This window comes from Nicotiana tomentosiformis, chromosome 10 (genome assembly GCF_000390325.3).
Source record: "Nicotiana tomentosiformis chromosome 10, ASM39032v3, whole genome shotgun sequence".
NCBI lineage: Eukaryota > Viridiplantae > Streptophyta > Magnoliopsida > Solanales > Solanaceae > Nicotiana > Nicotiana tomentosiformis.
This window is the reverse complement of record NC_090821.1, coordinates 57,645,830-57,717,918: the sequence shown is the minus strand read 5'-3', so window position 1 is coordinate 57,717,918 and position 72,089 is coordinate 57,645,830. Positions and strand designations below refer to the sequence as shown.

The following is a 72,089-nucleotide window of genomic DNA, read 5'->3' as shown; positions in this document are numbered from 1 at the left end:
GGACAATGCCAAGATTATTTAACTATACAATTATACGGAATCAATTACATCATAGTTTCTACAGTGTACGCCCACACGCCCGTCACCTAGCATGTGTGTCACCCCCAAAAAAATCAAATAAGACGTATTTTTGGGGTTTATACCCTCAGCTCCAAGTTTAGAAATGTTACTTACCTCAAACCGTGCAATTCTTTATTCCAATAAGCCTTTTCCTCGCGATTCAGCATCCGAACGCTTCAAATCTAGTCACAAATAATTTGATACAATCAACACGAGGTGTAAGAATCAATTCTATATGAAAATATTAAATTTCACAATAAATCCGAAAATGTCAACTAAAAGTTAACAGTAAGGACCACATCTCGGAACCTGACAAAAGTTACAAAATATAAATGATCATTCAACCACGAGTCCAACCATACCAAATTTACCAAATTTCAATATGAATTCGACCTCCAAATCCTCAAACCAATTTTGGGACAATCTTGATTCTAATTCCCCAAATCACGAAATAGGTGCGGGAAACAGTGTCATATTCATGAATAACGGACCAAATCAAGTTAAGATTACTTACCCCAGTCCAATTTGTAAATTTTGCCTCTGAAAATCGCCCAAACCGAGCTCCCCAAATCTGTTTTTGTCAAAAAATTGTGAAACTCCCCATTTATAGGGATTAATGTTTGAGCGCCACAGGTAGCGTGGGACGCTACCTGTGGCTCAGTTTCCAGAACCTCAAAAATTCCAGCGCCAGGGCTAGCGCCCCACGCTACCCTGGGCGCTGGTGACGGGATCTTTTTCCTATTTCGCCTGGATCAAGGTTATTTCGGTAATCACTACTTTCACACAAGATTTATTCATGAATTTCCTTGAGGTACCAAACCTAAAAATCACGAATCATGCCCCGATTCAATCCTAAGAAACTTATGAACTTCCGAAATCCAAATTCTACATTCGATTCTGAAACCTATCGAATCATGCCCGATTGACCTCAAATTTTGCACACAAGTCATAAATGACATAACGGACCTATCAAAATTTCCATAACTGGATTCCAACCCCGATATCAATAAAGTCAACTCCCGATCAAACTTCCAAACCTTCCATTTCCAACTTTTGCCATTTCAAGTCCAAATCAACTACGGACTTCCAAATAAATATCTGAACACACTCCTAAATCCAAAATCACCATACTGAGCTATTGGAACCATCAAAACTCCATTTCAGAGTCATTTGCACAAAGTCAAATTTCGGTCAACTCTTTTCATTTAAGCTTCTAAACAAGGATTGTTCTTTCAATTTAATCCCGAATCATCCGAAAACCAAAGCCGACAATTCACACAAGTCATAATACACATTGTGAAACTGCTCAAGACTTTAAATTGTTGAACGGGGTGTAAATGCTCAAAACGACAAGTCGGCTCATTACACGAAGCATCCACCCCAGCATCCGGTGCTGAGAATATCAAGTTGAGGCGGACGCAGAGCATCCAACCCAGCATCAATTCATGAAGCTACTTCGAAAAAGGAAAAGGAAAACTTTGTTCCATGACTTTTGGACGTAATATATAAGCCAAAAATACCTCTTTTAGGTCATCGACAAACGTTTTGAAGGGGATTCGACCTAGGGAGAGCAAGGAGCCGCCGTGGAGGCCGGAATTCATCTTCTTCCGCCAAACTTAGTAATTTTTATGTTTCTTTGTATGGTTTGTTGTTTGGCTACCATGTCTATGTGGAGATAAACTTCACGTTCTATGGTTGTGGTTCTTTCATGACTATTATTATTTGAATAAATTTTGGTTTCTTGATTTATTATATTAGTTTATTTATTCAATCATATGCTTAATTATTTGATTGCTTGATCACCAATTAAATATTATCTACGAATCTAGAATTGAACTCGAAAGTGGAAATTCTAGATTGCATATAGGATTAAATAGAGCAAGTTCTTGAACCTAGGTATCAGTGAATAGATTCGCGGTTAGATAGACATATACATGATTACCTTGCTTGGTTGATTTACAGGAATTACAAATGCGTTCTTGTTAGTTCTAATTCCATAAACATATAGGTGTTAGGTTAGCTTGAATAGGCGAGTAAGAAGTCGATTAATTCTTATGAGCAATATTAATACTGTCAACCAATAAATCTAGAGTTAGTCAATTCAATTAAAGAAAACAATAAGAATGTTAGATAGACCCTAACCCTAGATCATTTTTATCGTATTGATAACATTAAAATCTGCTATTCTTTTGTTCAGAGTTCAATATTTGTTTTTCCTTTATTTTATATAGTTCAGATTCAAATACTTCTAGGTTTAATTCTTGTTTAGATAATTAGTGATAAGTTATGTGCCTTTTTATATTTTGATGATCTAACAAGTTCCAACAGCTAGAGTCAAAGAAACGACAGAGGGAATAGATGAGCATCAGTTCCCTTGGTGATTGTACCAGTCAACTCCTCACAACTGTAAAGTCATTGCAATTGTTCCTCACCACACACGCAACAGTGCAAATAGTACTACAGTCACTTTATTGGGAATGCCTTGTACCGGATAACTGCTTGCATCATCTAAGTGATATCACTTGGATATTATTAACATGAAGCAAAGAAAAAAACATACACTTGCACATCCGAAAAATCGGTTAAGTTTCCTCTCAAGTATGTTGCCATCTTGCAAGTGACATCCGGTCTTCAAGAACAAAGAACAACGGAACGAAGGACCAGTTTCTAGCGTTGTGTTATTAATATGTCCTTAGTTGTGTTGTACTTGTGTTAGAATGAACTACTTGTAATTCCTACTCAGCTTAGCTAGAAGCATTATGTAGAAAACCAATTGTAAAACCATAAACCTTGTGTTTGTGTCTTGGCTAGAGTTAGTCGAGATGTGAGCTTTGTAATAGAGTTATTACAAAGAGACTTGTAATAGAGTTATTACAAGTGAGTGAGGGATTAAGAGTTTAATTTTTAGGTTACAATAGATTATAATCTAAAGTTGCTCGGTTAGTGAAGCTGAAATTCTACGAGTGTAGGTTATGGTTTTTAATCCTGTGAGCTGGGAGTTTTCCACGTAAAACTCTATTGTGTCATTTACTTATCTCTTATTGTGTGTGTTCTGTGGGAACTGATAGAGAACATAGTTCTCTATATAGTTTGGTGGACCCTAAGTTTTTATCAATTAGGATAGTCTAATTTAGCTAATAGCTAATCACAAGTCCTCGTGGCTTCGATATCTGACTTCTAGTCATTTTATTACTTGACGACCGCGTATACTTGCATGTGCGTTTGGCCGCAACAATCAACATCCGATATGCATAAGAAACACAGAGATTAAACTATTTAAACACCAAAAATCTTCTTTTATAATAGGTATAATTCATGTATAACAACCTCTTCATTACTAATTACTGCATAACAATCATTTCATTACTAATTAATCATTATTTAGTATAATTAGAAGAAACAGAAAAACGAAACTCTTACCCAAAAAAAGGAGAAGGAGATTGAACCAGAAAAGTTTAAAAGAAAGTAAAACAATAAGAGAAGATTGGGCCACAATCTTATGAGTTGTTCTCACATCAAAACTATTCAGAGGGTTTTTCAAGTAAAAATTGCATGGGGCGCCCTATTTGGTCGCCCCTTTTTTACTTATACTCGTTTTGTTTTTTCGTTTACATCCGTACCTATTTTTTTTGTTAAAAGTATTTTAAAAAGATAATTTTGTCCTTCTTTAATAAAAGACTATTGACAAACTGCAGGACAAAAACTTAAGTATGTTTAGGCTGAAGTTTTAGCAAATAAACTAAAAACTTCAGCTTGTTTAGACTGAAGTTTCGAAAAAACTCAGGACAAAAGTGTAGACTGCGTTACAAAATTTCAGCATGTTTTGGTATGAAATTTTAGCAAATGAACTAAATAACTTCAGCATGCATTAGCAAAAACTCTTTAGAAAATTGCATACTGCAAGACAAAAACTTAAGCATGTTTAGTCTGAAATTTTAACAAATGAACTAAAAAGTTTCAGTATGTTTAATCTGAAGTTTTAGCAAATGAACTAAATAACTTCAGCATGTTTTGTCTGAAATTTTAGCAAATGAACTAAATAACTTCAACATGCATTAGCAAAAACTCATTAGAAAATTACATACTATAAGACAAAAACTTAAGCATGTTTAGTCTGAAGTTTTAGCAAATGAACTAAAAAACTTAAGCATGTTTAGTCTGAAGTTTTAGCAAATGAACTAAATAACTTAAGCATATTTAGTCTGAAATTTTAGCAAATGAACTAAATAACTTAAGCATGTTTAGTCTAAAGTTTTAACAAATGAACTAAATAACTTAAGCATGTTTAGTCTGAAATTTTAGCAAATGGACTAAATAACTTCAGCATGTTTAGTCTGAAATTTTAGCAAATGAACTACATAACTTCAGTATGTTTAGACTGAAGTTTCGGATAAAATTCATGGCAAAACTGTAGACTGCAGGATAAATAACTTCAGCATGCATTAGCATGAATTTTTAGCTTCAATGTGAAACAACTCCATGCTATATTAGCATGAAGTTTTAGCTTCAACATGAAACAACTTCATGCTACATTAGCATAAAGTTTTAACTTCAAGGTGAAACAACTTCATGCAATTGTGATTCTGAAGATGAATCTGGACAAGTTTCTGATTTTTTTATAAAGTTGCTGAGAGGAGAGGAAGAGATCGTTTTATATTTTTTGTCAGGGGTGTAATTGTCATATTATTACGGATTTTTTGTGAGATGGCTACCAAATCAATAATTTTAAAAAATAGGGTACAGATTAAAAGGTGGCACAAATATAGGGTACCGCTGTAAATCCCCCGTTTTTCAATCCCTCCAATGGGCTATTCTTTATTTTCCATCATGGGCTGCAGAGCAAATGGTAATTACAGGAAAAAAACGTAAAACATTTGAAATAATTCTTTTGGAAAATATCAAGTTGTTCTTTGGTAATTGAAGAGTGGAGAATAAAATGATAAATGAGCAGTTAATTAAATTTTCTTGTTATGGTCATCTAGGTCGATGGTCCTTACGATGTGACAAATTCATACTAATACTATGACATTTTTCAAGCTAATTTATAGCCTGCTATGCCAAGATTTTTTTGGGGCAAAAATACTTTTTTTCGTCGAAATTTTTTTTTTAAAAAAAATTAAGGTGTTTGGCAAAACTTTTAGAAGGAAAAAAGAAATTTTTTTGAGTAAAAATAAACAGTTTTTGAGAAGTAGAAAAATGTAGCTTATTCCCAAAAGGCTTTTTTGAAAAGCATTTTTGAGAAAAATACACTTAGACTCACTTTTTAAAAGTTTGGTCAAACAGTAATTGTTGCTCCAAAAGTACTTTTCAAATAAGTATCCAAACACAATTTAAAAACACTTTTAAGAAAAAATATTTATCAAAATAAACTAATTTTAGAAGTTTGGTCAAACAGGCTATTAGACTGAAAGATGTCTAGCGAAAATCTTTGGTACTTGTCTCATCAATGATAAATTTTCTTGTTATCGTCATTTAGGTCAAAGCTCCTTATGTGGTTACAAATTCATACTAATACCATGACTTCTCTCAAGCTAATTGAATGAAAAATATCTAATGAAAATCCTTGGTAATTGTCTCATCAATAACACTAATAGCTTGTGTAGTTTGATATAAGTAATTGCTACTTTGGTGCTCGCGCACAAGGGTTTCTCACCACGACACTAATACCTTACTTTTGCACTTCCCCTTTGCCTACCTATTGTATAGGCTCAACTTCATCTCAGAAGCAGGGCAGATCTATTACGTATATATCCTACTATTCATGTGAATTTAGTAACTTTTTTTTTCGATTTTATATATGTATTAAAAAATTTACTAGTAAATAATTATAAATATTTAACTGTAAACTCAATTATTTTTATATATTAACTTCGAGATGTTAACTGCCTAGAAGCTACATGCTTCACCGCCCTATGTATAAGAGTCATATGCAATGTCGTTTCTACCAGATATATTAATGTCGTTATCGGTATAAGTTGTGCATATCACAACAATTCACAAGTATGCTAACGGTTGTTTATTTGTGACAGAGATGGGTCACGGGGACGGTTCTCGAATGCATGAATTTTGATGTACATTTTGCACCACCTCAAATCTCAATGACATTAATATTGCAAATATATTAATTTATGTTAAAGCATTAAACACCCCCTATCAAATTCTTTATAAATTATTTTAAAGGCATGCAGCACAACATTTTATGTGATGACGAGAAATTCTGCTATATAACTTTTATGCAGAAAAAAATAATAATTTAAAGGTCGCAAAATCGAATAATGGTATTATGAGTTCGAATAAATAGATTATTGATGGTTTAATTGAGTTTTCCTTCTCACAAGCTAACATCCAAGGAATTTATTTTAGTGAAAATGGTATCAGGGCTAAGAGCACCCAAAGGCATGGTTACATGGCCTACCCAATTCCATCGAGTGTCTATCAAAGCTTGGACGAGGACTGAAGATATTATATTTTCCTTCCATTTTATTGACCACTAAGTCATACTCTTGGACGATACTATCACGTGATAAATAGCAAAACAATTAAAGGAAAAAAAAAACCATCTTATTAAGTACTGTTCGGTTGACATCAAAAGAAAAGTAAGCGTCTAAAAGTTACTAAACTTTTTCTCACTTTTTGTGTGTCTTTCAGGCTTCAGCGAGAAAGTTATGGAAAACTGGTTAGATATTTTTCTACCTTTTTCCACATTAAGTCCAGCAAAAGATGGAAAGTTGAAAGGAAAAATATTTCTTTCCTATTTGATTTTTTACCTTTTCACTTAGACAAAACGCATGAGCAAAAAGGAAATTCTTTTAACAAAAAAAAAAGGAATTATTTTAACCAAAGAAAAAAGGGATTTATTTCATTTACCTTAATTTGTTGCTATTTGGTCTTGAGAGATATTATTTTTTGATAACCTTCCTCGTATTGATATGGAGTGTAAGGAAAGAAAAACCCCCTTAAAATATAATTAAGTATTCATCTAAAATTAATGCAAGTGAGATTTTTACTTAGTGAGGTATTTTTACCTTCAGTCGCTAGGATAAGAGTTTCCAGTCATATTGAGGTGCGGAGAATCACTAGTATTCATCTAAAATCAATAGTTTATATTTTAATTTCATATAATATAGGACCAAAAATGACCAATCATATTTAGAATTATCGTTTGCTTTTGTCGAAATCAGGGGTGGGCGAAATCCGATTTTTTTGGATTTTTGGTTTGGATTTTCGGATTACGGATTGAATTTTGAATTTAATTTTCAAAAATTTTGAATTTTGGATTTGATACTTCTGATTTTTGGATGTCTGAAAATTCAAAAATTTTATACTTCATACTTAGTTCATTATCCGTATGTCAATAGTAATAAGTTCAATATCTTACCCATTAGATATTATCTCATATATTCAATATTAATTGCTAAATTATTGTCAGGGTACTTTCTATTTGGACATGATTTTATTATTGATACTTTTTAGTTCTTACCGGCCGTATTAATATTTCTGTTGTATTTTTTTGATAATAATTTTATTACTTAAATACTTTATTTGGATAATTGCAGCATGAATGAGGACCTTTTCAAGCAATTAATTAACATGAGTATTTCACTTGCATATTCATTTTGTGTAAAAAGTAGAAACATCTCAACTATACGCTCAAAACCAAAAATCCTGATATCCAATCCGAACTTATTTGGATTGGATTTGAATTGTCATTTTTTCAATCCGAAAATCGAAAATTCAAACCAAAATTTTTATATCCAATCCGAATTGTCTGAACGCCCATCCCTAGTCGAAACCGTATGGTAGAATTCTCCGATCGAATTATTTGTCTCCAGTCTCCACTCGTTATCAATAGATCAAAATTAGTTCCTGCCAAATTATAACGAAAAGTTAGTGCTGGACTAGCAAAAATCTAAATACAACTTAGAGTGTTTGTTAGTGTTTTCAATCTCAGTGCGATCACCATACTAAACTAGTCTTCGTCCATACTCGAGTTTGACTTCATTCATCGTTTCATGGCGCACAAAATGGTTTGATTTTGGTGAGTCACCATCATAGGCGGATCTATGCTTGTAGAATAGGAGTCACCGAACTCCGTTAACTTTGGCAAAAATTTTGAATATATAAGTTAAAAACGGTCATACATTATTCTTAAGATCAAAAGTCTGATAAGATAACTGGTTGAACAGTTCACTCATATGCCCGCCGCCTTCAAATCTTGGGTACGCCTCTAATAACCATTTGAAAGACGTTGTTCCTACGCAAAAGACTTTGATTATCACCGAGACATAGACTTGATTATGTATATATATATATATATATATATATACTTTACTGTTCTATTAAAACAGGAGGAAGAAAAAACACAAGTAATACCAAGAAAGCCTCATTTTATTCTTCCTCTAGTAAACAAAATGTCAATTTTGTTTACGCCACACAACGACCCCAATGGCCAAAGTCATATGAATAGCCAAGCAAATTGGTTTAGTTGCACCAAATGCTCATATTGGTTAAGTGGATGTCATTATTTCAATTTTGTGGAATTCGAATCCAATTCTACCTTATGTGGAGAAATTCAATCCATTAAATCCACCGATTTTATGACTTTTCTATTTTATGATATTCTACCAAATCTGATTGCCTTTTTGCCAATTATATAGGTCGATTTAGAAAAGGTATCAATTTGTAGCATCTTAATTCGTAGTGCAATAGACCATGGTTTTTTTTCTTACTTATGATTTTTCTTCTTACTTTCTTTTAAATTTATAAAAAGATGGCTTACCTCATATCAGATTAAAATAATACATTAACCAGTGTTAAAAAAAGGAAAAAGGAAAAAAGAAAAAAGAAAAAGCTAAAGATAAAAATATTTAAAAAGAAAAGGAGGGATGGAACTTTGGATTCTTGCAATCTCAGCATCTCATGTACATATATTCAGTAAATCGTATTCACGGGAATTTCGTTACTAGAGATTTAATGCGACAATATTACATTTATTGTACCTAGTCCTTGCTTTTTTTTCCCTTTTTGGTGCTAAGAACTAGTCTCACGTCTTTGACTAGGCTCAATGCACAAAAAAGCAAAGACTTACCACCAAAAAGAAGAGTATAGCAACGTTCCAAAAAGCAAACATCCATACACGACTTTCTCACCGTATGAGGTGTTCTTTCCGTTTTCAATGAGAGGTCATTAATTTTAAATTTTAAAATTCAAAAATTTTTAATAAAAATCATTTTATTTCCTTAATAGGTTTATCCGCTACGATTTGAATTAATTGAGTTATTTCCTTAGAAGGCCTATTCGACGCAATATGAAGTAATTGAGCTATTTCATTAGTAGGTTTATCCAACGCGATTTCAATTAATTATATTATTTCTTTAATAAGTTTATCCGATGCAATCTGGACTAATCGAGCCAATAATTCCAAATACAAAATACTTAAGATTACGTAATAAAAAAAAATAAAAAATAAAAATAATGACTTCTCCATTGTTAACGAAATTTGACCCTTACCACTCACCTAAGAAACGTGTCAAATGTTAAGTGAAAATAAACAAAAAAAAGCCCCACCAAAACCATCCAAAATCTTTAACCGACAAAAAACATTATGAAATATCTATGTCCCATTTGTCATTTCTACGTACAAAACAAATTTATTTCATCTCTTTATTTGCACTTTGATCATATCTTTCACTCTCATGACTTCTCTAAAACTCTCTCATTTCTCTCTTTCTCCTCAATCTTCGCCAACATGTTAGGTCTCCAAAAAAATAGTAAAAACAAGGCATGTTTTAGCAAATGCTTAGGATTTTTCTCCTCAAATTTCGTTCTTCTTTAGTGGTCTCTCCACTTTCTCCTATGAATTCAAGATTACTATACTACTAGTCTACTACTATTAGCTTGTGTTCCTTTTTTCCTTTACTTGTACATGGAAAAGTCATGAGTACCAATAAACATTTTATGCTCAAAAGCCACTTTAATAAAATGTTTTTGAGTGAATTTATATACACAACGATGGCTTGGTGTCTCGGTTCTCTATGGGATTTCTTTTGTAGCTTTATGTTCAAGATTTTCTTTTTCTTGGAGAAATACATTGACAGGTATGAATAAAAAATATATCTTCTTTTTTTTTTTTGTTGTTGTTATATTTGCTTAAAGTTTTTGTCACTTTTGGTTTTGTAGCAGGATGGTGGAGGGTGATTATAAGAAGAATGATTCAAATTTTAGTGTCATTCAATTGGAATGCAAAAGTGAAAAAAAATTAGAATTTGATGAGAAGGGTGTTGAAACAGAGAGCTCTGTTTTTGTTCAGAGTAAGTTTCAATACATATATGGACAAGATGCTTTTGGATTTATAGAAAAGCCAGAAGTTAAAAGCTTTACTATTCAAGAAATGTTTGTGAATTCAAATGAAGGAGAAGAAGTTTTAATGGCTGAAGAAGAAAGTAAAGAGATTGATGAGAGTTCTGATCATTCACCAATTCCTAAGGAAAAATTGTTCTATTTCTCTTTTTTCAAGAATGGAATTGATGAAAAAGCAAAAGCTGAGGTTTTTGATGAAGAAGAAGCTAATGATCAAGAAATAGCAGAAGACCATGTTTGTGAAGAGAATTTGAAGCAAAATGATGAAGTGTTTAGTGATAAGGAATCAGAGAATTTGGAAGATATATGTTATGAAATTCAATTGCTTCCTGAGAATAAATCTTTCGGTCGAAATTCGGTTCAAGGGTCTGATACTATTGTAGCTGAGGATTTCACTATAAATGATAAATCATCTTCTGATGTACATCTCAATGGATTCTTGAATTCTGATCATTTTATGGAAAATGATGAAATGGGGTTTATAGAATTGGAAACCTCTTTACATAATTTTAGTGCTATTGATACAAATGAGTTTGTTTCTGAAAAAATTGACAGAGTTGAAGAAACTGATGTGAATTGTGAGGAAGTAAAGTTAATGGATGATTTGCAAGAATTTCAAGATCAAAATTCGAGTCGAAAATCATGGGATACAGATTCAGACGAAGGTGAAGATGAATGTGATATCTTATTGGAACACCAGAATTTAGTCAGGCAAATGAAAATGGAAATGAAAAATTCAAGAATCACGGGGCTTCCTACTATATCAGAAGATTGTGAATCTCCTAAAGTAGTAGAAGATTTGAAGCCACTGAAAATTGATGAAAAGATTGAGTATAAAGATTGTATTGAAGAAATTCAGAAGTTTTACAAAAGCTATGCTGAAAAAATGAGAAAATTGGATATCTTGAATTACCAGACACTAAATGCTATCAGTAAGTCTCAAACTTTTACCTCTTTTAGCTGTTTGGTGAAAAAAAAAATTAACTTTCATCATTAATTTTTATTCCTTCACAGTTCACTTTTACTTTTCCGAGTAAAAATATATTTTTATTTTTACTTGTCCATTTAGCTAAGCAAAAAAAAAAAAAATCTTTTTTTCCTGTTGTACCCTTATCATTAACTCGTCATACCTCAAATCATTTTTCAGGATTTTTTGAAATGTTATTATTTTTTTTGTAAAGGGAGTGCAAAGTAAAAAGTGGACAACTAAAAATAAATAGAAGAGGAAATCTTTGTTTGGCGTAGAACAATGAGATGTTTGTTTCCTGTCCATTTCAGTATTAAATAATAGATGAAGTCAGCATTTATTTGAATCCAGTAATTCCATAGTAATGTCATTTTCAGTACTCTCTAGAATTAAATTCATCAATCAACGTGCTAAACCACCAAATTTATGCTTTGAAGCTTGAACTTGTTCCATTTTGTTACTCAGCCACTTAACTTTGACTCTAAAAGTTAGCTCGTGAGGTGAAGAGTTGTCAAACGCTTATAAACTGTTTAGGTCTCTCTTCTCCTATGTGAGAGAGCGTCACACCCTCACCTGGCACGGGCTTGGGACGTGACGAGCTGGCTTTGGTATTACTTTGTCACGAATTCTGCTTGTGAGGTAAAGGGTTGCGGACCGCCCTCTATTGTCCTATGTGAAATAGTATCAAATTAAGCTTATTGTCCTGTCTTATAATTTGCAAGATTTTTGACCATTAGATTTTTGAAAAGACCAGTGTGACATAATGTCCACTTCTGAAAGTATCCACTATCAATGCTTAAAGGGGCACTTTTGCTGTCCCTTTTTCAATTATGTCATGCAATTTATAATTTTGAAGTTATAATCAGTGGCTTTTAATGTCATTCAACCGACTTTTAGGTCCTTCCACTTAGTTATAATTTCTTGGTCTAATCAAATTGCTATTTACGGAGAATAGGTCAACCCCACAACCAATTTAGAGTAGTCATTACGGACTTGTATGGTAGAAAAAATAAGACAAACATAAAAATTGTCAAAACACTTGCTCAATTAAAAGATGAAATAATTAATAAAAAATTTGTTGACCTAGAATTAGTAGAAGAGCCTTGGAGCAACGGAAAAATTATTTACATGCGACGTATAGCTCTCAGTTTCGAGTTCTGGAATTAGTCATCATTCCATATTTGGTATTCTCCCATCTGAACTGCAGCTACTATCCCACTATATGAATCAACCGGATAAGGATCCGGAATGGGTGGAATTCGTACGACAGCGCGATTTGACTCGAATCCTGGACCTGATCTTGAATCCTACACCTTTGATGCTTGTATCCGAGTATACTGCCTACATCACACTCCTTCGCGTGTGACCCTTCTCCTGACGTGCATGAACGCATAATGTTTTGTACATCAGGCTGCCTTTCGTTAACCAAGACTTAGCTTCTTGAAATGTTCTTTCGAGTCCTAGACTGATGATTATAATGTTTTATACTCTTTAATATAGGTTTCCTTCAGCTTAAGGATTCAGAAGTGTATATGTCAAGCAAAAAGTCATCAATTTCAATAACAAAAGCCTTCACTTTGCCAAGCTTCTTGGCAAACAAACAAAGGAAGATCTTTGCTGATCCTGCACAAAAATCCATTAGTGAAATGAACAGAGACTTGGAAATAGTGTATGTTGGACAAGTTTGCCTTTCTTGGGAAATTGTTTGTTGGCAATATGGGAAAACAAAGGAATTGCTAGAACATGATCCTCAACAGTATCACACATACAATCAAGTAGCTGGAGAATATCAGCAATTTCAAGTGCTTTTGCAAAGATTTGTGGAGGATGAGCCATTTCAAGGACCTCGAGTCCAAAATTATGTTAGGAAGAGGTGCATGCTCCGTAGCTTTCTTCAAGTCCCGAGCATTAGAGGTACAATTTTTTTCACTGAGTTGTAATCAAAATAGCTCGATTCATAAGTAATGAGGGGTGTACTTTGACCGTCTAGCAGATGATCGTTCAAAGGAAAAGCAGGGCGGACATGATGGGGAAAAAGACGTTATCTCCATAGTTAAGTTGGCAGAAATTATTAAGGAAACAATGCAGGTTTTCTGGGAGTTTCTTCGTGCTGATAAACGTGAAGCTAGTTTGGCCTTAAAGGGTGTTCAAGGAACTCAAATGGACACTGCAGAAACCGAGCTTTTTATGAATATCAGATCAGATCTTCAAAAGGTTTGTCATCTTTATTCATAGAAGTCTTTCTTTTAGTTTCTAAACTCTATTTTGCATAACTTGATTCTATATGCAGAAGGAGAGGAAGCTCAAAGATGTACAAAGAAGTGGCAATTGCATAGTGAAAAAGTTCCAAAAACATCAAGAAGTTCGATTAAGCCATCCGTTATTCACGTCGCTGGTGGAACTAAAACTGGTATCAAGAGTACTAAGTTTACCAAGATTAAGGAGAGATTACTTAGTCTGGTGCCAGAAGAAACTAAGTAATATCAATGTTGTTGGCAGGAAAGTTAGTATTGAGCCATCTTTTTCCCTTTTCCCATGCTAGCAACTATGACCATATGTTTACTTTTCATATGTAAATGAAGGTCTTCTAGGAATATACCTTGTACCCTTGCTTCCCCTTTAAAGAAAAGTGCCTAGAGGAGGAGATAATTTGGCCTGATTTTGTAAGGTCAAATTCAGAATAAGGATCATCGGTTTCTCATAACTTTTGAATATTAGAATAGCTTTATGAGAATGTATTGTGGCAGAATCGTTATTTTTGTTGCCAGGACATATGTTCTTTAACATATAGATAATATAAAGACTGGAAATCCTTCCAACCACCTAATTTTACTTTTTCTCAAGCAAATTTAAGTATAGCTTCAAAATACTTTGACAATATGAATTACATAAAAGTCCTCCTGAAAAAACAGTAGAAATTCAAATTCTTCTGATTTTGTTTCACCAAAATCATCACTCCTCTATTTGACTAATATACTCCCTATTGATCTCTCCCATACCTTCATATCAAAGCTTGAATGATTGACTTTCAGATTAAAATAATATAGCGCATAATGGCAGTTCTTCTTTCCATTTCTTCTTTTATGATCTTATCTACTTGAAATGCTTTATCTGTAAGTGCGGCTTGGCGAGATACTAGGACAACTTATTGTCGCCTGCCATGCCATGGTTTAAGCTTTAGGCTCCATAGACGGAACTCTGTTTAGGTATTAGGGATGGAAGGACACCACTCAGCACCTAAGGTGCGATTCAATGCTTAACAAAAACTGCCAAAAGAGGGGGGAAAAAAGGGATATACGGAAAATATTTTGCATAGAGTAATTAAGCCACAAATTACTGTATTGTTACACATTTTATGGACTCCATATGAACTGGTGTCATTCCTACATATGATTGTGATCGGGAAGAGCACAAAAGGGTGTTTGTATGTCAAAAACAAATCGATGCTTCCATCTTCTAAGCTGAAACTCCCTTGATCGACGGTGTGTCCAACACCTTGGAACAAATCCAACCACTGTATAGCTCAGTCGCCGAGTCAGAAATTTATATAAGAGGATTAAAAAAAATACTAGAGTATCATAGTTAGAATTCGAATGTTGTGAACATGGATAAGTTAGATAATGCTTATGGGCCAGCTATTTGGACAAAGGTTGGCCAAGCTATTGGTCCTGGGCTAAACTACAATATGGGCAAGGAATTAGACAGCCCAACTATACACTTGCTTGGGATCCAGGTTGAGTAGGAAGTACGTGACAAAGGGGATAAAAGGGTGTCATCGGCATTTTTAGGAATTATGCGAATTATGTCAACTGCTTGGGCAGAGTCTATGTTTCCTCATCCCCAGTTCTCTCTGTACTCCTCATCCCCTTCTTCTACTATGTTTGTTCTTAATAATTTCCTTCCAGTGTTTAAGTTCTCTTTGTAATTCCCATTTTTATCGTAGTGAAATACACTTGTTAATCTGTTGGGCATGGAATTGTGTGTATTTAGTGTTGGGTTCGTTACATTAGAAAGAAGAAGGAAAACCTAAAGAGTAACGAGAAGAACTACTCTTGAACAGTGATTCCAAGAGCTCAATGAAGCTCAGTCAAATTGAGAGAATAGAGAAGAGAGAATGTTATTAATCTTCACAACAATAGCTAAGTACAAAGGAAGGTTTTGTGAGTTACATAGATGAATCCACGTGATGTGCAGTTATTTAGTTATAACTAACTTCTGGAAGTCACATGACCCACACGTGCCTCTTCTAACAACCTTCAACTAATAGTTTTAACTACTAACTCGACTACTCCTTATCATTTAACTATAGATTTAACTATGATTACTCCCTAATTGTAGCTATTACATACATATACGTATCAATACCCCCCTTTCAGATAATCCTTATCCTCAAGGATTAAAAAGTGAAAACTTGAGCTTGAAATCTTGTAGATCCTCCCAAATGATGTTCTCTGGTGTAGCATTCATCCATTTGACAAGGACTTGTGTTATTGCCTTGCCATGCTTCTTGGCCAGCCTTCTATCTAATATTTCTTCAGGTTCTAGTAGGACAGGCCATGAGTCAGAATGGATCACGGGCAATGTCACGGAAGCAGTGTGAACTCCCAGCTTTTTCCTCAGCAGCGAAACATGGAAAGTTGGGTGGATCTTAGAGTGTGGAGGTAGAGCTAGAGTGTAGGCCACCTGTCCCACCTTGGCAATGATTTGGAAGGGACCAAAGAACTTAGCAGATAATTTCTTATAAGAATGGTTCTTTAAGGAGAGCTGCTTGTAAGGTTGTAACTTGATGAAAACCCAATCACCAACTTGATAGCTTCTATCAGTTCTGCCCTTGTTTGCTTGCACTTTCATTCTTTGTTGAGCTTTCTCGAGATGAGCCTTTAAAGCTCTTAATGTGGCTTCTCTTGCCTATAAGCTCCTATCTATCACATCCAGCTGAGAGTCAAAAGGTTGGTAAGGAAGTAGAGGAGGTGGTTTCTGACCATAAACAACCTCATATGGAGTCATATTGGTAGCTGAGTGAAAGGTGGTGTTGTACCACCATTCTGCAAGAGACAACAAGTGTGACCATTCCTTTGTCTTACCAAAGGTCATACACCTCAAATAGCATTCCAAACATCGATTGACAACTTCAGTTTGTCTATCTGTTTGAGGGTGATAGGCAGAAGAAGTCAGAAGTGAGACCTTTTGTAATTTGAACAACTCCTGCCAAAATCTACTTGTGAATATGTTGTCCCTATCAGAAACAATGGTTTTGGGCATTCCATGATGTTTGAATACTCCTTCCATGAAAATTCGGGCTACCTCTAAGGCTGTGTAGGGATGTTTGAGGGCCATAAAATGAGCAGCCTTGTTGAGCCTGTCTACCACTAAAGAAATGACCTCTTTACCTACAGCATTAGGTAATCCTTCTATGAAATCCATAGAGATATCTTGCCAAACTCCTGCAGGATAGGTAAAGGTTGTAATAGCACTGGGTAAGCCACATTCTCTCCCTTGCACCTCTGACACATATCACATTCCCTTACATAGTGGTACACATCCGACTTTATCTTTTTCCAATAGAAGTCTTATTTTACTATGTTGAGAGTAGTTGTGATACTAGAGTGTCCTCCAATATCACTGTCATGATAGAATGACAACAATCTTTTTTCAGCTCAGGATCTACACCTACCATCATTCTCCCTTTCCTGCTAAGGATGCCTCCTTGAAGCAAGTAGTGAGGTTTATGACAGACACCAGATTACAGTCTTTAAACCAGCTTTTGGAGTGCTGGATCATGGGTCCGGATGTGCTTAACTTCCTCTAAAAGCTCAGAAAAGACACCAGAGATGCTAAATAGTTCAATTGGATCCTCCTTCCTGGAAAGAGCATCAGTTGCAATGTTGTCTTTGCCCTTTTGTAAGAGATGGTATAATCATAACCTAATAGTTTGATTAACCATTTTTGTTGACTGGGAGTGGTAATTTTATGTTCTAGTAGATATTTCAGAGTGTGATGGTCAATCTTGATTACAAAGTGTCTCCCTAGTAGGTAAGGTCTCCATTTTTGGACTGCAGTACCCAATGCTAGCAGCTCCCTCTCATAGGCTGATAGTGCTTCATTTTTCTCATAGCAGCTATAGGTCTGCTATCTTGAGCCAGTACTGCTCCAATGCCAGAACCAGAAATATCAGTTTCTACTACAAACTCTTTGTTGAAATCAGGTAGTGCCAGAACAGGTGTTGTAGTGAGTGCCTTTTTCAAGTCTTCAACTGTCTGAGTGGCAGCAGAGTTCCAGATGAAATTCCCTTGTTTTAGCAGATCATGCAAGGGTCTTGCAATAATACCATACCCCCTTATAAACCTTCTGTAGTACCTAGTGAGACCTAAGAAACCCCTCAAGCTCTTTTGGGTAGTTGGTTGAGGCCAGTTCACTACTACTTCCACCTTCTGATGGTCCATAGCAACTCTCTCTTCAGAGATTACATGGCTTAAGTAATCTATTTGTTTCACTCCAAAAGCACACTTGTTTTTCTTGACATAGAGCACATGTGATCTCAATACTTGAAAAGTTTCCTCAATGTGAATTAGGTGATCTTCCCAGCTAGCACTGTATATAAGGATGTCATCAAAGAAAATCAAGACTGGTTTTCTAAGGAAGTCATGAAATATCTGATTCATTAGGATTTGGAATGTCGAGGGTGCATTAGTTAGGCCAAAGGGCATGACCATGAACTCATAATGGCCATGGTGAGTTTTAAAAGCAGTCTTTAGAATGTCAGGATCATACATTCTGTTTTGGTGGTATCCAGATCTAAGGTCTAGCTTAGAAATATACTTAGCTCCATGTAGTTCATCTAATAATTCCTCAATGACAGAAATTGGGAACTTGTCCTTCACTGTGCAATCATTCAATTCTCTATAATCCACACACATCCTCCATGTGCCATCTTTCTTTTTTACCATCACAATTGGTGAGGAATAAGGGCCGGTACTATGCCTAATTACACCAGAGGCTAACATCTCATCCACCATTTTTTCTATTTGTCTGGATGGTTAGATACCTATAAGGTCTCTTGTTGATTAGAGGAGTACCTTCTTTCAAGATAATCCTATGATCATGCATCCTACAAGGAGAAAGTTTGTTGGGCTCTTCAAATAGATCACCATATTTATGTAGTACCAGCTAACGATCTGCAGGTTCACTTTGAGTCTCCAGCTGAGATTCAAAAGAGAACAAGGTAGCATCTTACTCTACTGATTCTTCTTTTAGAATGTCTACTAATATCATACATAACTCTGTAGGTTTAGCTAGCAACTTATCCATTTTGCCAGATTGGATTAGTTTAGCAGCATGAGGTTGGATGCCTCTCAAGGATATCTTTTGGCCCATGATAGTGAACTCCATCTTGAGCTTCCTAAAATTCCACATGATATCTCCAAGTGTGACCAACCATTGAATTTCTTGTACCATGTTACACCCTACAATGGGCAGCACTAGCATATCTAAATCAAAGGAAACCCCTTGCATTTTCCATATCAACTTCTTGCACACATGGTGACTATGTACCTTATTACCATCAGCTACTGAAACTTCAAATGATGAGATGGCAGTCAAAGCACATCCCAATCTTTTGGCAGTATTGAGATCCAAGAAATTGTGGGTACTACCAGTATCAATAAGTACATGTACTGCTTTTCCTTTAATAGAGACTGTCACTCGTATGGTTCTAAGATCATGAATACAATTCATAGTATATACAAATACATGGGGTAGGATGGACCCTTCAGGATCAGTTTCTAAACCATGTGCTATCATGGTTAGTAATTCTGCAGGATCCAACATCACTTCTTCTTCCAACTCTACTGGTTCAATACCCTCATCCACTTCTATGGAAAAGAATTGTCTTCTCTTGGTGCAGATGTGGCCTTGAGTGTACTTCTCATCACAGTTAAAACATAATCCTTTACTCCTCCTCTCCTCCATTTCAGTATGAGTTAAGAGTTTAGCATTTTTGTAGGGTAGTTTAGGATTAACGGTGTAAGGGTGTTGTTGTTTTGGGAAGATCTGGGCAGTGGTTTGGGTGAGAGGTTGGTTTGGTCCAAAGTGAGAAGAATGTGGTTTTAGAGGAAGATTTCTAGGATTATTTCTGGGGTTTGGCAAAAGAGGTGTTGAAAAGAAAACTTATTTTTGGATTTCTAAAGTTTGTTCCTGTATTCTTGCTAGGCTAATAGCTTTGGCTAAAGATCTAGGGTTTAATATTTTAACATGCAATCCAATTTCAGGCTTCAGTCCCCTTATGAAGCAACTAACAACATATTCATCTTGTAATTCTACTATATTAAGCAATTCATCAGATAGGTCAATGTATTCTTGAACAGTTGTTACCTGCCTTAGGTCTTTGAAATCTCCATCGGATTGTCAAACAACTCTGCTCCAAATCTGGAATAGAGATACCCTACATACTCCCCCAGCTAGGCCACTCTCTTGTAACCCTTGATTTCATGAATCATTGATGCCATTGAAGAGCTCGGCCTTTAAGTTTACAAGAAGCTAACTTCACCTTTGAATCTTCAGGAGTCTCGTCCACATCGAAGAACTACTCACACTTATAGAGCCAATCCTTTAGCTCAGTTCCATCAAATCTGGAGATGGCCACATCCACCTGATAATTCCTAAAGGGAGGTTGATGTTCGCTCTGGCTACTCGATTTTCTGCGCGATTTCTCATAACTTCCTCACCTCTATCTATTATTGTTTCATTCTGCACGTGGTTATCCTTATTGATAAGCATCATCTTCTTAATCTCTAATAATGCTTAGGCAAATTTTGCTTCCACTGAAGTAGTCAATTTTGCAACTGTGTGAACTACAGAATCTACAGAGCCTTTGAGACTATTAACATCCTTGCGTAACTATGCCATTCGCGTGCTATGATCGCCCTTGTCGCAGCCAAGGAATCACAACTCTGATACCAATGATATGCACCAGAAATTCTGGAATTGGAAAGAAGAAGGAACACCTAAAGAGTAACGAGAAGAACTACTCTTGAACCGTGATTCCAAGAGCTCAATGAAGCTCAGTCGAATTTAGAGAATAGAAATGAGAGAATGTTATTAATCTTCACAACAATAGTTAAGTACAAATGGAAGGTTTTGTGAGCTATATAGGTGAATCCACGTGATGTGCAGTTAGTTAGTTAGTTAGTTATAACTAACTTCTGGAAGTCACATGACCCACACATGCCTCTTCTAACAACCTTCAACTAACAATTTTAACTACTAACTCAACTACTCCTTATCATTTAACTATGGATTTAACTATGATTACTCCCTAACTGTGGTTATTACATACATATATGTATCAAATAGCGCCCTCCAAAATTTATCCTCCTTTCTCCTCAGATTCATTCACAAACCTTCAAATCCCTTAAATACATGATCCCGCCTCAAGTTTAACCGGTGGAAACAAGTACGCATCAGTGGAGGACACGGTGTTCGATGAAAGTCCCCAAAGTGATGAACCTAATTTGCCTTGCCATTTTGCAAGCGATAAAGCACTCGTTGTTTCTCTTGTTGGACGAGATTTTCTCATGACTAAACAAATTGAACAATCTGCTTTTACAGAGATTTTGTCTATAAAATATGAGGGGATTTTCGAGGCAACATAGATAAACTCTGATTCAAATGATGGCAAATTAGAGGAGGACCAGCAAGTCTGCGCGATGGCGGATAAAAATTCAAGCGACACTATAGTTCAGATATTTGACAAAATCCCCTCATAGGAAAGGAATTGAATTTTTTGATGATATATCACCATGGATATCCATTGAAGAAGCTGCTGATATTTTCGAAAGTGACTCAAATAAAATATTTGATAAATTTATTCAGAGAAAAGAAACTGGTACGACGCTCATCGCGGAGGTTGTTAGCCATGCCAATCCGCTGCTCTCTCAAGAAATCAGTACGATTAGTCTAGTAAGCATTAAATCCAATGCAAAAGTTCCAATTCTTGCCATTGAATTTGATATGGGATATGGTTGCTGGAATCAATTGCTTACTGAACATCCTAAAATACTTTGTCCTCGGCATCGACTTGGGCTTGCCCAGTGCTTAGCGGAGAAGTCTTATTTGCATCAATTTCCACATGATAAATTTGGATTAGACTTTTTGTTTGATCCTGGCTCTGGTGCTATTCCTTTAATCAGGGTACAGTCACCTCAGAGGAGGTTAGAGGACTATTTTACACCCTCAAATCCAAGCAGAAAACATTTAAAAAAATATGAGGGAGTTTTTAAATATGTGTTGTGGTTCCGATATGATGTCAATGTCCATATAGCCAATGGGCTTGACACTGGGCAGCGACCTAAGGCTAGTAAGTTCTCTCTAGATTTCTTAGTGATGATTCTGCTGGATAGGTGTGTGTATGTCAAAGTTAGCTGGTTGGACAATGGGAGAAGGATATTCGATAACATGATTTACAGGAACATGCTCACTGTGCTTGAGTCTTTTGTACCACCAACTACTGTATATAGTAGTTTCCATGAGATACTTCTTGAATCTATGAAGTATGTCCAGTCAAGTAAGCTAGCGCTTGCACTTACTTCTGATGATATGAATCCCCCAACTAGAAGAGGAGCTATCAGGCACTTGCGTTTTGCTTATGTTAGTGCATCATATGAGCAGATTTGTAGTAATGTCACTCTTCTGCTTGGAGATGATGTGATCATTCTTGTTGTGCTTGTGTTCAGTGCTAGAATTTTGGAAATGATTTGTGGTCACTCCTGCAATAGAAAGTCTGTCCAGCGTATTAGAATTGCTTGGATACACCAGAATGGGTCAAAGTTGGAAATGCCCCTTGATTGTCTATTGCCTTTTGACCTTCGGAACCCATATTTTGGCCAGCAGGGGAAAGCCAAAGTTATATCTAAGGCTCCAAAGATCATCACAACCACTACAAATATGTTACAAGGACGCAATCTAGAAGAATAGATGACTTTGGCATTTGGACCCCAGGTCAGTACCAAGTGTGTGTTAGTAAAAGAATGCAATATACTCCTTTGTTTTGTCTTACGAGCAGTTTATGTTGAAGATCAACATGTTATTGGAGTAGATACACATTTATTCATGCCTCAAGATTTAACTGGTACACTAAAAAAGAAAGTGAAAGCAAAGATGATTCTAGTGGAACTCATTTGTAGAACAATAGCTATTTTGCTATTCATTCCAGTGTTTTGTGGCTTATGAAGTATTCAAAGGAAACACAGTATATATCTCATCATGTCCTTGTCCAAAATAAAGTACATTATGCCGTCACTATTGTTGTGCCAGACATGAATAGAGTTTGGTATGGCGATCTTAATTTTGCTCAAGAGGAATTGGCATGTGCTTGCCATCCAGTGCACTGCAAGCTTATTGAAGTCCAAATAACTATAACCAGTTTACCAAAGTCCGTGAGCCTGGAATTTCTCAACTCGAACCTTAAGGACAAGGTTCTTATTGAGGAGGGGAGTAATGTTGTGAACATGGATAAGTTAGATAATGCTTATGGACCAGCTATTTGGATAAAGGTTGGCCAAGCTATTGGGCCTGGGGCTAAACCACGATATGGCCAAGGAATTAGACAATCCAACGATACATTTTCTTGGGATCCAGGTTGAGTAGGGAGTACGTGACAAAGGGGATAAAAGGGTGTCATCGGCAGTTTTAGGAATTATGCGAATTATGTCAACTGCTTGGGCAGAGCCTATGTTTCCTCATTCTCAATTCTCTGTGCACTCCTCATCCCCTTCTTCTACTATGTTTGTTCTTAAAAATTTCCTTTCAGTGTTTAGTTTCTCTTTGTAATTTCCGTTTTTATCGTAGTGAAATACACTTGTTAATATGTTGGGAGTGGAATTGTGTGTGATTAGTGTTGGGTTCGTTACATCGAACTTGAGACCAAAAGCAACTTTGAACCTCATTTACTACTACACCAAGATTTTCTAATTTCAATGGGTTCAAAAGTTTATATATAAACAAAGAAATATTTTCTAATAACAAAGAGTTAGCTCACCGTCGCAGGATCGCCAGGGGCAGATCTACGTTGCAAGTTAGGGGTATCACGGTACCCGCTCGTTTCGCTAAAATTTCTACCATGTACATAATATCTCTGTGAAAAAACGTATAAATGGATAGAATGGCCCAAAAGTCATAAAGTGGAAGTGGGTGTCATTGATTTAGCCTTCCCTTTGAAGGCTTTTCTTGGCCTCAAGAATGCAAGTTCGATTCCATGTTGGAGCAGCTCCTTTGATTGGGCCTCATATCTTTTCCTTCTTTTTCGATTCTTTCCCTCATTTTATTGCTTGTTACGTCTCTCTTCTTCATTTTTTTAGCTTTCAATCCTCATTTTGTTTCTATCATTATACCTTACTTTATAAACAATTATTTTCGATAGTAATTTTAATTGATTTTAATTAGAATATAATTTTTTTATTTTTAATGAAATGATATTAATTTATATATTAGAATATAATTTGAGCAATATCTTCTATTGGGTTTTGAAAAAATATTAAATGGCTTGATTGATAGTCGTTTTGAGTTGAATATCATAGGTTGAATGTTGAAGGTTTTTCTTTGAAAATAATTATCATATAACTCAACAATTAAGATGGAAAAATAAACAAAGAACAATACAAGTAAATTAATCTAGTCAAACAAAGAATATAGTGTAGTTAAGGTACCCTTTAAGCAAATATTTATATTGGAGGCGCTCTTTCATGAAATATTATTTTTCTTTTACATTTTTATTTAGAATGTGTTTAAATTAAGCGTTAAAAATTTGAACTAAAATCGAATTTATTTGCTTTGTGAATGAAAGGCCTATTCAAATTAACCAAAAACTAACCGAAGCGATCCATTATTCCTAATCTGTCTTTGTAGCTACTGACATGTATACTATATGCATAGTATGGTGGCACCCGCAACCTTCGAATCCTGAATCCGCCTCTAAGGATCGCGACCATTTGTCTCAGCCAATGACCTTTATACAGTCAAATTTCTCTATAACAACCTCGTTTGTTCCAAATATTTTTGAATGTTATAGCGAAGTGATGTTATAAAGAACATATATTATAACATAACATGAAAATTAGTTCCGAAAAAGCTTGACTTTTATAGTGAAGTGTTGTTATATAGGGATGTTGTTATAGAGATGGCTGATCATGAAATTCTCATTAATCCTATCCCATAAATATCAGTATAGTAAATTCAATTTGTCTTGTATTTGGGAGTGATCACGTGGCAAGCGTGATATTGACTCATTTGCATCCAAAAACCTCAATAACTCTTAACATGTATTTGGAATAAAGATCTACTGTTTGACTTCTATCAATCTCTCTTCACATTTTTTCACGGGATGACAGCCAAGGGAGCTAAAATACAACAGATCGATTCAACATCCTACACCAAAAGCGTATGAGATGTGACAAGTTATCGCGATGGTCATTGGTTTGATTCCGATAGCCAGCTTTTCCCTATTATTTTTTTATTGAATTTTGTAGATGATTGATAATGTTTCTTTAAAATCAGAAAATATTGAAATAACACCTTCTTCCTTTTCAAAAGCTATCAATTTATTATAGGAACTTATATATATATATATATATATATATAAAGGGGGTTTGTATATTTATCCAATTCATCCCATTCTTCTTTTCTTTATAGTAATAGTACAAAGTACACTATTTTAGTAAACTTCTCTCCATTTAATTCAGTTAGTTTTAGTAGGTTTATGCTGTAAAATCACTTATAAGTACTTGTAGAGGCAAAATACTAGGTGATTTTATCTCATTTGTCCAAGCTATGTGGATAAATTTATTCTGTATCTCTGCTAGTGGGAAGTAACAGATACCCTATGGAATTAGCCGAGTTATGCACAAGCTGGCGCAGACACCGCCATTATAAAAAAAAATGCTTATAAGTCCTCTTTATTAGCTTTTCTACGTGCTGAACGTAGGAACATATCTTGATTAAATGTGTACTTTAGGACAAATGCTAGGTGAAGCTTGTACTGAATGTGAGAAGTTATGATGTCTTGATTATATGCTATTTTTAGGTTTTGAGTAAACAGTTATCCTCTAATGTATTTTTGTGTACAAATTAGTCGGGGTCAGTTATACGAATCCTGGAAATCCCGTTTGCTTTATTTGGACTTGTTTTGTTCCAGTACTCTATAATATGAGTTCTGTTCACATTCTTTAGAAATCCAAATCTCTAATTAGACTAAAAAGACTACTCAATCAGATGGGTTCTCTTTCACATTCTAGAGGCATTCAAATCTCTAACTTCAGTATAGAAAAATGATCATTAAAGTACTAAAATCAACATAAAAAGTCCAGAAATTTCAGGCTTCATTGTTTCAATCCCTGCAGTCTGCAAGTACGGATGAGCGTTTTAGCTTAACAAGTTGTATAGGGTAAAACATGCTATGCTACGTGGCCGTCCAAAAGAGGGACACGTGGAACCTAAAACGGGGGATATAGCTAAAACCGAAGGCAATTGTCTTGTCTGTCACCGGAAAGAATAACGCTCATAAAGATGCAATAAATAGTCTTCACCCGGTAGCATTTAATGGAGAATATTCCACAACATTTAGTACGCTGCCCGTTACAAAAAATTTATGCTTACCGTTACACCCTCTTAAATGGCCCTCATAATTTACATTAAAGAAGGGCATGATCCTAGGATCTTGTTCCCTATGTGCAACTATAAATAGTGAGCTCAGTTATCATTGTAAATGACATGACTTTCTTGGCAAACCTACGCTATAATCAATAAAAAGCTTTATACAATTTTACTTTCATGTTCATCGTTTTCATCACTGTTGTACCCGGAGGCTCTATTATTCTTTGTGATTTTATCTTCATTTCAAGACTAAGTATTATGTATTTCCTTAATTATTTTATTATTTTAGGATCAAATTAATTCACTTGTTTAGAAACCACGTATAAATTTAATTGTACCATTTTACGGAAAAAACAGTTTGGAGCCCACCGTGGGGCCTAGACAGTCGTGTAATTAAGTTGATCCTTGTCTTTTTTACTAACGTGTTTTGGTTATTCATCTTAGCAAAAAATTATAACAAATGGCAGAAAATGGTGTTAACAACGCACACAATCCTGAGGTTCAAAGAGACCAGTCTCACCTCGAGGATTCAGTCAGTGACACCCACAATGAAGAAAACGATGACACGTCGGTCCATGACATGCGGTACCCACAACATGTTCAGGAAGAAACCACTGATGATGTTGAAGAGGAATATGTTGTTGATGCGGTAAGGGTCCTACAAGAACAACAGGCGATCATTCTAGGCCACCTCACGCTACAGAATAAGGTTATGATGGAGTTGAAGCAGGCGCTGTCGGGGGCTTAGAATAACGCGAATAAACGAGGTTCGATTCCTCCCGACGCTCCTGCGAATCAAACAACGCAGAGGGTCAACAGCAACACCCCCAAGGGGCGAAGTTGGCTCCGATGGGGCTGGGGAGAGCAGATCCGGCCCCAATAATGAAAACGATCCCTTCAAGTATGATCTCTTACGGTTTATGAGGGAAGTGAACGCCCGCATGGACCAATCCCGAGCGCACTACCGGTGCTAAAAGGTTCGGACTCAAAGAAGTATGCTCAATTTCCATACAAGCCAAGCGCGACACCAGAATTATTCCTGAAGCGGTTTAAAATATCTGATGTGCCAAAGTATGATGGAACTTCAGACCCTCAAGAGCATATTACCACTGATACAACAACGGTGAAGGGGAACGATTTAGCTCCTCACGAAATTGAATCTGTTTTGCTAAAGAAATTTGGAGAGACTCTTACGAGGGGAGCCTTGACGTGGTATTCACTGTTACTCGAGTATTCCATAGATTCTTTTGAGATACTCGCGGATTCTTTTATTAAGGCTCACGTCGGGGCCAGAAAAGTGCAAGCTCGAAAGGCTGACATATTCAAAATTGCACAAGGAGAATCCAAGTTGCTGCGAGAATTCGTTACCCGATTCCAAAAGGAAAGAATATTTCTCCCGGCTGTTCCGGATGAATGGGCAGCTGAAGCATTCACCAAGGGACTGAATCCGAGAAGTTCGGACGCTTCCTGGAAATTGAAGGAAAGCCTGCTTGAGTTTCAAACAACGACTTAGGATGATGTCCACAACTGGTACGAATCAAAGATAAGGATCGAAGATGATCAGGTTGGCTTCCATCGTCGACAAAAGCACGGGAGAAGAACAGAGAAAAATCAAAAGACGATCTCTACACGGACATGCGATCTTCGGGGGGACGGTTTTCGCCCTATGAATGGACCGAAGGACGCGGCAGAGGCTTTCGGTCAGCGGACAGGTTCGCCATTGATAGAAGGATTGATCGCAGTCAGAACAATAGATCATTGCATGACAAAAAAGCATCAAGTACGCGGGATCCTTCCTACCCCAAGCTGTCAGAATATAATTTCAACGTCAGTGTAGTAGAGTTGGTGTCAGCCATGAGAAACATCGAAGAAGCACGGTTCCCGAAGCTGATGAGATCCGATCCCAGCCAGAGAGATCCCAACTTGTAGTGTGAATAACACGGGACGAATGGCCTCTGGACTGGGGACTGCCGACATCTCCGGGAAGAAGTGGCAACACTTTTGAATAATAGGCATCCTAGAGAATTCTTTAGTGATCGGGCCAAGAACAACTACGGTCGTAACCGGGATAACGGGAAACCCTCGAAGGCAAGAGAAGATTCTCCTCGACAGATGATCAACATGATCTTCGATGGGAATGAAATAAACGGGGTCACCTTCTCGACAGCAAAAAAGATGAAGGTATCAATAACCATTGCAAGAGACTTCAGGAAGTTGTTGAAGATGACATCACTTTCACGGAGGAAGATGCGGACGGATTGTTGCTACCGCACAACGACGCATTGGTAATTTCTTTAAATTTGCTTGACTTTAAAATCAAATGTGTTCTAGTGGATCCAGGAAGTTTGGCCAACATTATACAATGGATAGTATTGGAGTAAGCTAATGTCACCGGAAGCATCATTACGGCCACAAAACTCCTCGCCAAATTCAACCTTGCGAGTGTGATAACCCGAGAGAAATCTTGTTACCCACGAATGCCGAGTGGGTGATAAAAATGGCTCTTTTTGAAGTGGTAGATGGTGACGTGGGATATAATATTATTCTGGGAAGACCATGGTTGCACGAGATGAGAGTTGAACCGTCAACGTATCATCAGTTGTTGAAATTTCCAACGCCTGAGGGAATCAAACAGATAAGGGGCGATCAACCGACAGCAAGGGAGATGAATGCAATTTCGATTTCCAGTAGCAATGGGAAGAAACACGCGGCATAGCAACTACAGGAACCGGTGCCTGCTCTCGAATCGAATGAAGTTGGCCCAGGGTAGAGGCGTCAAAATCTTATCAGGTACATAGGTATATGAAGAAATCGGGTGTATATTCCTTAGTGTTAAAACTGGTAAGGGCGGGATATTATTGGCCCCGCATGGAACAAGATGGCAAAGCTTTCATACAAAAATACGATAATTGCCAACGATATGCACCGCTAGTACATCAACCGGCGGAACCACTACATTTAGTCTTGTCTTCGTAGACGTTCATGAAGTGGGGGATGGATATCGTCGGACCGCTACATTTAGTTTTAAATGATTATTTTTTTAAGTGGGTGGAAGCAGGTCCTTATCAGAAGATCGGTGAATGCGAAGTGGGGGATTTCTTATGGGAAAACATAATCTGCAGGTTTGGAATACCAAAAGAGATAGCATGGGATAATGGGCCGCAATTTATCGGCACAAAGATAATAAAGTTTCTCGAAGATTTGAAAATAAAGAGGATCACATCTTCACCCTATCATCCGAGTGCAAATGGTCATGCGGAGTCAACAAACAAAGTGATCATACAAAACCTCAAGAAAAGGTTGGAAGCAGCTAAAGGTAAATGGCCTGAGGAACTACCTGGAGTCTTATGGGCATATCGAACGACGACCAACTCGAGCACAGAGGAAACTCTATTTTCCCTTGTGTACGGAATTGAAACCTTGATTCTGGTTGAAGTAGGGGAGCCTACCTTAAGGTATTTCAAGGCAAGCTAAGAAGCAAACAATGAAATGATGTTGGTCAACTTGGAATTACTCGATGAGTGCAGGGACTTGGCACGTGTAAGGATGACGACATAAAAGTAGAGAATGGAAAGATATTATAATCGAAGAGTCAACCTTTGTTACTTTAGATTGGGAGATTTGGTTTTAAGGAAAGTAACCCAAAACACCCGGGAACTCAACGTAGGAAAGTTAGGCCCAACCTGGGAAGGTCCCTACCGGATCTCGGCTGTCACCGAAAAAGTTCGTACGAGTTAGAGAATCAAAATGGAGAAAAGTTGCCGAGCAATTGGAATGTGGCACACCTCAAGAGGTACTATTACTGACAAACATCGTCTGTACTGGAAGTATGCACTACACTCTTTTTCCCTTTGTCAAATTTTTGTCCCAATTGGATTTTTCTGGTAAGGTTTTTTGACGAGGCAGCCATGGAAAACATACTACAAAAAAACTTTCAACGGCAACAATAAGACCTTTAATAGCAAGGCAAACAAGCGAAGAGCCACTCAGGGGTGGTTAGATAATCTTTGGCACTATAGAAAAATTCCCACCGGGATAAGTTTGCTATAAAGCAAAGATTACCCGACCGTTCACAAGTGCAAACCGTTAGAGGATTGTTAGATAGTCTTTTGCTCGATATCATAAATTCCTAAGGGGAAGCAAAGTTTGTTACCGAGTGGAGGATTGCCTAGTAATTTATTAGTGGGATCCTCGAAGGTGCAAGATTCAGAGTATTCCAATTTGCATTCTTCGCATTTGAACACTGGGGGGGATGATATGAGAATGCAGCAACAATGACTGCCATGTCGATCGAAACATGAAAACCGGGATCATAATTGTATCATCGGGACTGGGGACTGTGCGTCAAGCCCCGTAGAAACAAGTTGTACAAATTAGCCACAAGAAATGGCAATTTATCTTTAATATAACGAATGCTTATGTACTTTTTGAACTTTTTGAAAACGAAAGGAATAAAGTAAAGTCCTTTTATTTTCCATCTTATTTCTTTTCTAATTGATGAATTGATTTTATCATTTGAAAGTTAAACAAATACTTCAAATGCTTGTGTCGTAATGAACAGGAGACGTTCTTTTCAAGAGCACCGTAAATATAAGAGGGCCCTCTCTTATGAAAACCCTCATGTAAAAGGGTTGATTTCGGAAGAACTTATGCCCGGAATCAAAATGCTCTCGGGAAAAATACACCCAAGGCTTCACATAATAAGACGCAAATAGTAAAACTTGCGCAAAACTCTTAAGCAAAAAGAAGAGAATGCAAAGATTAAAACTTGCATAAATGTTCAAACGAAAGAAAGACTCAAACAATACTTGAGCAAAAATATGTTTTTATAACATGCCAAAATGGCAAAAATAAAAGAATTGGAAAAAGAAAAGCTAAATTGCTGCATCTCTGGAACCCGGAGGAAGAGAAGTGTCTATTCCCCCAAGGGAAGTGGATGGATCCACCGATGGCTCAACATTTTGGCCCTCGCTAGTTTGGCCTTCAACATCTTCGCCTTCCACTTCCTTTTCAGTTCCCGAAGTTTTGTAATCGGAAGCAGCAGGCTTTGTCGGGAGACCATTTTTAGCAGCTAACTTGAGCTCACGGCCTTAGTAATTTCAGCATCAAAGTCAATGATACCATCTTTGGCCTCTTCCGAGGTTTTTCTCTTCGTGTTGTACATAGCATAAGTTTTCTCAACAATGAAGGAAGCCTCTCGGCACTTAAGTTCTTATTTGAGTTGGGTTACCTCGGCAGAAAGGCTTTCCTGGTCGGATCTAACGGATCTGAGGCTAACATCAAGGTCACGGACAGTTGAACTAAAGAGCCTATTGTGCTCGATAGTTTTTCTATACTTCTCCTCTAACTGGGCATGTTTCGCCACTGCGGCAGCAAGTTCTTCAGGTTTGGAGTTTAAGGCTGCCTCTAAGTTAGTCAATCTTACAGCGAAGGCAGCCTCGCGGTCGGTTGTAGCAAGAACGGCGTTATGGACTTCAGCCCATTTGGCCCTGGCTTCGTCAAATTTAACCTTCAGCGGGCCAATCTTTTGGCTAATGGTTACCACTTCTTGCTCTCTTTACTGTAAACAAGCCTCCAATACAACAGCCTCAGTAGCTTTGGCCTCCAATTCTGAGAGGCGAGCGGCAGTTTTCTCTCGCTCGACCAAAAGTTGATCCCGTGCGAAGGTAAGTTCTTCCTTTTCCTGAAACAACCTTTGGAGGCCCTCGAAAGCAAGAAAGTTAGCCTACAAAGAAAGAAAGTCAAACTTATGATATTTTCAGGCAAAAGCAAAAGGAATAACAAAGGAAGTAAGGAATGTACCGCTGCAGTATTGTGCATGGTATTGTTCAACCGAGAGAGCCTTTATCTTTTCCCAATCTTTCTCTGAAGCCAAAGGCTTCAGATAGTTAGCAAGTCCCATTGGCCAGGATACCAAATTGCATCTGGTGGAGACCGAGAGAGTAACGATCCTTCTCCTTTACGGATCTTCTGAGGGGGGAGCATAGTTGTGCCCCAAATTCCCATGAACTGGAGACTGGGGGAGAGGGACACCCTCTTCTCGGGTAGACGCGGTCGGTGGAGATGATGTAGCAGTTTCTTATGAAAGAGTTGATAAAGGTGGAAATGATGTAGCAGTTGTTGGTGTTGGTGAAGGTGGACAAGAAGCTGATAGAGTTGAAGAGTGAGAAGCAGCTGCAACAAATGCAATATTGGTTGTTGGTTTCTCGTCAGCCGAGGACGGAAAGGACCCGGTACTCAGACCCAAAATACCGGGCACGACAACTGGGACACGGAAGCGAAAGTTGGCATTTTCCACCATTTCATACTCCCCCCAGAGCGCCGAGACATCATCCTCGTCTGGTGTAACTAACTCAACAGATTGAGAGGTCTGTTGAGTTAAGGAAGGTCGTGGTTTTCTATGTAGAGAAGCTCCTTCCTTGCTAGCTTCTCCATCATCATCAATCATCACGGTATCAATGGTCGGCCTAGGTAGAGGGCTCGTCACCATGACTTCTGGAGATGATTCGGGGGCATCACTTTTTGCCCTCTTATTTTTCCCTCCAGACGTAGAGGAATGCCTTCTTTTTGGTTGCTTGTTCTCCGGTCGGGGACTCCGTGAAGAAACACTTGTGCCCAAAGCAGGCTCGGAGACACATGTTCGAGTAAGCGCCTCCTGAAGCGGCCTCACCGCGTCAGCAGGATCAGCCAAAACATCCTCCTCGGGGACAGCAACTGACCCCGCAGGTAGACCTGATTTTAGGAAAAAAGGAGAAGGAGTCAATCAATTTATTAGCGTGAAAAGCAAAAACGAGACAAGTTTGAGTTACCATGGTTTTTGGCCTTCCACCCATATTTAAGGGCCAGTCCTTTCCATGTACGGGTCTCGGGCGTAGAAATGTTCAAGATTATCTGCACCCACTGGGCCAAGCCTTCAACCTTAGGTGGAATCCATCGAGTTGCTGAAACAGGCGAAAGGTGGAGGATCAGTGCAAATATGAAGAAATTTCTAGCAAAAAGGAAATTAAACAAGGAGCTTACGAGTGCGGTTCCATGATCCCGGAAAGAATGAAGCCGTTGCCGGAATGATATCGCCGGTGGCAATGCAACGAACCATTCCATTCATCCATGGTCGTTGTCGTCATCCATGCTAGATAGTAGAGCATGGTGACTGTGCTTGCTAAAATTTATAATTCCCCCGCGGAAGATCTTGGGGGAATAGAGATTCATCACATGAGCTAAGTTTAGCTCCTCTCCCGTCTCTTGGCACAAATACTAAAGGCAAGCAACCGTCCTCTACATAGAAGAACTTACGTGTGCAAAACACACCCGGTATCGAAGGCAGAACTCTGCAATAACAGAGTCAAGTTCTCCACTCAAGGAAAATGCACCTAAAGTAAAAGGATACATGTAAAAGTATGTAAAACCATCCTTGGGTAAGGTTACCTGCTCCATCAGATCGGGAGCAAAAATAGTTAGGTCCTGGCAGCAACAGTCTTCCTTCACAGCAGGAATTCTAGAAGGACGGATGGAAGAAGGATACCTACTAACGGCCCATGTACGAGAGCTACTAGAAGGAAATTTCTTTTCAAAGTCTTTTGTTGTAACAAGACTCCTAGGGATTATGGTGCCCACTGTTAGAGGAACAGAGTCCTCGGCTTTGTTCTTGTTCTTTATAGAACAGGTATCCTTTGAGGAAGAAGCCAGTATATGTAAGAAGAAAAAGATTTTTTCGCTTGAAGAGAATTGAATAATTGTTGAAGAACATGATGCAAGTCGAATGAGGAGAGTTTGGAGAGTTATGAAGTATGAATGAAAAAGGTTGATGCGTATAAGTAAAGGTTTAGGAGGCTAAGTTCGTGGTCGTGATTACCTCGATAACCGGTAAAAGTTATGTTGAATCGTTGGTTGACGCGTGTTCGGGGCATTAAATGCGGAGAGATGTGTGTCTAATCAACCGTCAGAAGATCTTCAGAAGGAATCATGGTAATGTCCACCAAAAAGAGTGCTCCTACAAACTTTTCAGTGACATAAAGTTATTTCACCGGAAAGCAGGGGGACTATCCGTATAGGGTAAAATATGCTATGCTGCGTGGCCATCCAAAAGAGGGACACGTGGAACCTAAAACGGGGGATAACTAAAATCGAAGGCAATTGTCCCTTCTGTCACCGGAAAGAATAATGCTCATAAAGATGTAATAAATACTCTTCGCTCGGTAGCATTTAATGGAGAATATTTCACAGCATTTAGTGCGCTACCCGTTACAAAGAATTTATGCTCACCGTTATACCCTCTTCAATGACCCTCATAATTTACCTTAAAGAAGGGCATGATCCTAGGACCTTGATCTCTAGGTGCAACTATAAATAATGAGTTTAGTTATCAATGTAAAGGACACGACTTTCTTGGAAAACCTATGCTATAATCAATAAAAAGCTTTATACAATTTTACTTTCATGTTCTTCGTTTTCATCACTGTTGTACTTGGAGGCTCTGCTCCCGAATCATTATTCTTCGTGATTTTATCTTCATTTCAAGGCTAAGTATTGTGTATTTCCTTAATTATTTCATTATTTTATGATCAAATTAATTCACTGGTCTAGAAACCACGTATAAATTTAACTCTACCGTTTTACGGGAAAATACAAGTCAAGAATATATCTGACCATTTTTCACATGACTAGTGATATTTTATACTTCAATACCACACAAGAGGGGGTGATTTGTGTGGTGTCCAATGTTTTGCGTGCACAGATTATAGAAGGCCCTGGTTCTTCTATGTGTTCCTTATACTACTGTTGCAGAATAATAAATGCGAAAATTAAAGAACACAAGTATTTTACGTGAAAAATACCAGGCTCAAAAGGTGAAAAAACTACGACCTACTTCCCAGTAGGATTTTTTCGAAGACTTCACTAAATCACTGAGCCAAAAGCAGCATTTACAAAACTCTTTACAAACCTAAGGATTACCTCAAACCCTTTATGGAAACCAGTCTCTAGCTATTGCGACAACTTCAAGTTAACTCTAACTTGAATACAACACTCAGAGTACCTAGTACGATTGCTTCTAGATAAAGCTAAAAGGTACAACTTGAAAGCCCTACTATAATGAAACTAGAATAAAAGACAGACACTTGGAACTGGTTCTTCTATTTGGTTCATGTAGCTTCAGGTTTGCACACTTGAATCACACACGAATTGCTTGCAAAATACCTTGCTATTTTGCTCTCAACTCATTTTTAACTTCAGCGTTTGTGCATCCTTGTAAAAGGAGAACATCCTGAAATATATAGAGTTAGTAGAATAAGAAATAACTAGAAGTCTAATGCTTTACTCTTCCTTGGAGGAAGAGTTCTAGTTATCTTCAACTTCTAACTCTTCTCTTATCTAGGATAGAGTTCTCTTCGAGTAAGGAGTTATTCTCCTTATCAATTATACAACCTTTTCGTTAAGGAGATATCAAATATAACAACTTAAGCTTGTCTCCTTCACGTGCATCCCTAGTGCTCGAATTTGCCTGTGTCTGTGTACACTGTGTATGGGCCTGGTTCATACTTGAGTTCCTTTGTCAATCATCAAAACAAACTTTACTTAGGCCAACAAATTCCCCCTTTTTGATGATGAGAAACTATGTGCTTTTCATAGGCACAAGACATGTTTCAACTCAACTCAATATCTACACAATGTTAAAACACTTTCCATTTTAATCACAAATCATCAAGGACCATTACGTTATAAATATCACAGTCCAAAGTAAAAAGTACAACATATTTTTCCCCTTTTGGCATCATCGAAAAATAGCATAATTATGTTAGATAACCAGATTTTAATAGATATCACTCGTGGACACTAGGGCTACTTCAAATGCAATCATGGAGTCAAGCATCATTTATTAATGTAATGATATTAGCCATCTAAGAATCATCACAAACAATTAGAGAACAAAAATAGTTTATTATTATTGATACTAGTCATCCACAAAGCATAAAGAAAAATAAAGATATTGGATTATGAGAAAAAAGAACAAAAAAAATCCTATCCGGGTCACTGGTTTGTTTTACTAGGCTAGGAAGGTTTCAACGCTGGGAAGGACCAGGTTCTTGGTTTTTGGCCTGAAGTAGCTTTAACATATCATGAAGAATGTCTTCATTCTTCTTCTTCTCCTTTGCAAGCTCAACCCTAAGAGCATCTCTCTCAGTTTCTACTTCGGCCAGCCTGTTCTTTAGCCTTGCATTTTTAGCATCCTTAGCCCTACTCTCTTGAACCAAAGCTCGCACTTTGCTGTTCACAGGTACCTTCTTAGATGAACCGGGTTCTTTGGGAGTACTGTGGACTTTATAGTTACTTGCACTCAAAGTGTTTGCCCCAAAGTGATCCTTACTTGTAACTACTTCCCATTTCTTGAGGGGCACCTTGAAGTGAGCAAGTACAGTCGTGAAAATGAAACCATAGGATATGGCATGAGTTTTGGTTCCAGTTAGAACCCTATCAAGAAGATGGATGATAAACCCAGGCCAATTGATTTTCCTCCCACTGACCAGACATTCCATAAGGACCAGGTCCATGAAGGTGGCAATGTACCTTCTTTCCTGCCTGGGCAACACGACCTTGTTAACAAATTCAAATAACACTTTGTGGGGTGACTTCATCTCACTTTTGTATACAGCCTTGGCTCTAGCTCTAACTCATTATCAGCAAACTTTCTTGTAATGGCAAGGGAGGTAGGGAGGTTCTCCAGACTTGGCCATTTGAGCTTCTTGTAATCATTGTACCCTTCAGCAGGTACACCTAGAATCTCTCCTAATTCCTTGTCATCGAAGCTCACTGTCACCCCCTTCACCACACTGGTTACTCTGCCATTTTTGATCTCGCAATTTGCCATGAACTCTACAATCTCAGTTCTGGCAAGCTTTCTATCCATCTGAAGGACCATGTCCTTCCAACCTTGCAGTTGTAGTTTTTCCAGTAGCATCACCATGCCTTCCTCTTCCACGTCCTTGAAGAATCTACCCTTCAAATTTGTTCTCTTACCAAACTTTTCCTTCTTGTCCTGTTCTTGATCAGTTTCTTCTTTCTCTTCACTTTCTTCTTCATCCACTACTTTCATTGTCCTAGATTTCATGGAAGACCTGGTTCTTTTTGCCAAGGTAGAAGGCTCTATAGACTTTGTCTTCGAAGGAGACTTCTTTTTGGAAGTCTTTATTTTAACTTTTCTTCCTTTTTGTATTGTAACTGTTAGACACCCATTTCAATAGGTCTTTGATAAGTTCCTGCATAGATGGAACCTATTCTTGGAACCTCTTCCTCAACCTTACGAACCCCTCTACAACACTTGCATTTCCAGACCCACTACCCCCTTTTTTTCTCAAACTTTCTTCCTCTCCAGTAGATTCCTCACTCCACAATACCATAGCTCCCGTTTCATCAGTCAAACCAACAGGAATGGGTGACTGTTCAACCACTCTTTCTTTTCCCTTTCCCCTCATAACACCTTGAGTACCCTCACTCTCTTTTTCTTTTCTCTTTTTATTTTTACCACCTATTTTTCCAGACTTATTGGTTTTAACCCCAGCCATAGTTCCCACCAAAACAAACCTATTTTCCATATTTTCAATAACCTCAAAAATTATCTTAGATATAATATTAGGACTAGATGTTACCTGTTCTATTTCAGATGAAACAGTTTCCTCCCCCTCCGTTGCAGACTTGAATGATTCTTCAGATTACTGGGGTTCTTCTTCCCGACTTGCTTTTAACTGCTCATTAATTTTCTTGATTTGTTATTTTCTAGCGACAACTTTACGAGCAATCATCTTGAACCTTCATTTCTTAGAGGTGGGTGTGGTTGAAAGTGTAAAATATAGTGTGGGTATAGTTTCCTTGGGTGGTGATGAGGGATTCTCAGAAGGGTTTGCCATTGTTGTGTTTGGATGAGTGTTTAGAAGAGATGAGAGAAGATTGAAAGAAATTTTTTACGGCAGGAGAGTTTAGAATGAAGAATGAGTAAGGCCAAAACAATTTGGGGGGGGGGGGGGGATTAATTGGGTAACTGTATCTTTTCAGAAGCTCAGAAGTTTAATCAAACTGGGAGTCAGTTTGAAAAGACGTTGAGGACTCTCCCTAGAATCAAGGCACTTATTGTGTTTGGGACTCTCCTTGGGTGAAACTAGTTCATTTCGTAATAGATAATCTCAAAGAAGGTAAGGATTAAATGGGACTCTCCTTTTGATCATAATCCAAATATAATTATTTCAAAATATGCATAGTGGAGAGTACGTACCATGTTATCTTGATGAACCAGGTTCTTCACTACGAAATCTCTTATGTAAGTTTAAATTTTTCAAGAAAATAAAGATAATATCATTAGAGATTAATGAGATATTTTAGCACATGGCACAAGCGGATACTAGTAAAAGTATGAGACTAAGCAAAATCTAATTTAATTATGTACAAAATTCACAAATTATCTAACCAATATTTTGAGTTAGAACTGTTTCCTTTTAGGTGATCTTAACCATCCCTAATTCTAACATGTTCCTTTCAAAGTGATCTCTACTTAGAGCTTTTGTGAAGATGTCAGCTATTTGCTTGTCAGTAGCACAAAATTCCATAGTGATCAAACCATTTTCATAGTTGTTGCTCAAAAAGTGATGCCTAACATCTATGTGCTTAGTTATCTTGTGATGAACCGATTTCTTAGTCATACTAATTGCACTGGTGTTATCACAAAAGATGGGGATACAACCTACATCAATTTCAAAATTCATTAATTACTGTTTGATCCATAACAATTGAGCACAAAATAAGGCGGCATCAACATACTCAGCTTCAGCAGTAGATAAGGCCACGGAATTTTGCTTTTTGGTGGCCCAAGACACAAGACATGAGCCAAGAAACAGTGCCATACCTGAGGTGCTTTTTCTATCCACAAGAAAGCCTACATAATCAGCATCAGCATATCCCACTAAGTTGAAATTACTACCTTTTGGATACCATAGACAGAGGTCAGTGGTGCCTTTTAGGTATCTCAAGATCCTCTTGACAGCAGTCAAGTGCGACTCCTTTGGATTTACTTGAAATCTAGCACAAAGTCCTACACTGAAAACAATGGCAGGTCTGCTAACAGTGAAATATAACAAGGAGCCAATCATTCCCCTATACAACTTCTAATCAACAGCTGAACCAGGTTCATCTACATCCAATTTTGTGGTTGTTCCTATAGGAGTGTCAATTTATTTATAATCTTCCATTTAAAACCTTTTAAGCAACTCTTTCACATACTTCTGCTAATGGATCATAGTTTTATTTGAATTTTATTTAATTTGTAAGCCTAAAAAGAAATTAATCTCACCCACCATACTCATTTCAAATTCACTCCCCATTAGTTTAGCAAATTATTTACTTAACTTATCAGTAGTTACTCCAAAGATTATATCATCAACATATATCTGAGCTACCAAGAGATCTTTACCTTTTTAATTCAAGAACAAAGTATTGTCAATTTTACCTCTCCTGTAGCCATGCTCAGGCAAGAATTTTGACAATCTTTCATACCATGCTCTTGGAGCCTGCTTGAGTTCATAAAGTGCCTTGTCAAGCTTGTACACATGATCGGGACATTCCTTGCTTTCAAAGCCAGAAGGTTGCTTGACAAATACTTTTTCCTTTAGATAGCCATTAAGGAAGGTACTCTTGATATCCATCTGATTGAGAGTGAATTTCATGTAAGTAACAAAGGCTATAAGAAGTCTAATTGACTCCAATCTTGCAACTGGAGAAAAAGTCTCATCATAGTCTATGCCCTCCTCTTGACTATATCCTTGAACCACCAATCATGCCTTGTTCGTTGTAACTATTCCATCTTCGTCAAGTTTGAATCTGAAGACCCATTTTGTGCCAATTATTGATATGTCCTTGGGTCTTGGTACCAGATGTCAAACTTGACTTCTCTCAAATTGGTTGAGTTCATCTTGCATTGCATTCACCCAGTCTGCATCCTGCAAAGCCTCAACAACATTTTTAGATTCAATAATAGATAAAAAGGCATCAAAAGCACAAATATTCTTCAAAGAAGATCTGGTTTTGATTCCAAAGGTTGGATCAGTAATTATGTTCTCAATGGGATGAGAATTTTAATACTTGTAAGGTTTCACAACCAGCTGGCTTCCCCTAGATGTTCCTTCAATGTTTTGTTGCTGAGGAACAGGTTCATGGACAGGTTCCCTCGAGGTTTGAGGATCAGTTCCTCTTAGTTCAGTTCCCCCTGTCAGGTTGCCGTGGGTGGTAGGACCTGTTCCATCACATGTTCCTTCCTCTGGTGTAGCTTCAGTCTGGGTTGTGGCTTTATTTGAGTTTCTTACCAGCCTAATTGTTTCATCATCATATTCCTGCCTCTCAGAAAGAATGTTAGTTTCATCAAAAACCACATGTACACTTTCTTCTATACACATAGTTCTTTTGTTATAAATCTTATAAGCTTTACTATGTGAAAAATATCCCAAGAATACTCCCCCATCACTTCTGGGATCAAACTTACCTAGGGAGTTTTTACCATTATTGTGCACAAAGCACTTGCATCCAAATGCCCTAAGATGGGATATATTTGGGTTTCTCCCTTTAAGTAACTCATAGGGAGTCTTCTCAATAAGAGGTCTAGTCATGTACCTATTTATGATGTAGCATGCAGTGTTCACAGCTTCTGCCCAGAAACTATGGGACAGTTTACTAGAAAGAAGCATATTCCTAGCCATTTCTTCCAATGTCCTATTCTTTCTTTCAACTATTCCATTTTGTTGTGGAGTCCTAGGAGCAGAAAAATTATGATCGATGCCATGCTCATCACAAAATTTAGCAAATTTAGCATTCTTCAAATTCAGTACCATAATCAAACCTAATTGATGCAAGTTGATTACCTAGTTGTTTTTGAATTTTTCTAACAAAAGAAGTGAACATGTCAAATATTTCATCTTTAGATGTTAAAAACAATGTCCAAGTAAACCTAGAGTAATCATCAACAAGCATCATAAAATATCTCTTACTACCTCTGCTCAGTGTTCTCATTGGACCACAAAGATCCATATGGAGCAGTTCCATCGTCCTGGTAGTGCTTACCATTTTCTTGCTTTTGAAAGAGGATCTTACCTGCTTCCCCCTTGCATAAGCCTCCCAAACTTTATCTTCCTTTAGGAAGCCCTATCACCAAGTCCTTGGAGACTAGCTTATTGAGTTGACTTAGACTGGCATGTCCAAGTCTCTTGTGCCAAAGGAGAGGATTATTATCCAACACACTTAATCAAGTGAGTTCATTATCTGAGAGTGTGGAAAGATCCACAACATATATGTTGTTCACTCTTTTTCCCTGCAAAACTATCTTGTCAGTGGTAGGATTAATCACAAAGTATTTTGTAGAGGTGAATGCTACCATGTTACCTATATCACACAATTGTGATACTCTTATTAGAATGTACTTCAGTCCATCAATCAAGTAGACATTCTCAATAGAGTAAGAATCAGTCTTACCTACCTTTTCAGCCCCAATGATCTCACCTTTCTTCCTATTTCTAAAGGAGACATTACCTCATTTAAGGTCCTCAAGTGAAAGAAATTGGTTCTTGCTTCTTGTCATATGCTTTGAGCAGCCACAATCCATATACCATATTTGGCTGCTCCCCTTCACTTGAACCTGCAAAAGGAAATCAGGGGTTAGTCTTAAGAACCCAAACTAGTTTGGGTCCCTTTCTAAAATAAAAAAGACCAAAATCTTCTTAGCCTAACTTGGAAACCTATTCTTCCCTTGAACAAATTCTTTGTTCTTTTGACTTGCCTTTTCTTTTGTAATGCATTCATTTTTATAGTGACCAGTTTTACCACAGTGCGTGCAAAACTTGTTCTCAGGAAGTGTGAGGTACTTGCTTTTGGGATCCCATTTAGGTGTAGGGTTCCCAAAGCCAAGTCCTCTTCTGTTGCTACTATGGTGTTCTTGTAGCCATGAAAGTACATCAGAGGGCCTGTTCCATTTACAAGTTCTGTATAGCTCATGCTTTACCTTGCTTAGATCCTCCTTTATGATTCTTACCTGTTAATCTCTCTTGTACAACTCATCTTTCATCTTCCCTACATTTTCTTCTAAAGTGAGTTATGTGTGATTAGCTATCTTTTTGCCTATTCCTAGTTTTCAATTTTAGATTTTCAGATCTAAGCTCTAGGACAGTCAAGTCAAGTACATGAACCTAGTTCTTCAACAGAGTATTTTCACTTACAGTTTCACTAACCCTAAGTTCCAGATTTTTGCACTTAGCCTTCAAAATCACACATTCTTTTGACAGATGTTCCTTTTTATTATTTACATCCTTAGATTCATCAATTAGCTCTAGTATCAACTCAAATAACCTTTCTTTAGAAAATATTTAATCCTGTCTTTGAGATGAAATACACTTATCTCAGTTACTTCATCAAATTCTCTAATGGCCATAAGTGCTCGTTCATCATCATCATCATCTGAGCTTTCTCCCCAAGAGCGACCATAACCTTGGTTGATCCTTTGTTGTTGTTTTTCTTAGGTTGAATATGTTCCTTCTTTTTGTTTCTTCGTTCCGCTATTTCCTTCTTCCACTCAATTTCCCGCAAAGGACAATTCTTGATGTGGTGATTAGTCTTTCCATACCTGTAGTAGCCATCATTGGTTTGCTTCTCAGGAGCTTTTGACTTGTTGTAGCTTTCACTTCTTGAAGAACCCTTTCCTCTCCTCGGGTACTTCTTGAAGTCTTTGGTAATCATATCTATTTCATCATCTTCCAGATCAGAACCTTCAGTAATTCTGAGTGCCAAGCTCCTTTCCTTCTTCGGTATATCCATCTTCATGGTTTTCTCCTAAGTTCGTAGGTAGTAAGATTTCCAATCAATTCATCCAGTGGGAGAGTGACAATATTCTTTGATTCTTGGATGGCAGTGATCTTGCTCTCCCAAGTGATAGGCAAAACCCTAGTCAGTATCTTCTCAACTCTTTCTTCTTCAGGAATAATCGTTCCAAGAGATTTTAGCTCATTTGTCAATGTAGTGAACCTTGTGTACATCTCTTGAATGGTTTCTCCTTCCTTCACAGCAAAGTTCTCATACTGAGAATACAGTAAAGTTCCTCTAGATCTCTTCACTTGAGTAGTTCCTTCGTGATCCACTTGTAGTGTATCCCAAATTTGCTTAGCAGTGGCACAGTCTTGGATTCTGTTGTACTCATCTTGACCAAGTCCACAAACAAGCCATTTCCTGTCTTTAGCATTCTTCTCCCACTTCCTCAAGTCTTCAGCAGTGCAATTCGCTCTTGTCATTGGCACGTCTTCTCCTTCAGCATTTTTCTTCAAGGTAGCCAATGGACCATTAGTGACAATGTCCCACGGCTCATAGTCCTCTCATTGAATGTGATCTTTCATTCTATTTTTCCACCAAGAGTAGTAATGGCCATTAAAGAGTGGTGACCTAGCAGTGGATTGCCCTTCCCAGTTTCCAGGTGGTGCACTCATCTTGATCTTCTCCTAAGGTGTTAGCCTCTTCAAGGATAACCAGCTCTGATACCAATTGATGTTTTATACTTCAATACCACACAAGAGGGGTGATTTGTGTGCTGTCCAATTTTTCGCGTGCACAAATTATAGAATGGTCTGGTTCTTCTATGTATTCCTTATACTACTGTTGTGGAATAATAAATGCGGAAATTAAAGAACACAAGTATTTTTACGTGAAAAATACCCGGCTTAAAAGGTGAAAAAAATACGACCTACTTTACCAGTAGGATTTTTCCCAACACTAAATCACTGAGCCAAAAATATCATTTACAAAACTCTTTGCAAACCTAAGGATTACCTCTAACCCTTTGTGGCAACCAACCTCTAGCTGTTGCGACAACTTCAAGTTAACTCTAACTTCAATACAACACTCAGAGTATCTAGTACAATTGCTTCTAAATAAAGCTGAAAGGTACCACTTGAAAGCCCTACTACAATGAAACTAGAATAAAAGACAGACACTTGAAACTGGTTCTTCTAACTGGTTCATGTAGCTTCAGGTTTGCACACTTGAATCACACACGAATTGCTTGCAAAATGCCTTGCTATTTTTCTCTCAACTCACATTTAATTTCAGCATTTGTGCATCCTTGTAAAGTGAGAACATCCAGAAATATATAGAGTTAGTAGAATAGGAAATAACTATAAGTCTAATGCTTTACTCTTTCTTGGTGGAAGAGTTCTAGTTATCTTCAACTTCTAACTCTTCCCTTATCTAGGATAGAGTTCTCTTCGAGTAAGGAGTCCTTCTCCTTATCAATTATGTAATATTTTCGTTTAAAAGATATCAAATATAACCACTTAAGCTTTTCTCCTTCACGTGCATCCCTTGTGCTCGAATCTGCCCGTGTTTGTGTACACTGTATATGGACCTGGTTCATGCTTGAGTTCCTTTGTCAATCATCAAAACAAACTTCACTTAGGCCAAAAAAATAGTAAAAAAATAACTACACCTCAATCCCAAACTAGTTTAAGCAAAAGCACAAGCTTCACTATCCTATGTCAAAGGATGTTTTAACCAACTTGTAAGCAATGAAAATGAACAAATAAATACACATCATGTCCTTGACTGACATCTTACCCTCTTCCACACATTATCGGTGGATGCTACAATCACTATAACTTTGGTTGCAGGATGGAGATGAAGGCCGAGAAGGCAGGGAGAAAAGGTTGTTTGCTATTGGAATAAAAAGCAAGTAAAAAATAAAAACAAACATAAACAGTATGAGACAATCTTAGCAACATGATATATATGCATATTCTACCACACTGGGCAATGCAACAAATAATTTTGATGAAGCATTTGCAATGCAACATGTGACTGAATGGTGTTGTAGAAATGGGTTTGAGAGGGAAATTGTGAAAACAGACTCTAAAATACTCATCCAACAGATAATGGTACCATACAAAGCTCCATGGAATGTGAAAAGGAGCATTATGCACATATAGAGAGCTTGTTGTTCAATTTTTAGGGAAAATCATTTTCACACTGCTTAAAGAAGCTAATGGACTTGCAGCTTACTTATCAAAATACAACCACAACCTAGAGGAGAGGGAGGAATACTACACCTCAGCAGACTTACTACAAGACATCAGTGGGCAAAGCTGAGATGCCAGCTTTCAGAACTAAAAGATCAATGACTTTATTTGAATTGGTCCATTAACATAACTTTTGTTGTAAGCTTCATCATTTAAAACAAGCTCAGTCCTCCCTTACCCTTTATATATTTGTGTATTTACTTTTTTGTATTAAACTTGCAAATAGAATGAGCTGCACAATCATATAGTATCCCTGATTCCCTTTTTAGTACATTGCCCCTATTGTTTTATTTTCTTTGGTAAGTACATTTTCATATTGTAACGAATTGAGTTTGTTCAATTCTAACATAGGATATTGGTAGGTAAGGCATCATGTTTCCCAACTTCATGTTTTTAACTTTTGGAAACTAATATACAGGACATGGAATGTTTTTCAAATCCCCAGACCCCCCGCCGCCACATGGCTGATCAACCGAAAAAGAAATGCAAGGAAAAGGAAGAAAATTAAATATTTCAGAACTTGGCACTAATTCAATGATTCTCACTTTTCCTCTGCTTGCTCTATCAAGTTGCCCTAAAAGGGATGGCAATGGTGCCCAAAAACCTAAACAATAGCTTGGCGCAAAGCCTAACTAGCTATTTCTGGGGGGCAGTTGCATTTGCCTTAATCATATCGTGCGCACCCTACGTAGACCTAGAGGAAAAGCATGCCTTTTAAAATATTATTAAAGATAATAAATACTACTATCTATATCCTTCTAGATTGAACATTGAAATACAGCATACCACTACATAAGAACTTTTGTTTCAAGAAATAGTGACAGAATAAAAATGAGCAATACTTACAAGAACTCCAAGATATACAAGGAAATGTGATGTATGGATTCATACATATTCAATACCTTATCCTATATTAGACAACCAAAAAGAAAGTGCAAAAAGAGTATAGCAGCTAGAATAAAGTAGAACTCTTACAAGTTATCAGCTACATGATTGTTAAGTTTCAAAATTACGACGTCCCCAATCAGATATCAATAGGGGGTGGGGTCAATAAGGCTTTCCACATAGATTTTTGCATTAATTTGTTCTTCAAATTCCAATGACCTCCGGTTGTCTGGTGGAACCATCTTCTGTATTGTATATCATAATAATTGGGGGGAAGCAAAAGTAAAATTTTACCCTTATTTGAATTGCAAAAATGTGCAGAGAATGAGTAAGTTGGTAAAATGACTTTCCGAAGATCTTGAGGATATTCAAGGGTGAACATCTTTGTCCAAGATGCGTTAACTCCACAATCCTTCATAATCCACACATCAGAAGTAGTTCCTTGATGATAAGTACAAAACACAGAAAGATCACTTCCCGTCACTCCCAATATTAAATGAGAATTGTCTTTTCCATAATTAGAAAAATTCAACTTTTCCCATGTCTCATCTGTTAAATCAAGAGAAATAATGTTGCAGACTTGCTTCCTAGCAATTTGAGCAAATGAAACCCAATAAATCATCCCATTGACAACATTACCTGAATAATTCTTTAGAAAGCCAACCTCAAGCTTATTGATCGTTCTCCAAGAATTAGTCTTTGAACTGTAAATTTTGACCGGATCATAACACTTTTTTCCCGATAATCAGAACACTTGGTGTGTTTGGGACAAAGGAAAATACTTTCCATATAAAATATTTTCCTAGAAAATGTTTTCAGGAAAATGAGTGGTTTTATCGCTTATTTTCCCTTATTTGGTTGGTTAGTGAAAAACTTTTTCCGTAAAATATTTTTTAGAGTTTGGTCAGAGAGTAGAAATGTTTTTTTAGAAAAATAATTTTTTATGTTACTCTGCTCACCCCATTCCCCCAAGTCTCCATATTTTCTGTGTTCCCCCTCCAAATACCCAACATTTTCAGGACTCTGTTTTTTTTCAAGAATTTAATTATTCTTCTAAAATTTCACACAAACCCAAAGGAACTAATGTGTTGATTTACTTTTTTTTTTTACCCAAAATCAACTTTAAAATTCGTGCTCCATAACTAAAAAGAAAATACTCTTTTTTTGGTTGAAAAGAAAGAACTATTTCTACAACATGAAAATAAAGTACTTGTTTTATTGAAATGAAAGAAAATACTTTTTACTATATTATTTTATTGAAATAAAAGAAAATACTTTTTCTAGATCATGAAAAGAAAGTACTTTTTTGTTAAAATAAAAAAATATACTTTTTTATATCATAAAAAGAAAATACTCATTGGTTGAAATCAAAGAATAAAATAATCTATCTACAACATGAAAAAAAACTATTAATAATATTTCAATTTAGGGTGGGGGTGGGCTAGGGGTGGGGGTGGAGGTGGGGTCGGTTGATAGTGATGGGGAATAGGGTGGGAAGTTTGAAAAAATATTTTGGAAAATATTTTTCCTTCTCTTGATAGAAAAAATATTTTTCTCCAATTGGAAGAAAATGAGTTCACGAGGAAAATATTTTCCAAAACATTCAAGCCAACCAAACATGAGAAAATTAAAAAATATTTTTCTTCGTATCAAACACACCCTTAATAACAACTTCTTTATAAACGTCATGTGACTCATCATATCCAAAACTATATCTCCAAACACCCATCTCCGTGAGATCTAACATAGGCAATTTCTCCAGCTTCCTAATTGTGGGGTTCCATAGAAATTTCTCCTCTAAACCAATAATCAGACAAATCAGTCCATTAGCATAACCCACAATCCAAGCGATATTTAAGTTTCCGCGGGAGAATACATGTCAAATGCCTTAGTACTTGTTTCTGTGTGAAATAAGGAAGTTAGACAGTATATTGTCATGGCCCGCCACATCATCATGCCACGTAGGTGCCACTTGGCATACATTTTTGCCATATAGAAAGCTTACATATAAAATAAACTAACACATGTGGGAACGTTTTAGAGAAATATAGAGGTTTCCCTATGAAAACCCTAGAAACCTATGGATTTGCTAGGAAAGTCCTTGAAAGATTCTAGTTATGTAGAGAATTCTAGAGAATGGACTTACTTGTAAATAATAAGGGACTTGTGTAACAATTAATATTTACACACTAGCCCCTACGTGACTAGTATATAAAGGAGGCCATTCATTTGTAAATTCATCAAGCAAAATAATTAAGTTCACTCTAATACAAAAGCTTCCTTTGACAATTCTCTTGTGTTCTAACATTCCCTTAGTGATCTTTAGTGTAGTAAGACTGACTTGGCATAGCAAGAACGTGAGAAAATAGTGCAAAATCATGAGCGAGTTGTCAAGTGCCGCACGTGTACTTAGTAAAAGACTAAGGACGTGACAACGTGGTATCAGAGCAAAAGTTGCAACTAAGGGAAAATTAACGCTGCCAACACCCAAGCTAACGCCATCCAGGATGCTGCTGGCAAGAACGACCATAACAAAAAGAGGAATGCCACCAATAAGAGTCAGGAGGTGCCACCCGAGGTTGTGCCAAATGAGGGGCTTACATCCCAAGAACCATCTGCCACTGAGATAAGCGAGGATGAAGTGGAGGTCCTGCCGGAGGACGTCTCGCTCGGTAAAGAGTGGGTGATATAGGTGAACACGGGGATGGACGCCGTCGGATCTTTGGCCAACGCTTGAGGAAGGTGGAAGGCACCCTTAGTGTTCTTGAGGAAACACACTTGAGGAGATTGAGAGTATCCAAAATGACTTGGAGGGACGCACACAGACTGAGATGGAGCTAAGGCAAACCATCATTGCCTTGGAATGCAGACTCATGGAGGCCTTGAATACTATCAGTGCTATGAAGGCAAAGATAGAGTCACTCGAGGAGCATGTCATTGCTGGCGTGACCGAGGCAGAGAGTAATGTTGTTGTGATGAGGGAGGCCAAGATCGAGTCTCCGAAACCGCGGGTGTTCAAAGGTGTTCATGATGCATAAGAAGTGGAGAACTTACTTTGGCACTTGGAGAACTACTTTAGGCACGGCAACGTGAGAGATGACGAGGTCAAGATCAACACTGCTGTATTTTACCTCTCAAAGATCATCGCGTTGTGGCTGTGTCAGAAGTGTGCTGACATAGAAAAGGGGCTATGCAAGATTGATATGTGGTAGCAGTTCAAGAAGGAGTTGAAGAAGCAATTCTACCTGGTGAATGTGGTGTATGAAGCTAGGCGGAAGCTAAGGGAGCTTCGACAGACGACCACAATTCAGGAGTATGTGCGCGAGTTCACTACCTTAATACTGCAAATTCCGTCGTTGTTCGAGGAAGATTCCCTCTTCTACTTCATGTATAGGTTTCAAAATTGGGCAAAGCAGGAGTTAAGAAGACATCAAGTAGTCAACGTGGACGAGGCCATAACAATAGCTGAGTCGCTCTTTGACTTCAAGATGGAGCCTGCCAAGTCCAAAGAAGGCAACGCCGAGAGGGGTGAGAGACATCATGACAAGGACAACGGGAAAGGCTTAGCTGAGGTATACAAGGGCAATTGCAAGGGGCCATCCCATAACGGACAGGGGTCCAAGAGAAATGACAAGGGGCCGAGAAACAATAGCGAGTACGTGCCTAATGGAGGGTGCTACTTTTGTAAAGGATCACATCGGGCAAGTGATTGCCCAGTGTTAGGGAAGCTTGCAGCAATGATCGAGAACTTTGCTCATGCACATAAGGGTGGCACAGGAGGGACCGCCTGCACTGTGCGCATGCGCTTGGAATCTAAGACGAAAGTAAGGGATTCCAAAGCCTATCTTTGCGCCATGCAAATGGAGCATGGTGGCAGCAAGAAAAGTTGGGGCAGGCATAGTTGAAAAGGATAGCGAGTTACAAAGTGATGGCATTCTATCAAACTTAGACAATGCACCGAGCAGAGGGGTCAAGTTTGGCTAGCAAGGCGGGCCGCCAAATAGGGAGTAAAAGCATGGACCCGATGCTTGAGAAGCTGCTAGACTTGGTTGAGTCATGGGGAGATTCAGGCTAAGAGCAAGGAGAGACATCTGATGGGCGGAGGATCGAGGCCATCATTGCGAGCCGTCCAAAGTACAAAAGGGACAAGAAGAAAGGTGACCAGTACATTGTGACATGTGAAAGCGAACCGCTCCATAGAGCATCATGGCTAATGAACAACGATTGTCGGTGACGCGAAGGCGAGGTGCGCGCGTACGTGTCGATGCTTTGCGCCGAGGGCGGTGCAAAATTTGGTGGGGGAGAGTGTTATGGCCTGCCACATCATCATACCACATAGCTGCGGCTTGCATATTTTTGTCATATGGAAAGCTTACATATGAAATAGACTAACACATGTGGGAATGTTCTAGAGAAATATAGAGGTTTCCCTATGAAAACCCTAGAAACCTATGGATTTGCTAGGAAAGTCCTTGAAAGATTCTAGTTATATAGAGAATTCTAGAGAAGGGACTTGTGTAACAATTAATATTTACACACTAGCCCTACGTGACTAGTATATAAAGGAGGCAATTCATTTGTAAATTCATCAAACAAAACAATCAAATTCTCTATAATACAAAAGCTGCCTTTGGTAATTCTCCTGTGTTCTAACATTTCCTTAGCGATCTTTAGTGTAGTAAGGCTGACTTGGCATAGCAAGAACATGAGCAAGTTGTGCAAAATCGTGAGCAAGTTATCAAGTGACACACGTACGTGTACTTAGTCAAAGACTAAGGACGTGACAATATCCTGAAATTGTTTAGGCTGTTTGGAACTAGAATGCATTCAATACCCCTTTCTTTCTATCAAAGATAATTTCATATACAATGCTTCCGATGTGGTTCATTAAAATATTTGGTGCGTAGGACTTATTTAAAAAATGATGCATTTCTTTTTCCAGCATTATAAGTTATTTATTCATTAAGTATTTATTTATCTCACCGTCATTATTTGAGAAATGCATTATGAGCTCTCCTTTTCGAGCATTATGAGTTATTTATTCATAAATTAATTGTCCATTCTCGCAAAATTCAATAGAAACCCCATTAATCAGCTACTTCAACTAATTTTTTTTATCAACTTCTACTTTAGCTAATCTTTTTTCAAAATCTCACTCAACTTAATTTAAACTAGAGAAAAAACAAGAGTCGGTCGTTTTATGCTAAATGGACCAGCTGACCAACACATAGTAGGGATAGAGTATATACGTGTTTCCACAATAAGTAAGATCACATGCATATTCACATTTACTATATATTTGAGTACGCTTATAAGTTGGTGACCAGCGTATAAGCATTTTTTATTTATCTACACGTGTGATAAACTATAAAAAGTACTTATCAATCAAAATAGGGATCAAAAGTCATAAGTTAATTATCCTAATTTATAGCTTTTCAACTCATGAGCATATTGATTAGACCAAATTTTTTACTCTACTATGTATATTCGTAATTCCGGAGCACTCTTCCTAACAACTTGTTTGTTTGGATGGTTGTTATCTATTGTATTATATTGTTATTTTAAATAAAATATTTGTGTTGATTGTTATTTAAATTTTATTGTATTATATTGTTAAATTCACCGTTACGTAACGATGAAAAATGTCACTTACTGTAATGATGGATTTAGTGTGATGGCGTTGTTACCTTGGTTTTTTCTCTCATCCTGCCCTTCCTTGTTATTAATTAATCATATATTCTATTTTTTATATAATATTTCAACCTCATATCCTATTTTTTCTTAATAATATTACAAGTCAACTATTCATATTGTTGGCGCGTGATATCATAAAACAAGAAGTCGAAAAATCAAAATCTCAATGAGTAATACGTATATGTCTGTATGAGTAGTCTGATGGTATTAAAAATTTGGTTAATACGTGTATGACAGTATGAGTAGTCTTGAAGACTCTTCAATTCAAAAATACCATTTTGGGTATTGATGGTATTAAAAATATGGTATTGATTTGAAACTATTTGGTATTGATTGAATGATTGTTCAAAAAAATTCTATTTGGTTTAGCCAATAAGCCGCCCGATAATTGTTAATCTGAAACCAATCCGCTCGTTGTCTTATTGGATAGCTAGCAGATTACTACATTTATAATCTGATAACCGTTAAGTCGCACCGTTAGCGTAATTATCCGTCTGATCCCCACGATAACCACCCCTGCCTCTAATTATAACTTCCTCTGCCTCTCATTTTGGTCTTTCGTCCTTCTCTATGTAATGATATTTTTATATGTTTTTGTAAATAAATTGCTTCATTGTTACCAAATATCATATTTATTATCAATTTCAATACTTTTATTCAAATACTTAATTATATAACTACTTTCAGTATAAAAAATGGAGTATATCTTAGCACTTTCAGCATATAAAACTGATTTTTAACCCTCGATATCTACTGTAATTACTTTCAATAAGCTACAATAAATGGACTCCTAAATCCATCGGTCTTAACTTAAATTCTCTACATGCCTACACATTGGGATAAAACAGGACAAATTACGTGTCTGGCCGGTCGGCCAAAAATAATTATATTTGTAAACCAATATACAAAAAATATATACTGATTATGTATAAAATATGTATATTTCATATATATTATTTTTTATAGCGGCTATACCATATAGTTTTCCCGATAAGAAAGAGATTTTTACCTTCCTATACTACATATCTTTATTACCCTTCCAAATCAAGTTTTAACTTAATTACATGTGGGCATATATAATTTACCAATTATATACAAATTAGTATTAATGAGTATCCCTTTATATTAGGAATTGAGTATGGAATCAGTTATTTTCCGTCCCTGTTCTCTCTCTCTCTCTCTCTCTATATATATATATATATATATATATCTTCGTCTCTCTCTTTCTCTCCTCCTCTATTCTTTCTCTAATTTTTCTTCCTTCATTTTTCTATGCTTTTTATCCACTCTTTTTTTCAGGGAATTCATCAATGAATTTCAATTGTTTTAATATAAAGTTTTAACTTAGCAATTTTCTTCAATGTTGCACAATTGGTGTTCGAATTGAAATTATCAATCAATAAATTTTGAAGGTTCCTGACTCTCCACCATTGACAACAATTAAAAAATTTCGAAACTTTGAATTCGAATTTGGGTTTTTAAAAACTATTATGTGTGAGGATTGGGTGTTGTTGCAAATAATTAGGAATATTCTTTGGAGCTTATATCTCAAATTTGAGGGTGTTTGGTGAAGATTAGACTTGATTTTGGCTGAATTTCAGATTAAAACTTGAAGAAGAAGAAGAAGAAGAAGAAGAAGAAGAAGACGAAGAAGAAGAAGAAGAAGAAGAAGAACACATGACATACAATAGTTACGAAATTATATTAAAGTTGTATGCAAATTATATTTAAATTTTATTCTGTTGTAGTTATATATTTTTTTATTTGAACGTTGTATGAAAGTTGAAAACTAATTGTATAAAGTGTGAATCGTTGTATGAAATTTGTATTTAAGTTATCAATACTATCTTTTTACATAAAGTTGCTGATATGTCTCAAAATTGTATTAAGAGAGGAAGTTTTGATTGGAATTTCAAAGAGGAAGAAGAACACACTACATACAAAATATATACAAATTAGATACAAAATACATACAAAAGATATATTGTATAAATTTTATATGAAAATTGTATTTAAGATGTATGATGTTGTAGATGTATTTAATTGGGTAAAAATAATGTATGAAAGTGGTAGATAGGTTGTAAATAAGTATATACTATATAATTAGTTGTATGAATTTTGTTTTTAGTATGTATGTTGTTGTAGATATAGAAATTTATATTAAATTTGTACGAAATTTATTTTTAAATTGTTGCACCATATATTGTTCGAGATGCCGAATTTGAACCAAAGTTTTTTATTATTTGATGGTTGTCGATGATGGAAAATAAAATGGGGATCTTTACATAAATAGCCGGTCATATTTATTGTTTACTTTTTCTAGCTATATACATAGATTATACATTGATTGTATACAATTATACACAAATAATATATAAATTATGCATATATTATACCTTCACTAGCTATTTTTAGTTTAAATGATTAGGTGAGCGACTATTTGGGTTAATTCTTCGATAAAATACCCTCAAATTTTATTGATCGATAAATAACTCTGAACAATAATAGTGCAACAGGAAAGAAAATATCTTTCTATAGTCATGCCTAGCTATGCAAAGAACTGAACAGAATAGAACAGTTGGAGTCCAAACTATTTTGGGCTTAGAAGAGTTATATACACAAGGACAAGGTCTTTATATTTTAATTCGAGGACCTTCATATGTTTTCCCCTAATATCAAGAACTGCTCATTTCGTTTCCAAGCCATGAATATATTGTGCGGTTGTGCCATCTTCCATCGGCTCCATATCTATAATTTCATTCACAAATTTTATTGAGAGAGAGAGAGACGGTGAGAGAGAGTGATGAAGAAAGAAGGGAAAATTGATGAGAGAGTCGGCGATGAATAGGGAAAGAGGAGAGGAGAGAAAAAAGAAAAAAAAAATGTAACTAAATCTTCTAATTTAAGACGCTAATAATGAATTATATATAATTTATAAGTAATTTTTATTTAGGGCGGGTAATATACAAAATTAGAATAATTTTGGTAAATACGTTTCAAATATTGTACATGAATGAAAAAATTGCAATAAAATATGAGTTGATTCTATCAAAGCCCATTTCAGTTCAGTCATACTATTAATGGGCTAACATATTGTTGGGCTAATAGGCCCGTCAGATTCTATCAACCAATATCAACCGTAGGATCTAGGGCTGTCCGAGTTACATACACTACATATATTTTCCTTTCGTTTAGCCCTTCTGCTTCAGCCCCCAAAACAAAGAAAGAAGCTACAGAGAGAATAGCAAAGCCGCCGTGAAAAATGGTCCAACGACTAACTTACCGTAAACGGCACAGCTATGCCACCAAATCTAACCAACATAGGGTTGTCAAAACCCCAGGTACGTACCCTTTGTTATACTCTTTTGTTCTTTTTTATTGCATTTCTTGTTTGATGAAAATATGTGAGTTTTTTTTTTGGATACTGAATGTGTTGGAAAATGATGTTAAATAGGTGGAAAGCTGATTTATCAGAGTACTAAGAAGAGGGCTAGTGGACCTAAGTGCCCTGTTACTGGAAAAAGAATTCAAGGGGTATGTTTTTTTTTTTGCTCTTAATTTTGTGTTGACTATGTTTTTAATGAATGTCATTGCTAGATTCTGATTAGTTTTATATAAGTACTGATTTTTCTGTTAATATGTTTGTTTCCCGTGATAACTGTGAGATTTATAGTAAACCCATAACTTGACTTGCCTTAAAAGGCGAAACCAAATTATTTAATATTTGGATAAAATGGACCTGAATATAGTGGATTCATTTCGCTTGATTTTTATTTAGGATTGAAGTGTAGTTGATCGATTGATTCATCAGTGTGGTAGTTTGTTTTTTATTTACTAGAGAAACAAATTAAAGTCTCCGGATTTCACAATTTCTAGAATGTATGGAAGTATCAATACCTGATCACTTTGATGGGGAGTTGGGGATAAGTATTGGTCATTGTGTGATAGTACGGATATGCCGATGATTTACACGAGGATAAGCTTACATGTTTCAAATATCAAAGCAACGGAAAAAAATTGCATGTCTAATTTTCAGTAAGAAGTCCAATGTTAGTTGATCGGGGGAGAGGTTGAAACATCGGAAGTGTGTAGCATGTTTTGCATTCGTATATTGTCGAACAATTGAATCATTTTTAATTTTACATGGTTTTAATACGAGATTGTGGTTTCCGTCTTGTGTGTATTACCTAAATTATTTCCTTTTATGTGACAGTCTTGGGTTTTCCAAAATAATATGTAATTTGCTGTAAGGTTATCTTTAGGACTCTTGAGATTATTTTTCCAAATAAATATCTAGCTAAGTTGGAAAAGGTTCACTAGAATAGTTTGGTCAACCAATGCTGTTCAAGCACAAGGAAAAACTGAAGCTTATTTTAGATTTCACATTATTATATCATGTTGCCTCGACTGTATTTTCAATTGAGGCTCCCACCTTTTCAATTGAGTGTCTGGGGGCTAATTTGAAACCATTATTACAATTTTGAGTGTATAATATAATGCTGCTTGGGACTGCAAGTCACTATTCATTTTTTTTGGTATACTTGTTATTTGAGGGGTTGGTAGTGATAATATTGTCCCTTTTCGTCTTCTTGAGCCGAGGGTCTATCGGAAACCGCCTCTCAACTCCCTTGGAGTAGGGGTAACGTCTGTGTACACATTACCCTCCCCAGACCCCACTTGTGTGATTTCACTGGGCTGTTGTTGTTATTTGAGGGGTAATGTTCTGAAGAACAGAGCTTTGTGATATGACTATGTTCTAAAACATGAGATATTGTGTAGCAAATAGGTATTGTACCATCTTCCCTTTAATATATAGTGCCTAAATATATGACGAGTAGATTTTCAAGTCACTACAATATTTCTAATATTGTGAGGACAATTACTTTGTCATCTATAAAACCCACGTGCGCTCTGGTAGCTGATAGCGATTTATATTTAAGACATGAATGCAGATGCCGTGTCTTCTTTGCTTATGCAGTTGTTTCAGGTGTCATCATTTAGATGACTTGAAACTGTTCCTTTTGCAGATTCCTCACTTGAGGCCTACTGAATACAAGAGGTCAAGATTGTCCAGAAACAGGAGGACTGTGAACCGTGCTTATGGTGGCGTGTTGTCAGGCAGTGCCGTACGTGAAAGGTATATTTTCGATGCACTAGAGAGTATTCTCAAACAATAGTGTTCTTCAAACTCACTAGATGTTGTCTTGTACAGGATCATACGAGCCTTTTTGGTGGAAGAACAAAAGATTGTGAAGAAGGTTTTGAAGATCCAGAAAGCCAAGGAAAAGCTAGCTGCTAAGAGCTAAGCTTTTTATGCTTGGCGAAGTCACTAGAGGAATTTTCTGATACTTGCAGGCTACCAGGAATCGTGAAAATGTATTTTGAATTTTGGGCTTAAGATTTGTATGTTGCTGGTTTTTGTTAAAATGCTATATTTAATGTTTTTCTAAAGTTTGTCGAAATATCTGTTCTGCTAGGTCTCTACTTCTGCCTTACTCTGGGTATTTGAACTTCCTATGGATATTTGATGGTATTTCAAATCAGTATTAGTTCCAGTTTTGCATCTCAATCGGCATACAGCTTTGCTGGTTAATTGAGTTTTTGGTTTTGTTGCTCCAATTGCTATAAATGAATGTTCGGTCACTATCAGCAGATCATCCTTTTGTTTCAAAGTCTGCTGTCATTCTGGTTTGTTTTATGTAATTCTTTGTAATGTGATTTAAATTGCTGCTATATAATGCTCTGCTTATCTATTACCATTTCTGATAGGCTTGCTCTTTTTGGTCGGTTGAAGATTTATTTACATGTTCAAAACTGCATACCCTATGTCACCGCGCTACTAAAGCATTTTAATCTGTGTCATAGTTATTTTTGGATCTACGTGACTGGCTTTTTGTTGGGAAACACTGATCTCCAGTCAAAGCTGATAAGAATATACACCTGGTGCCAGAAGAGAAAGAATGTTTCTATGCTGTGAATCTTGTTACAATTTTTTTTTCATCCATACTATTACAGAACCCTATACACTTCATTCTATGCCATTACTGCTTACACTCTGTTTGGATTGCTTTTTTCTTATTTGTACTTTAATTTTTTTGTGGATGCAAATATTTGGGTAGATTGTATTGTTTGTTATTGTGATAGTATTTTTTTGTATTGTGTCGTACCAAAAACTGATATATTTACTAAAATACGCTCAATTGTTGTAAATATAAGATTTATGAGTTTATAAATGATCTCATAAGAATAATTTAAGACAATTTTCTCCCTATTTTATCATCAATTGTGCCTTCTAAATATATTCAAAACCAAAAGAATCATTGGCAAGAAAGTGGCCAGAAGTACCTGTTTTATTCAAGGAGGATGCGAGCAGTAGGAAGGGTAATAATCACACCATGTCAAAATCATGAGTCTTTTCATTTGTTATGTAAGAATGAAGTTGACAAATGATTATATATACAATAAATTTTAAGTAACAATTAAAATAAACAGTGCATTTAAATCAACAATACAATGAGTGACAATGATCTTGCTTATAGCACATACCCTTTTAGTTTATCAAATTATACTTTAAAAGTACCAGGGCAAAGAAACAAAATAAAAGTCTCAAGGAACTGTAAATCATCTAACAAAATCAAGCATCTTGGTTTAAGTTAAACTTGTTCCTTATAATAGCAACAAGATCATGGTGTTGTGGAAGATACTGCTTCATTATAGGTAAGTTTTTCAGAGCAGTAACAAGTGCAAAAAGGCAAGGATATTTATCCAGGTTAAGATCTTCTCCTCCTCCAATAGCTTCATTAAAGGCTTCAGCATTACAAGCACTTGAACCTATTACTATATCAAGAATCCCTGGATTCTCACCATTCAGAAATGGTGATCTTTTTGGAAAGTCCCTTTCAGTTCCCTCTTCAAGCACCTTTACCACCTCCTTTGATTCTTCTATTGCCTTGTCTTTTTCACTCCCTTTTGACATTAGAACAGCTTTTGAGCTTGGTCCAATCTATATTGCAAATATAGGGAAAAGGTTAAGACTATCATAAATTTAGTTTAGGTGCACACTCGATATACGTAAGGAACATATATATAAAAGTGTGTGTGGTGTGACGGAAGTCATTTTCACGGAAAATGTTATACTTTATCTCGTGTTTGGTTAGCGAGTAAAAATAATATCCAAAATATATATATATATATATATATATATATATATATATATATATATATATATATATATATGGAAGATCAATAACAATATTAGCAAAATATGAGAGTGTTTTGATGATTTTTTTTGGGGGGTATTTAAGATTAATAAGGCTAAGAAATGATAGTGTAGTGCTTGAAGACTAACAGTTGGTAAGTTGGAGAAAATAATACTCCAATAAAGTTAAAAGTCAAGACACTTGCTTGGAAAAAGACTTCCGTCTATAGGTGAGGAAAGATTCCCTTTTTGATAGAAAATGTTTGTTTGTAAAAAATATTTTCTGATAACCAGCAACAATAACAACAATAAATCCAGTATAATTTTACAAGTGAGGTCTGGAAAGCGTAATGTATAAGTAGTCTTACCCCTTACCTTGAGAATTTTTTCCTGATAACCAAACACCATAAAATGGCTTCCTCAAAATATTTTCCTAGGAAATAACTTTCTTCATATCAAACACATCCGTAATTTAGTAGGTATTTTACCTTTTGATCATAATAATTTATCCAGAAGCGAACTTTGGCTCTCTCATAAGGCTCCTCTGGCCACAACTTGGTCAAATTTTTCCAGCAATCTTCGATGTATTCAAGTATGACAATTGATTCAACAATAGGTTTCCCTTTATGGACAAGAACAGGCACTTTCTTATGTATTGGATTGTAGTTGAGGAGTTCTTGACTCTTATTTGTTAGATCTTGCTCTGTGTACTCATATTGGATGCCTTTGATTTCAAGGGCAAGTCTAACTCTGTTACAGTAGGAGCTGAACCAGGAGCCTAGTAAAACAACTTCAGTTTCTTTCTCCATAACCTTTAATTTGAAAGTGTTTTTTTGATTTTTTTCTATGGTATGATATGAGGAGTTATGTTCATGTTTAAATAGAGTTTTTCATATGATATTAGGTGAATTAAGATAATACTAAAGTTAGAAGGATGGAGTTCAAACTTTTGATCATAAAGTATTGAATTTGCTTTAGAATTATTGGAAACCTTAATATTAAACAAACATAAATGTCATGTGACTTTGTCAAAGTAAGGCTGCTTGCAAAAATCGTGTTAGATTTATATACTGCAAGTTATACTTTTGCAGGTTAAATTGATAAAATAATTCTTTGGCAAACAGCCTTCAATGTATGTATACCTACTTGGGTCTAGGAGGTGTTCCAATCGAACCGGAAAACCGTCCAAATTGAAAAATCAAATCAAATCGATTAAAAAACCCGACTAGGTTTGCTTTGACTTGATTTGTTATTGAGTAAAAAAAATCCGAACCAAACCGATATATAAATATTTAATTTATATATATATTTTTAAGACTTTATATTGAATTTTCTTTAAAAAATGTAAAAATATTTGAGATCCTATCATGTGTTAACCTTGAAAGCGTACATTAACGAAAAATTATTGTTAGACGACTAAAAAAATAACTATCATGTGTTACTAAAAAATTCTCTTATTAGAATATTTTAATAGATTATATGTTTGTCAATTTTTTAAATATTTACTAAACATATATTCAATTATCAAAACTATATCTATAACTTTAACAAAGTAAGATTGGAATAAAATTCATGTAACAAAAAAACCCGAAAACCCGAAAAACTCGACAAAACCGAACCAACCCGGTCCATGTAGACCTCTACTTGGCCCATTTTGAAAGTGTCATTCTATTAAAACTTGCTGCATTCACCAAACAAATAATACATGATATTTGTTGGTATTGACTGTGCACAGTTTTTGTTTTTTGAATAACTAAATAAAAGTTATTTATACTGTCGATATATAAGCTAATCTATTATATTTTGCATCTAAATTAAGACTTTCCTAAGCGGATAAAAAATTAGATGCAGGTTCAATTATTTGGACTCCTCCTTTGTTCAGAAAGAAATAGGATACCATAAGGGGTGCTCTTTAACTTTTGGCTTTTGGGACAAGTCACCCGACCAATTGACAAACCTTCAAGGTCAAAATTGAAAAATTTGCCCATAGGTTAAAACTTATTAAACTAGAAGTTACTCCCATTGGTCAGATGACTTTCCCTAAAGGTCAAAAGTTCAAGATCAACTCCTTCCAGGGTCATTTGTATCATTGACCTTTTTCCGAATTGAACTACATTCGAATGATTGACAGGAATGACCTTTGAAGGGAATGGTCTTTAAATATTATCCCCGTTTTGAATGTATTTAGAAAATATCCTTCGAACACATACACATTATTGCTTGTTAAGGATTTCTATACCGAATTGGTTAATTTTATGCTACATTTATTCTATCTTTATAGTCAATTGTTCGCAAACTCTATTATATTGACATGCTTTTGTGATATCTGTATTCAATGTATTTGTTAATATTCACAAACCCTACCCTTTTAGCACGATTTTGTGCTTGTTCAATCATTCATCAAACTCTAACAGATTGTTATGACTTTGTGTTATTTGCAATCAGCCTATATGTTTAATTGTTTATTAAAGTTCTCTTGGTTGGTATAATTTTTTTTGTATTGCTCAACAAAATATTTTTTGAATTTGCGATTTTAATGCAATCAAAGTACGCCAAATCTTCTCTAAATGATCTCAAATGTGAAACAAAGCATTTAAATACCAACACAAAACACCAAATAAAGAAGACCCATTGCCTCTTTTTCAACACTTTCTAAGGACCAATAATGGAGTTTTGACATATTTAAAAGTAAATCATTAAATAAGTATTTGAACTAAAAATTTAAGCATCAACATCCAGTTGATTTTAACAGTAATCAATCATTAACTTCCAATTTCTACCTCCAAACAAGAATTTTGAGCTTTTAATATTGAAGAACTATGGTATTCTTGGTGAAGAAGAAGCCTATTTTTACAATAAAATAACGAAAATAATATTTAAAGACCAATCTCTTAGGGCAAACAATTACAAAAATATGATACTTTTTTTGGGGTGATCTTTATCTTTTGACCTCCGCTTGCCCCATGAATAGAACTTTAAGGTCAAAAGTCAAAAGTGGTATCCATGAGGCAAACACAGGATAATACTCGTTAAACTTGAAGTTCTACCTATGAGGCAAACGGAAGCAAAAATTCAAATCCAACCACTTAGAGGGCTATTTGTGTACTTCACCCCGATAACCGGTACAATTTCCTGACTACCTTCGGTCTAACATTATCTTTGATGGCTTGGGTCTCAATGGAGACATACTAATATCACGACCCAAAATCTAACTAGTCGTGATGATACCTAACCCAACCCACTAGGTAAGACAATTAAGAACTATCGAATTTCAATGAAATTAAATAAGACAACTAAGTAAAACAAAATATCTAAATCCTATACATTTCTCGAGGTCTGATAGTACAAATCATGAGTTTCTAAGAATAGAATTTACAAAGCTGAAAGAAAATAAATACATCATCTGTTTGAAAAGTACATAAACAGAGTTTTATAGATCTAAAGCTATCATGAACAAGGGGCAGTTACAACCGGGACGCAGGTACATCTTCAATCCAGCTCCCATCGAACACAACAACATCAACAACCAACATCTGCACGCAAGGTGCAGAAGTGTAGTATGAGTACAATCGAACCCATGTACTCAGTAAGTAACAAACATAACCTTAGGTTGAAAGCAGTGATGAGCTAACACAAGGTCGGGTACAATACCAATATTCCACATCAGTTCATAACAACATAATATAGGTAATAAAAGAGGTATCTCAGAAGTAAGATGCTCAGCTCGTTAACAGTTCTAGAAAAAAAATGGGCATGCTTTACAAGTATCTCAGTGAAAACCCAAATCTTTTACCAAAAATGCCAAAACAATACGAGTAAGTTTGAAAACTGTAATTTTCCCTAATATTCTTTCCACAATAAATAAGATGTTTCATTTTCTTTCCAGATAACAAGTGAAAAATACCTCTCTATGCCCACATACCAATGTGTAAAAAAAAAGTCATGAAAGACGTGATACTATATAGCATGAGAAAAACTGTATCTCTATGCGTGTATGTCATGTGTGCATGCCAATGCCATGTATCTCAGAGATGAATCATGTACTCACACTCTTAGAGTACTCAATCTCATTGTCTCGCATCCTCTCTCACTATGCTCAATGCTCAGCACACTCAATCACTCAGCGCTGTACAATAACCGCTGCGGCATGCAGCCTGATCCATATATATATATAGTCGGCTGCGCTCACTAGGGGTGTGCAGACTCCGGAGGGGTTCCTTCAGCCCAAGCGCTATATTGCTGCGGCGTGCAACCCGATGCCATAAAATATAATCAATATATTGCTGCGGCGTGCAACCCGATCTCACAAGGTATAATATAATATGCTGCGGCGTGCAGTCCGATCCCAAAATGTATAATATAATATGCTGCGGCGTGCAACCCGATCCCAAAATGTATAATATAATATGCTGCAACGTGCAGCCCGATCCCAAAATGTCACTCTCACTCAGGCCCTCGACTTCACTCAGTCGTCACTCTCTCCAGTCTCACTCACGGGCTCACAGTGTCTTGAAAACTAGCCCGACAATAATGATATGATGTATCAATAACAACAACTGAGACTGAGATATGATATGAATGCATGAATATGATTGAGTACGAAATATCAATGAAATCAGTGAGATGACAGCAAGAAACGACCACTATGGGTCCTAACAACATCAGCATGAAGCCTAAACATGATATTTAGCATGATTGACAGCTCAATTACTTTATCGCATGGTGAAAACACAAATATCAACAAACCAGGGCCACTATACAGTTCCATGGAAGCAACATAGTCCTAATTCACGTGGTGCACACCCACACGCCCGTCACCTAGCATGTGCGTCACCTCAATACTAATCACATAACACGTATTGCGGGGTTTCATACCCTCATCACTAAGTTTAGAAGAGTTACTTACCTCGAACAAGCCAAATCCAATACCCAACAAGCCAGACGATGCTCCAAAAAAGGCAATCCCATGCGTAATGACCATCCGTACTGCTCGAAACTAGCCAAAAGCAATTGAAATACATCAAATAATGCCAAAGGAAACAAACCCAATCGATAAAGTTATAATCTTTAATCAAAATCCCAAAATCAACCAAAACGTCAAACCTGAGCCCGCACCTCAGAACCCGATAAAACTCAAAAAATCTGACAACCCATTCAATTACGAGTCCAGTCATACTACTTTCACTCAAATCCGACTCCGAATCGATGTTCAAAACTCAAAAATTTACTTTATGAAATTTTAGACAAAACCCCCAAATTTCACTTTGAAATCATCAATCAAATGCCAAAAACGAAGATGGATTCATGAAATATATCCAAAATCGAGTATAGAACACTTACCCCAATCCATATGGTGAAAATCGCCTCCAAATATTATCCAAATCCGAGCTCCCCAACTCAAAATATGACCAAATGAACAAACCTTCGATATTAAGTATTTTTGCTTAGTTGTTCTGCCTCGTTTTGCGTGCCAAGTGATCCCAAAACTTGCTTTTGATGCCTCCAATAGATTTGATGACCATAAAATCCTCATACGATGTCCAAATTCAACGACGGGTCCGTAATTACGATACGAATCTAATGCTTCAATCAAAACAGAAATCGGAGCTCATTTGTTCAATATGATATCATTTATGCTTGAAGAAACGACGTCAAAACATAAGAAAAACGAGCGCAACACAACCCAAACCTATCTGAAACTCACCCGAGCCCCTCGGGACCCCGTACGAACATACCAAAAAGTCCCATAACATAAAACGGACTTACTTGAGGTCTCAAATCACTCATTACAACATCGAAATGACAAAACGCACCTCAAATCAAACTTAATGAACTTTCGACTTCCAAAAGCTCACGCCGAAACATATCAAATCAACTCGGAATGAACTCAAATTTTGGACACAATTCCTAATACATTTTACGGAGTTACTCATGCCCCCAAACTACCGAGCGAAGTGTAAATGTTCAAAACGACCGGTCGAGTTGTTACATTCTCCCCCACTTAAACATACGTTCGTCCTCGAAAGTGCCAAGAGTTGTTCTCAAAATCATCAAACTGCCGTATAACCTTACCATGCACATACCCGGGGTGATCCCATGTCACCCTATCCCATACAGGTCCGATAAGACAACATAACTGAAATTTCTCAATTAAACCTAGCCCACAAGCCTTAGAATCCAATTTCCAACATCCGAAATTTCTTATAAGATCTGAATCTCGCAACCTGCACATCGTATAAGTTTGAGCAAGTTGTACCAAACTGCAACCATAACCCAAGCTACAATCACATGATATACCACATAACTCAAATACCCATAGCAAAATCTCCGATCACAGTAGCTGCTCAAAACAACCCAGTTACGGTAATAAACCTCATACCTAACAAAAACTCATCCTAAAACCTTCGTACACTGCCGATAATTAAAGAACACGCAGAAACTCATAACCATTCATCAAATCAATAAGCCATGGAGCTCCCTCTCCTTTAACAAGAACTATAGTCAATTCCTAAGCCGACTTCCGATATTATCCTTCCAAATATACCGCAATCAAATACGATAGCACACATCCTAGATCCGACGATTCCATCTTATCGAATACCCACTACTCAACTGACATGCAACACCAATACTACTCAGAGCCACAAACCATACAATTCATGCACCAATAAGCAACAATCCAAATGTATTCAATCACGAAAATGACTCAATCAAGAGAACAGTCCCGCAAGCTCAACGGGTACCGCCATAACAAAATGTTAAGAACCTACCACTCGACTCTAACACAAAGGTTCATACCTCAACATAACTCCGTTGCAATGCGCGACTCCATCCAAACGGTGGTCCATATCATATACCTCGAGCCACCCTGCTCAAAATTAATAACCACGCGAAATACGACATCAAGTACCCAAAGTGCATTACCATAACCACGGAGAATAAGATGACACAATGCCACACAAATCCCGAAAGGACATAACCAATACGCCCCAATCATGCAATACCCAATTACTCAATTACTCAAATTCCGCTACAAGAGCACCATAGAACCACATCATGTGTGCCAAAAACCAACAAATCACAACCCCTCGTAGCATAGCAGAGTATATCACAAGAAATTTTAGAACATGAATAAGCTTAGCAACAACCGAATAACACATCCCTCAACAATAGCATTATGGAGCCAACCAATCCAACTCGGTGTAGATTACACATCCTAATTGAGAATACCAATGGACCCCCAAATCAACTCCGGGCGCCCACAAATAGATAAAAAGAAACCTCCGAAAACCCACAATGACTGAATCATAACACATACTATCATCTGGCTATCTTCGACCATGACTTCACCGTCCACAACCATGAAACCATCCGCTCCTGAGAGCTCTCAGTCTCCAAATCCATAGAACACATGAATCACCATATCTGATCTCAACTCCACTGCCAGAATGTCTGACATATCTCTCATACATGATCAACCCACGAGGAATTCTCCTAAAAATTTTCCGTGCAATATAGCAAAATTCGAATATCAGCAGTCGATCAACCAAGAGAGTGCCGCAGAACCAGTGAAGTATCCATAAATCAAACATATTGCCCCTTCTGAAATGTATACACTCATCAAGCCATACCAAATAGTAACATTATTACCTAGTCATCTGAAACCGTCCATGCTGCCTAAGAATTTCATGACCTTCCCTTAAAAACTGAACTATGATCTTCCTCATGCAAATCTCAATCCTAAACAACACATCGCATATACCATGCCATCATATGGAAAAAAATACGATAACTTCATAGTCCACTCCAAGTCACAAGCAACTACATACTCAATTAGCCAATGATCTTCCATTTGATTTCATCTAGGAGAAATTCACTATACAATACATGCTCCTCACGCCAGTAGGAAATATACCCCTCGAACCGTGGTAAAAACCATTGAGAACTCTTTGAAACCCATTTACACATAACCAACCCATCATAACTGAATCTCTCTAACTCATCGTAGCCACGCAGGTTGCCAAAACCCAAGAGCATTGCCACGAAACACCTGTAAAGACCAGCCACATCGTAAGTACCCAAAGAACCGATCATATCCGTTACTGTGCTGATCCAACTTACTACCAAGCTGTCCTATTTCTCCAAGCCCTTTCCAAATCACCTTCAAATTGATACTTCTCCTTGCTAGAACACCAGGATCCCTAACCAAAATTTCACCACACAATTGACCCTAGTATAAAACCATAACACTCTAAGGCCCATAAGCTGTTGACTTCCCTCTTAAGCACCCCAAAGCACCACAACTGAGGCACCCACTCTAAAGAGACCTTATGTGACCCTAAAACTGTTTCCTTCACATTCTTGATACTGAAATTCATAATCCACAATGATATAAAAATGCCACAAATCTCGACACCGTCCAATGAAACTCTCAGTTTCTAGCCATATACAATTCTTGAAAATTCCAAATCGCTACATATAAATCTTGAATTCATTAGAACCATTTTCGAGAGTCATCCACTCTTCTCAAATATCAATTAAACCGACCAAATGGACCGAACGACCTTAGCACACTAACACCCAATGGAGTAACCCACACTCTAAGCAACCGAGCAATTCCTACTCCATGTACACTACATCCTTTATGAATAATAACTCAATCATTCAATGATTCCCATATACCCATAGAGTATAATATAACCTGTATCCAGAAATGTCCATTACTCGAGTCATTCTCAAACTCCACCTCTGCAAGTCATAATTGATTCACCAGTATACCTCGAACTGAAACTAATACAACACATAATCGTGCAATCAACTTATCAATATCAGACTCCCCCACTTGGCTCAAATCCATAGATTAAAACACACAATAACTCACAATTCCCATACTCTATTACTGCCACAATACCGTAGTGAAATTTAACTGAATCCTCCTTAAGCTCACGTACACACCCACATAGTACCTCAAATCATCTGCAATCTCGCATTCACCTTTGTAATAGTCAAGCCAACATTCCACTAGCGATCCAAACCCAAATTGCAATATATATCATTCACTGGTAAAAGAGAACTCTCTACAAAACATCATAGAGGTCACCCAACCTCAGGACACCTCGCAGGAGATAACCCACCTGCTTAGCCTCAACTGATATCTCTTATACCCTTTCACAGCCACAACTACTAAGCAATCACTTAATCTTCCTGAGTCTGAACTCATAACACGACATGAAAATTTACTTCACTCCACAACTAAACAACATGAGAGGTCCTTCAACACACCTATAAATCGAGGCCATACGCCAAATCAAGGTAGAAATCAAACACCTAATATTCCTTACTACATCTCAAGTAAACTCTTCTCGTCACATTCGAACAATCTAAACACATCTCGCAGTCACATAATACTCACCACATAGCCATCAATCCACCCATCGAGCCACAGAGTCCATTCATAGGGACACTACCGGACATATAAGTCCAAAAGCACGTGCTCACACAATCGAAACCTCTGTACTCAAGCTACAGTCACCACCTGGCCTCAATTCCTTCAGATTGGCCCATCATCAACACACTGAAATCACATCTCGCACCTCATCCATGGAATCCCAAGCTGCCGGCACAGAGCCGATACCGAGTGCTCGCATGCGCATACGAATGCGTAGAAAGAATTCAAATAGTTACGCTTCAAGATGAATCAATGCCACACGATAAGGAAAGAAAGATGGGAAGTATATCCTAAATGTCTTGTAGCTTCTCGAAGATAGGTATGGATGTCATCATACCGATCCGCAAGACTCTACTAGACACTTGCTCATGACTTGTAAAACTTATGAACCTAGAGCTCTGATACCAACTTGTCACGAACCAAAATCCAACTAGTCGTGATGGAACCTAACCCAACCCGCTAGGTAAGCCAATTAACTACTATCGAATTATAATGAAATTTAATAAGACAACTAAGTAAAACAAAATATCTAAATCCTATACATTTCTCAAGGACTGGTAGTACAAATCATGAGCTTCTAAGAATAAAATTTAGAAAGCTGAAAGGAAATAAATACATCATCTATTTGAAAAGTACATAAACAGAGTTTTATAGATCTAAAGCTACCACGAACAAGGGGCAGCTATAACCGGGACACAAGTACATCTTCAATCCAGCCCCCATCTAACACAACAACATCAGCAGCCAACATCTGCACGCAAGATGTAGAAGTGTAGTATGAGTACAACTGACCCCATGTACTCAGTACGTAACAAACCTAATCTTAGGTTGAAAGCAGTGACGAGCAAACATAAGGTCAGGTACAATACCAATATTCCACATCAGTTCATACCCGCATAATACAAGTAATAAAATAGGTATCTCAGAAGTAAGATGCCCATGTCGTTCACAATTCTAGAAAAACAAATAGGCATGCTTTTCAAGTATCTCAATGAAAACCCAAATCTTTTACCAAAAATGCCAAAACAATAAGAGTAAGTTTGAAAACTGTAGTTTTCCCAAATATTCTTTCCACAATAAATAAGATGTTTCATTTACTTTCCAGATAACAAGTGAAAAATACCTCTCTATGCCCACATATCAAAGTGTAATAAAAAAGTCATGAAAGACGTGATACTATATAGCATTAGGAAAAGTGCATCTCTATGCTTGTATGTTATGTGTGCATGCCAATGCCATGTATCTCATAGATGAATCATGTACTCACACTCTCAAAGTACTCAATCTCACTGTCTTGCATCCTCTCTCACTATGCTCAATGCACAACACGCTCAACCACTCAGCGCTGTACAATAACCGCTACAACGTGTAGCTTGATCCACACATATATAAATATATATATATATAGTCGACTGCGCTCACTAGGGGTGTGCAGAATCCGGAGGGGCTCCTTCAGCCCAAGCGCTATATCGCTTCGGCGTGCGGCCCGATCCCATAAAATATAATTAATATATTGCTACGGCGTGCAACCCGATATAATATAATATGCTGCGGCGTGCAGTCTGATCCCAAAATGTATAATATAATATGCTGTGACGTGCAACCCAATCCCAAAATGTACAATATAATATGTTGCGGCGTGCAGCCCAATCCCAAAATGTCACTCTCACTCAGGCCCTCGGCCTCTCTGAGTCTGCACTCTCTCCAGTCTCACTCACGGGCTCACAATGTCATGAAAACTAGCCCGACAACAATGATATGATGTATCAATAACAATAACTGAGACTGAGATATGAAATGAATGCATGAATACGACTGAGTACAAAATATCAATGAAATCGGTGAGATGACAGCAAGAAACGACCCCTATGGGTCCTAACAACATTAGCATGAAGCCTAAACATTATATTTAGCATGATTGACATCTCAATTACTTTATCTCATGGTGAAAACACAAATATCAACAAACTAGGGCCACTATATAGTGCCATGGAAGCAACATAGTCCCAATTCACGTGGTGCACGCCCACACACCCGTCACTGTCATGACCCAATTTCCCCTCTGTGTGACGTCGTGACGGCACCTAGTCTCTACAACTAGGTAAGTCTAATATTTTGTGGAATAATGAAATAAAAATATAAATTTAACCAACTATTCAAAAATACACAACAAATCCCAAAACCCAGAATATCGTGAATCATAAACTACAGAAGAAAAAATCTAGTGTCTCTATACATCAAAGTCTAACAAGGAGAAATACAGAAGATACTGGACATGAGAAAGAGTAGAAGGGGACTCTGAGGTCTGCAGGCGCGACAGCTATACCTTGAAGTCTCCAAAACTGTCCCGGATCACTAATAGTGCGGCTGATAAGGTGCACCTGGATCTGCACACGAAAAACATGTGCAGAGAGTAGCATGAGTACACCACAATCGGTACCCAGTAAGTGCCAAGCCTAATCTCGGTCGAGTAGTGACGAGGTCAGGTCAGGGTCCTACTGGTAAATATATAATAAAATAATATAGAGTGTAATACCGCAATAAAATAAAGGCTAAAATTTAACAACAATGAAATCGTCAAAGGTAACAGCTCAGTACACAGAAACACAACATGGAATCTTCCGAGATACCGTCTCGTAGTCCCAAACGTAAATGTGCAGGGGGATCTCCCAGAATACCGTTTCGTAGTCCCAAAATAAATGTGTAGGGGGATCTCCCGGAATACCGTTCCGTAGTCCCAAAGTAATTATGCAAGACAGGAGGATCTTCCGGAATACCATTCTGTAGTCCTAAAGTAAATATGCAGTACAAGGGATCTCCCGGAATACCACTCCGTAGTCCCAAAGTAAATATGCAGCGTGAATGATAGAAATACAACTACATCACAAAATTCTCACAATTTAGACTAAGTACCAGTCAGGGAAGAAGCATGAAATTCATTAAGCATGCTACACATAATTCACATAAACAATTAAGACATGTAAACATGTTATATTAGACCAAACATGATAGCTACACATATTGGAATAACTCAATTAAAAATGAAAATAGATTAGTACTCATTAAAATGGTATAACTCAAAATAAATGGAAAACATGTTGCTGCTCGGTAAGAAAATCGGATTTTTTCATAACTAGCCCGTGTACGTACTCGTCACCACACCTACATGGCGCTCACATATCACAATAGTTCCAATTCTTAAAGGGATTTCCCCCACACAAAGTTAGGCAAGCCACTTACCTCGAACCAAGCTCAATCAATCGGTCACAATGCCTTTCCCACAAATATCCGGCTCTGAATGGACCAAATCTAGCAAAAAGCAATTACATATCATAAATACAACAATAATAGACTCATCTAATTAACGAAATCAACATTTTAACGCAAATTCCGAAATTAACTCATAAATCGCCCGTGGGGATCACATCTCGGAATCAGGTAAAAGTCATAAAATACGAAAGCTCGTTCACTTACGAGTCTAACCATATCAAATTTACTAAAATCCGATACCAAATGGTCCTCCAAATCCACAAATCAAACTTCCAAATCCCTAGCCTCTAATTCCCAATTTCTACCTTAAATACACACTAACTAGGTGGGAAAATACATGGGGAAGCAATATTATTAATCTAAAATAAGCACACGGGACTTACCTCAAGAAATGCCTCGAAAAGGCGCTCACAAATCGCCCTAAACCGAGTTTGCAAAGTCAAAAATGACAAAAATCAAGAAGCTCCTTCGGTTTTGACCACTGCC

General features: G+C 36.9%; 4 protein-coding genes across 5 annotated transcripts; 2 read left to right on the top strand and 2 right to left on the bottom strand.

Annotated features, from left to right (window-relative positions):
* The first annotated feature begins 9,717 nt into the window (after positions 1 to 9,717).
* Positions 9,718 to 14,208, top strand: LOC104097263 (uncharacterized). Of its 2 annotated transcripts, none has more exons than XM_009603812.4 (5): positions 9,718 to 10,157; positions 10,243 to 11,351; positions 12,887 to 13,300; positions 13,380 to 13,600; positions 13,677 to 14,208. In XM_009603812.4, exons 1-5 carry the CDS (start codon positions 9,997 to 9,999, stop codon positions 13,926 to 13,928), a joined length of 2,157 nt encoding a protein of 718 aa, XP_009602107.1. In that variant the 5' UTR covers positions 9,718 to 9,996; the 3' UTR covers positions 13,929 to 14,208. The 2 variants fall into 2 exon arrangements, with proteins under 2 accessions (XP_009602107.1, XP_009602106.1); XM_009603811.4 differs by having other exon boundaries at positions 10,240 to 11,351.
* Positions 14,209 to 15,775: 1,567 nt separating this feature from the next.
* On the bottom strand, positions 15,776 to 16,237 carry LOC138900230 (uncharacterized). The gene has a single exon (XM_070186950.1). The coding sequence runs from the start codon at positions 16,235 to 16,237 to the stop codon at positions 15,776 to 15,778; it is 462 nt and encodes a 153-aa protein (XP_070043051.1).
* A 38,622-nt stretch (positions 16,238 to 54,859) lies between these two features.
* Positions 54,860 to 57,256, top strand: LOC104097262 (large ribosomal subunit protein eL34). Its single transcript, XM_009603810.4, has 4 exons — positions 54,860 to 55,028; positions 55,142 to 55,221; positions 56,715 to 56,824; positions 56,900 to 57,256. The coding sequence occupies exons 1-4, from the start codon at positions 54,950 to 54,952 to the stop codon at positions 56,991 to 56,993; spliced, it is 363 nt and encodes a 120-aa protein (XP_009602105.1). The 5' UTR covers positions 54,860 to 54,949; the 3' UTR covers positions 56,994 to 57,256.
* A 927-nt stretch (positions 57,257 to 58,183) lies between these two features.
* LOC104097261 (glutathione S-transferase U10-like) lies at positions 58,184 to 59,801 on the bottom strand. Its single transcript, XM_009603809.4, has 2 exons — positions 59,374 to 59,801; positions 58,184 to 58,690 (listed from the first exon to the last, which is right to left on the bottom strand). Exons 1-2 carry the CDS (start codon positions 59,692 to 59,694, stop codon positions 58,322 to 58,324), a joined length of 690 nt encoding a protein of 229 aa, XP_009602104.1. The 5' UTR covers positions 59,695 to 59,801; the 3' UTR covers positions 58,184 to 58,321.
* Between the last annotated feature and the right edge of the window lie 12,288 nt (positions 59,802 to 72,089).

Coding starts and splice junctions, on each gene's coding strand:
- LOC104097263 (XM_009603811.4), top strand. CDS start 9,997: ATGAGTACCAATAAACATTTTATGCTCAAAAGCCACTTTAATAAAATG. Junction 10,158..10,239: donor TTGGAGAAATACATTGACAG/GTATGAATAAAA, acceptor TTGGTTTTGTAG/CAGGATGGTGGAGGGTGATT. Junction 11,352..12,886: donor CCAGACACTAAATGCTATCA/GTAAGTCTCAAA, acceptor TCTTTAATATAG/GTTTCCTTCAGCTTAAGGAT.
- LOC138900230 (XM_070186950.1), bottom strand. CDS start 16,237: ATGAAAGTGCAAGCAAACAAGGGCAGAACTGATAGAAGCTATCAAGTT.
- LOC104097262 (XM_009603810.4), top strand. CDS start 54,950: ATGGTCCAACGACTAACTTACCGTAAACGGCACAGCTATGCCACCAAA. Junction 55,029..55,141: donor TAGGGTTGTCAAAACCCCAG/GTACGTACCCTT, acceptor GATGTTAAATAG/GTGGAAAGCTGATTTATCAG. Junction 55,222..56,714: donor CTGGAAAAAGAATTCAAGGG/GTATGTTTTTTT, acceptor TTCCTTTTGCAG/ATTCCTCACTTGAGGCCTAC.
- LOC104097261 (XM_009603809.4), bottom strand. CDS start 59,694: ATGGAGAAAGAAACTGAAGTTGTTTTACTAGGCTCCTGGTTCAGCTCC. Junction 58,691..59,373: donor TAAATTATTATGATCAAAAG/GTAAAATACCTA, acceptor TTTGCAATATAG/ATTGGACCAAGCTCAAAAGC.